This window comes from Lygodium microphyllum, chromosome 4, assembly GCF_053477565.2.
Source record: "Lygodium microphyllum isolate KBCC chromosome 4, Lygodium_microphyllum_v1.1.10, whole genome shotgun sequence".
NCBI classification, from domain to species: Eukaryota; Viridiplantae; Streptophyta; class Polypodiopsida; order Schizaeales; family Lygodiaceae; genus Lygodium; species Lygodium microphyllum.
This window is the reverse complement of record NC_141138.1, coordinates 134,412,380-134,484,468: the sequence shown is the minus strand read 5'-3', so window position 1 is coordinate 134,484,468 and position 72,089 is coordinate 134,412,380.

The following is a 72,089-nucleotide window of genomic DNA, read 5'->3' as shown; positions in this document are numbered from 1 at the left end:
TTTATGACCACTAGAACTGGCCGTAGATATTCTACATATTTAGTGAAATTTAAAAATCATCCTATTGAAGAGGCTCAATGGATGCACGCTCATGACCTAAGTGCTTACTCTTTCCTGCTCCCTCCACATTGAGCTAATAGCAATTGAGGACAATTGCTATCTTACCCCGGGGGTATGATGCCAAGAGGCATATATGAAGCCAGAACGCATATTCCATAGTGGATTCCGTGAGGTTTTGCGGTGGATTCCGTAAAATTATATTTATTTGCCGAGGCTCGTACACAAGGTGGATTCCTTGTGCGAAAAGTCAATGGGGACGCCTGTCCTTTTCGGGTGTCTCGTTAATTTAATGTGCAAGTGGGTGATTCCATAGCGGGTGATTCCGCAAAATACATATTTAAATTAATGAAAGTTTATGAGTTTAGAGTGCGTACTCGTATTAAATTAAGGTTAGGACTAAGTTCCAATCTATTTATTTATTTTGTAGCTGAAGACTGCTAGGTATTAACTTTTGTTAGTTTGATTTTATTATTTTCTAACAATTGTGAATACTTTAGTTGATGTGTAGAGCAAGCGGCGGTGGCACTGGGAAGCACTAGGCGATAGCGTGTATTCAATATATTTAGAAAAAACTATCATTTTAATGTGCACGTGTCTTAGGTGTGGCACCAATATTTATTTTGACGCGCTTATTTATTAAAGCGCTTCACTTATATTTATTATTTTGTATGTGCACGGGCAGATGATTAAAATATTCAGTATTGGTCATTGTATTTGGGCACAGCCGGACACTTGGGATACCCAATCGCTTTATTCTTTATTTTGAAAATAGCAAACACAAAAGCTAAAGCATGCTAATTGTTGGATTAGTTTTTAGCTTAGAGATTAAGAATATATTAAATACATGCTTTGTAGAGCGCTCACACAAGGCATGGAAGGAGATTGTACCCAATTGGTCTTCTTGCTTCTTGTCGTGCAAGTCTAATCTCTTGGATTTAGAGCAAAAAGTAGAGTTATTTGTTCTTGGGGACCTTTCCGCGCTCGCTACGTATACATATGACATCTAAAAAGGGGACACGAGGGAGGGTGAAAGGCCCTTAAAAAGAATTAAAACCGCGAGGGGAGGAAAGAAATAAATGGTATAGGAAGGGGGGTAATTTAACAAACCCACATGAGCCCGGGCTTGGTGGGAGACCACAAGAGAAATGGGTGTGGTGTGGAAGGGGGCTTAGGAAGCCCCTTGGAAGCTTCCAGGAACTTTTGAAGGCTTTTGCATGTGGAGGCGCTACTTGGAGGAGAAAGAGGACGATTCGACGGTGGCTTACTGGCGGCCAGGGCCAATTGGTGGCCGTGATGGGTCTTGGCGGCGCCCTCCCTCAATCAGCAAACTGCAGGCGGCGGCCGTTTCTCCCTGAAACTGGCGTCCTCACGGCTCATGGCTCCCCCTCTCCACTCCAATAGACGACCGGCGACCTCCTTCTCTTCACTCCAACAAGGTCGAGTCTGGTAGCATCGTCCTCCCTCCCTTCCCTGGGGGGTTTTTATAGGGAGAGGGAAGGAATTCCTCCCTCCCCTCATGTCGCCCTACATGAGTTTGAGAATACGCAAGCTCCAACGAGGAGCTTGCTGTCCTTTCTAAATCCCTCACTTCCCTCCAGCACGAACCGCCGCCGAGAGAGAAAAAGAAAAAAAAATTCCATGAAAAATATTTGATATATTACATTCTCTCCCCCTTAGAGGAATCGAGATGTCCTCATCTCGAGATAAACTGGGGGTAGTGTTGGTTGAGAGTTCCTTTATCTACCCAAGTGCCATCCTCTTCGGGATAATCTTTCCACTGGACGAGGCATTCTCTCAAGGTTCTGGATCTTAATTGTCTCTCCCTAACATCTAAGATTCTATTGGGCCTTAGTTCAAGGACTCCTTGACTAGGCATTACAATTTGTTGGTCATCAAGTACATAGTTAGGATTAGGTACATACTTCTTCAATAGGCTGATATGGAATACATTGTGAACCTTTAGGTTCTCAGGAAGTTGCAATTTATAAGCATTAGGTCCTAGGCATTTGAGGATCTTGTATGGCCCACAATACCTTGGGCTTAGCTTCTTGCAATCTCCTAAGGATAGAGAACTCTTTTTAGGGTGTACGCGAATGAAGACCATGTCTCCTTCTTTGAAGATCCTTTCTTTCCGCTTCAAATCCGCGTATGCCTTCTGTCTATCCTTGGCTGCTTGTATGTCCTGTCTTATTGACTTTATTTGGTCATCCATCTCTTCCAACATTAGCCTTGAAGCTTCAACCCTTAGGGTTGGATCAGAAAAGTTTAGGGGACTTCTGCAATCATGACCATATAATGCTTGAAAAGGGGTCATCTGAATGCTCTGCTAGTAAGAAGCATTGTAGGCAAATTCAACCAAAGGCAAGTATTGAATCCACCTCTTCGGCTCTCAACAGCAGTATGCCTTAAGCATACCCTCGATAACTTGATTTACTCGCTCTATTTGGCCATCCATTTGGGGATGTAGGCGGTGCTAAAACAGAGTTGAGTCCCAATAGCTTCAAAGATAGATCTCCAAAAGTGTGATGTGCAGAGAAAATCTCGATCACTAATGATTCTTCTGGGTAAACCATGTAGCTTGAATACCTCCTTGATAAACAATCTTGCAATGTCTGAGGCTTTATAGTTTGTCTTTACGGGAATAAGGTGTGCAACCTTAGTAAGCATGTCAACCACAACCATGATGGAGTTGTATCCTCCCTAGACTTGGGGTAGGCCTACAACAAAATCTATACTGATGAATTCCCATTTCATTTGGGGAATGTCAAGCGGTTGCAATTTCCCTGGCATCATGAGATGTTCGGCTATGATACGTTGGCAAGACAAACACTCAGTGACATATTTGAGAATGTCACCTTTGAGCCTCTCCCAATGATAGCTCTTCCTAACTGCATTAAGAGTTTTAGCATAGCCAGGATGTCCTGCGAAAGGAGAATCGTGAGCTTCCCACAATATCTTCTGCTTAAGTGACTGCCTTGCCGGTATACACAGCCTTGTTCTGTAGTAGACAAGTCCACTATTAATGGAAAATTCCTGATACTTAGCCTGCAACTTTTGGTTCTGCTCCTTGATAGAGATCTCCTTTAGCATTGATTGGCAGTCCAAATCATGGCATACTTCCTCTCTAGCTAACTCAAGTATAGGGTTGTTTGGCATAGATACTTTTGTAGCTAGAGATCTGGCTATTGATGGATTCTGCAAGATTAGGGAATTTAGCCTTGCGACTAAGTGCATCGGCAACTACATTCTCTTTCTCTAGTCGGTACTTGATTTCAAAGTCATATTTCTCCAACACTTCAATCCACCGACGTTGCCTCATGTTGAGCTCGTTCTGGATAAAGATCCATTTGAGACTCTTATGGTCGGTTACTAGAGTAAACTGTAAAATATTACACGGCGCAGCGAACAGAATCTGAGAAAGAGATAGAGAGTACACAACAGATAAGAGGAGAATCAGTAAATTCTTTAACTCCAAACAACTGATACAAAGATGGCTCTGTCCACCCGTGCGCTTCCACTGTGTGAAGCTTAGATGGCGATCTAGACAGAAGATAGGTGAAGAGCTTAAGGCTAGCTGGAACAACAACTCTGACTGGGTGAAAGATGAGTGTGAGATGGCTGCGAAGGGGTTTAGCTTTTATAGCCCGCGAAGGTCGTTAGGTCGGCCTGCTGACCGACCTACCATATGAGCCTCCACTAGTCGGCCAGGGAATATTCCCTTTACCATCGGGCCGGGGGCGCTGCCCCCGGACCCCCGCCAGGGGGGCCGCTGGCCCCCCTGGGACCCCCCAGCCAGGGGCCGCTTCCGCGGCCCCCGGACCCCACAATAGGGGCCCCTTTTAACTCCCTTACCACGCAACTCAATGCAATGTGCCTCGAGTTGCTACCAGCTTAACCACTCCGTCTAACCCAAAGATTAGACCCACAACAGTCACCTTTTTGCCATCCGGTCACATAGACCTCATCTGATATACAAGTCAGGACTCAACCAATGTCCGGGCTCACATTTGGCTTCTCCTCATAATGGGGGCCTTACAACTTTGAGCACCATGGATCATTGGTAGCACCTAATGAGGGTGGGGCATTGATCATATCTAACACCCCCCCTCAATGTCCACCCAAAGGTGAACTATCTCCTCGGCCCAATGCCGAGTCTCTGAAGATGAACTTGAAGCAGATCCTTCGTAAGTGCTTTGGTGAAGATATCTGCTCCATTCTCCTCTGTTGGACAGTAGACCAATTCCACTATCCCATCCTCCATCAAATCACGCACATAGTGATACTGGATCTCTATATGTTTGGTGCGTGCATGAAACACTGGATTTTTGGCAATGGCGATGCAACTCTGATTGTCACATCTCAGCACAGTTGGTTCTTCATCCTGCACTCCCATATGCCATAGAATCCTTCTCAACCATACGGCCTCACATGCAGCAAAACAAGCTGCCTTGTACTCTGCTTCGGTAGAAGACAATGCCACTGTTGGTTGCTTCTTACTAATCCAAGAGAAAATTCCTGAACCCAAAGAGAAACAATAACTGGAAACTGACTTCCTGGAATCAATGTCTCCTGCCCAATCTGAGTCACAGTTCCCCACAAGAGAAGTTCCGAAACTGTATGTGATACCATAGTCAAGAGTTTTCTTCAAGTATCTGAGCACCCGCATCCCAGCATTCCAATGACTCTCATGAGGTTTGTTTGAGAACCTGCTCAAAACACCAACAGCAAAACTGATATCTGGTCTGGTGTTACACAAGTAGATTAGACTGCCGACCAACCTCCTATACCTCCCAATGTCTGCTAGTGCTGATGTATCCTCAACGGATAACTTTACATTCACCTCCATAGGTGTAGCTATCTCCTTGCACTCGGTCATGCCAAATGCCTTCAAGATCTCCCATGCATACTTCTTCTGAGAGATGAAGATCTTTCCTGGCTCTTGCCAGACTTCAATCCCCAAACAATAGTGCAGCAAGCCCAAGTCTGTCATTTCAAACTCAAAACTCAAAGCCTTTCGAGTTTGGTTGATCATATCTTCATAGTCACCTGTAATAAGAAGGTCGTCCACATATAGGACAATCACTACAGACTTTTTACCATCCCTGTAAACATACAAGTTAGCATCTGAGGCACATCTTTTGAAGTTTAGGTTTAAAAAGAACCTATCTATCCGCTGGTACCATGCTCTGGGGGCTTGTTTCAGCCCATACAATGCCTTCTTTAGTTTACACACTTTGTTCTCAGAATGGGGGGCCTCAAACCCTGGTGGCTGAGCCACGTACACCTCCTCCTTGAGGTCACCATTTAAGAACGCTGACTTAACATCCATTTGGTACACTGGCCACTTCTTGTGGGCAGCCACTGCAAGTACCGTGCGAATAGTGGTCATTCTGGCAGTTGGGGAAAATGACTCTTGAAAATCAAACCCTTCAACTTGTGAAAATCCTTGGGCAACCAGTCTAGCTTTGTACTTTTCTAAGGTACCATCAGCCTTGTACTTTACCTTCCAGATCCACTTGGTGCCAATAATCTTCCGCTTTGCTGGCCGATCCACTAGCTCCCAAGTGTCATTCTTCATTATGCTGTCATACTCCGCCTGCATAGCAGCCTTCCATGATGGATCTGCAAGTGCTTCTTCTAAGTCAGTTGGCTCCTTTACTTCTCTCATAATCTCAACCATCAAGGCCATGTTGACTATGTGAGCAGAAGCCCTCCTTTGCTCCTCTATTCTCTGAGACCTCCTTGGTCCGTCTGCCTTCTCCTCAACAGATGCAGGCATAGGATTATTGTGGTCATAGAGCTGCTTCACCCAGCGCGGCAATGGCTTTTCCGGTGGGGTGATGTTAGGTTGGTGAACTTTTTCCTCATCATCTGAAGATGATGCTTCCTCCTCCTTAAGGATAGGGATAGCTCTCGGGACAGGTTCATAGTGGACTACTTCTTCGCTTGATGATAAAGTGGAAGACCTTGCCTTCTCCTCCTCCACTGTATGCGGCTCCTCCTTGAACACCACATCACGGCTCGCGATGATCTTCTTTGCCTCTTGGTCATATAACTTGTAAGCCTTCTGCTCATCACTATAACCCAACAAGATACATTTTCTGCTTTTTGGTTGTAACTTGTTTCTCTTCTCATCTAGAACATGTGCATAACATTCACATCCAAAAATTCTGAAATGTGAAACAGATGGTTTCTTACCAGTGTAAGCCTCATGAGGTGTTTTTCCCTTGAGAGCCTTTGTGTAGCTCCGATTTAGAATGTAGACTGCAGTATTAACAGCTTCAGCCCAAAAATGGTTAGGCAATCCCTTGCCCTTTAGCATGCATCTTGCCATCTCCACAATGGTACGATTCCTGCGTTCCACAACACCATTCTGCTGAGGTGTGTGAGGCGTCGTCAATTGACGCTTGATCCCTTTGCTCTTGCAAAAGCCTTCAAACTCCTTTGAGTTGAACTCACCACCACCATCTGTTCTAAATTTCTTCACACTTTTCCCTCTTTCATTCTCAACAAGTATTAGCCATTCTTTAAACTTACCAAAAGCTTGAGCCTTATCACGAAGGAAGTACACCCACATCTTCCTACTATAGTCGTCGACAATCAACATAAAATAAGAAGATCCCCCCAAGGCCTGTGTAGGCATCTTACCACACAAGTCAGCATGCACCAACTCTAGAGGAGCATGTGCTCTATTCTTGCTTTCTTGTGGAAATGCCTTTCTCTGTTGCTTGCCCATCATACAAGCTTCACATGGTTCCTTCAATTCAGTTATTGTAGGTAGGTGAGCAACCATACCTTGCTTTTGCATCTCCTTCAATACTGCAAATCCGATGTGTCCAAACCTTTCATGCCAAAGCTTACTTGTGCCCACTCCAGCGGTGGCTGTAAGAGCACTTAGCTCATACAGGTTGTTCCTCCTTTCTCCTTTGCCAACAATTGTGCCAGCACTATCAATAATTTCTGCACCTGTCTTCTTGAACCTCACTTCATGACCAAGATCAGTTATGGCAGCAACTGATAAGAGATTTCTTCTGATTTCGGCAACATACAACACATTTGAAAGCTTTTTGACTTCACCATTTGCAGCAACAAAAGAAATAGTACCTGTGCCCGCAGCAGGGCATTTAGCATCATTTCCAACCGTCACAGTGATGGATTCTTGTAGAGGCTGCATAGAACTGTATAGACCTTTCTTGTTGGTCATGTGACGGGAGGCCCCACTATCCAACACCCAAGAGTCAGTGGTAGATTCTTCTTGCGCCGAGGAGCACACTTCCTCAATGGTCGCCATGAATAATTCCAACTCTGCTTCAGCCGTATTGGCTGTCTCTTTCCCTTTAGTTTTAAGGGTACCATTCTTTTCATCTGCCTTCTTGACACGACAATCTGCAATCGCATGTCCTTTCTTCTTACAGTAGAAGCACTCTCCTTGAAACTTCTTCTTGCCGCCCTTTTTCTTTTTGTCACCATCATTTTTGGTGGAGGAAACACCTTTGCCTTTTGCATTGGCAGAGAATGCAGCATCTCCATTGTTGCTTCCTTCTCGGGCTTTCAGCCTCAACTCCTCCTCCATTAATAATGCACAAAACTCCTCAAAAGTCAAAGCTTGAGGTCTCACCTGAGTATTAAGGGCAGTTACTAGTCCATCAAACTTTTGTGGACAAATCCGAAGACACCTCCGAGCTAGCTCTTCGCTAGTCTTTTGTATCCCAGCGCCAGCCATCTGGTCGCGCAGATTCTTAATCCGAGTGATGAATGCTTCAACCGTCTCTCCTTCAGCAAACTTCTCCGCTGCTAGTTGATTCTCCAAGTTTTGAATCCTTGTTTGGTTTCGTGTTTCATATTGACTCCTTAGTACATTCCAAGCCTCTGACGCTTTGGTTGTATGCTGAATCAGAGTCAAAACACTGTCAGAACAGCTTGTAACTAAGGCACACAATGCATCTGCATTCCTTCGTTTCCAAGCTCGTAGAAGATCTGCATTCGGAGGAATCATCACACTAGGATTTGATGGGTCGGGGATAGGCTGTGGTTCTGCGTCAGTCCCCAGCACAGTCTCCAGAAGCTCATAAGAATCAAGGATAGTTGTAATTTTGAACTTCCACAAGGTGTAGTTTGTACCATCTAACTTGCCTTCGCTGAAGGTTGGTGGACGAATCCTCAGTGTTTGAATAGCCGGTACAGCAGCACCACCTCCTGCACCGCTTCCGGATGCGCCAGAACTGCTTCCCGGAGTCGACATCGTTTCTCTTTGCTGTTGAAGCCTTTACCTCTTGCACGCTCTCCGATCTCTAGAGCCCCCTGGGCTCTGATACCATGTAAAATATTACACGGCGCAGCGAACAGAATCTGAGAAAGAGATAGAGAGTACACAACAGATAAGAGGAGAATCAGTAAATTCTTTAACTCCAAACAACTGATACAAAGATGGCTCTGTCCACCCGTGCGCTTCCACTGTGTGAAGCTTAGATGGTGATCTAGACAGAAGATAGGTGAAGAGCTTAAGGCTAGCTGGAACAACAACTCTGACTGGGTGAAAGATGAGTGTGAGATGGCTGCGAAGGGGTTTAGCTTTTATAGCCCGCGAAGGTCGTTAGGTCGGCCTGCTGACCGACCTACCATATGAGCCTCCACTAGTCGGCCAGGGAATATTCCCTTTACCATCGGGCCGGGGGCGCTGCCCCCGGACCCCCGCCAGGGGGGCCGCTGGCCCCCCTGGGACCCCCCAGCCAGGGGCCGCTTCCGCGGCCCCCGGACCCCACAATAGGGGCCCCTTTTAACTCCCTTACCACGCAACTCAATGCAATGTGCCTCGAGTTGCTACCAGCTTAACCACTCCGTCTAACCCAAAGATTAGACCCACAACAGTCACCTTTTTGCCATCCGGTCACATAGACCTCATCTGATATACAAGTCAGGACTCAACCAATGTCCGGGCTCACATTTGGCTTCTCCTCATAATGGGGGCCTTACAACTTTGAGCACCATGGATCATTGGTAGCACCTAATGAGGGTGGGGCATTGATCATATCTAACATAAACTTGTTACCCAACAGGTAGTGTCTCCAAAGCTTTAGAGCATGGATGACAGGTAGTAATTTTAGATCATGCATAGCATAGTTCTTTTCATGACTCTTCAATTTCCTTGAAGAGTATGCTACTGGATGACCTTCCTGCATAAGTACACACCCCAAGGCAAGAATGCTAGCATCAGTTACTACCTCGAATTCCTTACTGAGGTCTGGAGGTTTTAGAATAGGTGCTGATACCAAACTTTGCTTCAATCTGTCGAAGCTATTTTGTTCAGGAGTTGACCATGTAATGGAAGTTTGCTTCTTCAGTAAGTCCGTCAGAGGTGCTACAATCAAAGCATAGTTTTTGATGAAGACCCTATACCATCCTGTCAATCCAAGAAAACTACGTATCTCTTTGGCGGATACTAGTATTGGCCACTCAACCTGACCTTAGCTGGGTCCACTGATATTCTTTCTGTTGATACTATGAATCCCAGATATTCAATCTGACGCTTGAAGAAAGCACACTTCTTCATTTTAGCATACAGCTTATGCGACCTCATTATCTCAAGGACAATCCGAAGTTGAGGTTCATGAACTTCTTCATGTTTAGAATAGACTAAAGTGTCATCGAAGAAGACAAGCACGAAATCATCAAGATATGGCCTAAAGATGTCCTACATTAACCTATTGAAGGTGGTAGATGCATTCGTAAGCTCGAATGACATAATTAGGAACTCAAACACTACAAGATATAGACCTTATACCGACATTTAAAGCGACGAAAATACAAACAACAAAATTTGCCCCCCGTCATCGCAAAAAGCGTTGTTATTGATGACGCCATAGAAACGTCGCAATATGCGTCACTATTTGCGTCGCTATCTGCGTCGCAAATAGTGACGCAACCAGTAAATTTGCGACGCTCGTAGCGAGGCCAATAGCGACGTGAGCAGTAAATTTGCGACACAAATAGCGATGGTAACAGGGAAAAAAAATTTTGTGGCAGGGCAGCTTCTGCAATACTGCATACAAAGCGCTTGCAAACAAAAAGAATATATATTGAAATCATTAAACTGATACATGAAATAAATACATGATCGCATAAAATGCGATTGATACAATCATGAAAGGATATCACTAATACATAGAAAATGTCTACATAGATCAGGCGACTAAAAATTAAAGGTGTGTGAGCTCCAAGGATCCAAGGGCGAGCTACAAATCCTCGTTCCCCGAAAGCTCGTCCCGCCGCAAAGGATCATCGAACGGATTCTGCAGAAAAAGAATTAACATATCAATCCACCATACAATAATGCATTCAAATATCTCATGGTAACTACGGACAAGAAAGATGAGTGACTTACAGAGTTGCCGCGTCTATACAATCGGTCAATCAATGCATTGAGACCGTGCCTCTCTGCATATCGAGTCTCAAGGCCTTGTGGATTGCGATTTGTAATGGAGTGCTGCAAAGAAAACAAAATGCTAACTGTTAGAAACATGATTGTCAGTACAAAGAATATTTCAAAAAAACAAATAAGCAAAACAAAAGAGAAACTTACAAACTCCTCCAAATATGTCCTGTGGCCGCCACTCCCAAGATGATGTACCACTCCGGCCTCGAGTCGTGCCCTCGCCGCCTCCCGCTCTGCTGACTCTAACGTCCTGGCGAATCTGTAGCCTCCTCTCTCAGTCGGCGCTAGTCGTCTGCATCTAACCACTCGGGCTTTGCAGCCCCACTCTTGATTGCCTTGCGTGCGTCGGATCGTCTATGTGACATGTAGTCCTTGCTCCCCTCCGGTATGTTCTTCCAATGATCCAGGACGTTGTGCTGAAAAACTTGTTGTCACAACTCCCTCATGCGAGCCATCACCCTCCTCCCCTCATCATTCTACTATCAATTAGGTATCCATAACCCCTAGGAGTCTGCCTAAGATGGGTCCTCTCCCATCTCCGTCCACACTCCTGGGCATATCCAGGAGACCCCTGTACATCCGGTGTACCGACGGGGATACCCTCTCTCGGAGTGCCACTCAAAGGGGTGCCACCAAAGGGGGTGCCACCAAAGGGGGTGCCACTTGCTGACGGCTGCGCAAAAGCCGAAGTAACTGGAGTAGATGTCCCCACAGGTGTGACAAATCGTGGAGGTGACGCAGCTCCAGCTGAACGACGAGACGGAGACATCACGTCTCTGTCTCCACAGCAGCACCCCCTGATCCCGATGCAGTCCCTCCCTCTGGCCCAAGTCGTGAGCATCGAGATCGTTTGCTCGAAGCTGAAGCATCTGATCACGCTGAAGCAGATCTAGCAAAGCGCCCTGACGAAGAACGAGATAGCTCCTAGTCTGCCATCTCTCTGAATCTCGCGAGCTGATCTGGAGACATGCGTGCCATCATGTCCTGAAACTCCTCATCGCTCATCCCTCGACTCATCCTGAAAATGTCACCTCCACAGATAAAAAATGGTGTTAGAATAATCAATTTAAACTATACAAAGTACAGTAATATAAATCATTTTTGAAAAATCCCTCTTAAAATGCATATCTTATGTACCTTTATGGAAGATCTAAACAACGAATTGAGTAATACAATTCTCCAAGAATGAAATATTCTATGGTCCCATGTTAATCTCCTTACACAACTCTACATACACTGGAAGGTCGATAGACATGTCACCACAAAAGAACGAGTCTGCCTCGTTCTCAAAAAATTCTTGGACTTCTGTATTTCCATCATTGTTAGCCGATGCGGGCTCCAAACTTGCGGTGGCCTCTACCCCTTATAATATCGACCCCTCTTTTTGCATATTTTCTACATCTATGCCTGGAGCATCGCTTTGATCATATACTCTCGCACTTCGAGGAGTTGAAGGTATAACATACCACCATTGAGGTTGTCGGGGGTTTGGATAGAATATTACCTGTTCACAAACACGTACAAAGCGAGTTCAAACCATTGTGACATAAACCATGTCGTATTACAATTAGCAAGAAAGTGACTCTTTGCACCTGTTCACAATGGGCCGGCAACACAAAGGTGTTGCGCAAATCCATCCATTTTTTTTCGGAATCTATTTCAAGAAATCCAGATGGACCTCATCGAACTATTGCTCGAGCTCCTCCAAGTACCACTTTGAACCACTGCACATCGAATAGTATCATGGAGAAGCTACGGTAATCCACCGTAATAATACTTTGCAAGTTCCCAAAATACTCCATCTCATCCACAACCGTGTTCGGATCCGTTGCTCGTCGCCGGCTCTCTTGCTCAAACCTTGCCATGACACCACAGTCCATTGTGGAGCGCATTTTGTCAATACGCTCCACGCGAAAATGTCGTCCGCGCGACCACGCTGCACTATATATTTTGTACTGCACATTTGAAACACTCAAATTAGATGTAGCAAGAAAATTTAGATACGACACATTCTAAACCCCTCATTACCTTTGGACTACATGCCCTCGAGAACTCCCACTCCTCCATCGAGACCTCTGTCCCTTCGCTGGATGCTGCGGTCAAGGCTCCATGCAACCATTGTGTTGACATAAACCGCAGCATCTCCTCCATGCCTTCGGGATATCGAATCGGTCGGTGACGCATACTGCGTCGGAATTCAGCTCACGCTTCCTCTCGATCTTGCCTTGCAATCTGGTACTTGGCGAGCCACGTCTCCATGGAGGCATGGTGCAACATACAAAAGCGATTCACCTTCTCTTCCATTGAGGCATCCATTTTTTTTTCTACCCCATTTCCAACCACCACATTTCCAGTCAGTCTATCATCGTCCTTCAGCGTCCATAGCATTTCATTGTTTGGTTCCACCGTTGGTAGCCATTGTGAGATATGCACTAACGCCTCTGACACCAACCAACCTTCCGCCATGCTACCTTCTGGACGAGCTCGTTGTCGCACAAAGCCTTTCAGGGTTTTCATGAAGCGCTCCAGGAAGAACATCCATCGCGTATGGACAGGTCCAGCAATCTCCACTTCGTCCACAAGATGCACAAGAAGGTGAACTTGTATCGTGAGCATGCTAGTGGGCAGGTATTTCTCAAAGAGACAGACCGTCTCAACTGCTCCCCGCCTTGCGGATTCAATAGAGGACGTCTTAATCTCTTTCTGTGAGATCCATTGCACCAAAGTCAACAACTTGTAAATGGCCCCGCGAATTTCTGGAGTTCATGATCCTCCGGCAAGGCGGCGTGTCCTTGATATACCATCTTCTTCATGGTTCGTGACCTTCGGGAGTCTAACTGTGGCCCACAACATGGACATGCATAATAACCTGAGGTAATCAAACCTCTAAGGCAAGCCACGACCTAGTGAATACTTGATTGAATGAAATAAAATATAGATATTACCAGCGAGAACGGAGGTCTGCTCACCTGAGCACTCTCCCAATCCCGGAAAGTCATGCATCGTCCACATGAGACTGGCTCGAATGTTGGCTGACCACCGACCATTGCGCCTGCTCATATCTTGCATAGTGACCCCCTCCTCCCACAAAATCTTAAGCTCATCGACTAATGGACAAAGATACACATCCATATTTTTAACTTTGTAGTGGCCCGGGACGAGTAATCTAAGGAAGAGATGTCCTTTCTTCATAGAAAGCCATGGAGGGATGTTGTAGTTGACAAGCACTATAGGCCACACAATGTAAGAAGTCGAGCACAGACCGAATGGGTTCACACCATCCATGGCGAGATCGAGCCGAAGATTCCTTGGCTCTCGCGCAAAGCCTGGGAAGGTAGAGTCAATGTGGCTCCATGCACTCGAATCCGCTGATATTCGTTGAACTCCATCCGTGGACCTATTCTGCACATGCTACGTTGTTAAGCTTGCCATGCCAGACGTGCGAAACATGTGGTTTATGTGGGGGATGAGCGAAAAGTGTCTGAGAACTTTTTGAGGGATGGTTTGCCCTTGCAAGTCCTGTCGATACCTGTGAGCACCACACTTTTGACATGTCTCCATAGTCTCGTATTCATCTCGAAACAGTATGCAGTCATTGATACATGCATGGATGTTATTGTAGTCCATGCCAAGCTTCCGTAAAACATGTCGTGCATCATCACGAGACTCAGGCATGGTATTTGCAGGTGGTAATATATGATATTTCAATAACTTGAAAAAAATCATAAAACACCTTGAAAAAGCACAAATGTTTGCAGTAATACTGTAAAAAAAAAATCAATGAAGCCTATGTGCAAGGTACCTGAATAACTCAGTCACACTCGTATCGCTCCAACTGTATTTTGCTTGCACACTTAAGAGTGCAAGCAATGTCTTCAATTGAGATACTCGGCACCCATCATATAATGGTATGAATGCTTCCTCTCTAAGCGGGTCAGATGTCTCAACATCCATGGGAATCAATGCATCGATCATTGCCTCCATCTCAAGCTCCAAGATTGTAGGTAGGTCGGGAAGGTTGTCTGTCTCCTCTGGCATTGACGGTATAGATGGGCCTTGCAGTGGTGGATTGGCTCCTTCAATCCATCCATCACACGTCCACGAACTCTTCTAATTGGCCGCAAAGGATGCACTCCCCCTTGGGTCGAGACATCACCCCCTGGATAGAAATTTTGCCAACAAGACCCAATCTTATTGTGTATGGTTTTCAATTAGCTTGCGAGTACAATGCATGATTAATATTAACTTCAAATTACCGTTTGCTAAAAATCTGCAATCGCCTGATCAATGATCTCAGATTGAAACTCGCCAAATCGTCGTACGTGTTCTATAGACAATCGGTGTTTTCGTCTAATTGCCAACTTGCATTGAGAGCAAGGACATGGGACACGCTGATTAAGATATGTCTCGCGGTCTTGAACAATAAGACCTTCTTCGTTTTCCATCTTATCTACATTATAGCAAACGAGGCTTAAATGGATAGCTTTATGGAGATGTACGTCAAGTTGCAAGTTGACCATAAATCTTGCATTGTACGTCAAGTTACATAGTAGTTGAGAGATTTATGGAGATGTAGATCAAGTTGACCATAGCTTTATGGAGATGTACGTCAAGTTACATAGTAGTTGAGAGATTTTCCGATGTTATGTCTCGGCCTTGTATCATGCTCAAGGATTTGTTTGTCCTGGTAGATAATTATTCGTTATTGTAAAAAACTGCACTAGAGGGCTTTGAGTATAAGTAATCCATTTTGAGCATCATTGAGGATCTCTTAGTCTAATAATAAATCAGTCTCAACAAAAAGCATCTTAGAAATGTGGTTTTTTTGTCCTAGGATCGCGTATTAAAATTAATGCCATCTATGAAATTTATCAACTATAGTAATAAAATTTATTTCAATCAATTCTACTCATAGTCATAAGACCTGAGAGAAAATATTCTATACTCAATGTAAGGGATTCTTCTTCTATAACAATACTTTTGGGTTCATTTTGATGAAGTACCGTAATGACCATTAGCTAGGGTATCATTTTCTTTTAGTCCTTCCGTTGACTAGTTGGTATGATTTCTAATTTGTTATGCCTATAAAGTTAATACAAAAACAATGAATTATGCATATCACAATTAGATCCCCTACTTGGACATTATGAAGGACATGACCAATTTTAAGCCATCTTAAAGAGTCACCAATGTACGTGGCCCATGGCAAAGCACATTGCATACCATTATCGATAAGTCTATTATCTTAAATTTCCTTCCCCTCCCTCTCCCTCTCTTTCTCTCCCTCTCTCTCCCTCTCCCTCTCTTTCTCTCTTTCTCTCTTTCTCTCTCATTTCCTCTCCTAAACAAGCAAAAAGGAAAGTGATTCAAACATTAAACAAGCAAGAGGGAGAGTGAGAGTGAGAATGCACTCTCCCTCCCTCTCCCTCTCCCTCACCCTCACCCTCTCTCTCTCTTTCTCTTTCTCTCCCTCTCTCATTTCCTTCCCCTCCCTCTCCCTCTCTTTCTCTCCCTCTCTATCTCTCTTTCTCTCTCATTTCCTAAATAAGCATAAAAATAAAGTGATTTAAACATTAAACAAGCAAAAGGGAGAGGGAGAGAGAGACAATGCACTCTCCCTCTCTTTCTCTTTCTCTCCCTCTCTCATTTCCTTCCCCTCCCTCTCCCTCTCCCTCTCTTTCTCTCTCTCTCTTTCTCTCTCATTTCCTCTCCTAAACAAGCAAAAAATAAAGTGATTTAAACATTAAACAAGCAAAAGGGAGAGGGAGAGAGAGAATGCACTCTCCCTCCCTCTCCCTCTCTTTCTCTTTCTCTCCCTCTCTCATTTCCTCCCCCTCCCTCTCCCTCTCCCTCTCCTTCTCTTTCTCTTTCTCTTTCTCTCTCTCCCTCTCCCTCTCCCTCTCCCTCTCTTTCTCTCTTACTCTCTCGTTTCCTCTCCTAAACAAGCAAAAAAGAAAGTGATTTAAACATTAAACAAGCAAAAGGGAGAGGGAGAGAGAGAATGCACTCTCCCTCTCCCTCCCTCTCCCTCTCTTTCTCTTTCTCTCCCTCTCTCTCCCTCTCCCTCTCTTTCTCTTTCTCTTTCATTTCCTCTCCTAAACAAGCAAAAGAGAGTGATTTAAACCTTGAACAAGCAAAAGAAAGAGAGAGGGAGACTCATCGATGAGATATGGGGAGCGTGGGGCGGCTCCTCTTTGCGATAAAGGCTCCTCCTCTCCTTCGCAAACAACGGCAGCAGCGGCAAGTCTTCTTCCTCTCCTTCTCTCACGACGGTTGCTCTCTCCCTCGCTCTCACTCTCAAAACTCACAATGGAGCAAACGCAAAATGAAAACCGCGCTCGGTTTCGGCCGCGTTTCTTCCTTGCGGCCCATTGCTAAATGCGACGCAAATAGCGACGCTATTAGCAATGCAAATAGCGATGCCAATAGCGACGCCGCTATCCACCATCGCTAATCGGCGTCGCTACTAGCTCAAATCCTTGTAGTGAAAGTGCCCATATCTTGTATTGAAGGCCGTTTTTGGGATATCTTCTTCCTTGATCCTTATCTGATAGTAACCTGACTTGAGATCAATCTTGGAGAAGATCTTTGCACCCTGAAGACGATCAAGAATTTCATCTATTCTAGGAATAGGATACTTGTTCTTGACTATTGATTGATTCAATCCACGGTAATCAATACATAGTCGAAGTGTCCCATCTTTCTTTTTCTGGAATAGTACTGGAGCTCCCCACGGTGAATTGCTAGGCCGGATGTAGCCCTGATCTAACAGTTGCTTGAGTTGTTCCTTCAACTCAATTACTTCTGGTATGGACATTCAATAAGGTCTCTTTGCAATTGGCGCAGCTCCAGGTACTAACCTAGTCTCATGATCCACTTCTCTTTGAGGCAGAAGTTCAGTCAACTCTTCAGGGAATACGTCCGCGTATTCCTTTAGCCAAGAAGGTCCTTCATGAGACTCTTGCTTTTGATCTAATTTGTTGAGTTTGATCAAGTAAACAGGTAATCCTTTTCTGACTCCTTTTATGATCTGAGATACTTTGGCCAATTGGATTCTTGGTACTCCTGCCTCACCTTGAGTTGTGACTAATTCCCTTTCAGAGTTTCGAAAGGAAACTTGACCCTTTCCACAATGAATGTGGGCGTCGTTAGGCTTAAGCCAATCTATTCCGAGTAGACACTCATGGATACCTAAATTCATGACTCTCAATTTAACCGAAGTCTTCTTTCCTCCCAGAAAGAATTCCACCTTAGCAGTTTGCCTGGTACAAGTAACCTCACGACCATTTGCCAATTCCACAAGCAGGGTAGGTGCTTCTACTGTGGCTATTCCTAATCTTTTTGCACATGCTGGTGAGATAAAGGAATGTGTACTGCCATAATCAATCAAGGTCTTGAAACCTTTACCTTGATATTCCGACGGTGTGTGAATCACCGAGAACTGGCAATTCAGCCCTTTCTTGTGTAAAGCGGCATGGACTGTCGCTCTTTTGAATTCCGCTTTCATGATCGGATCTTCTTCTTCTCCTTCTTCGCACATTTTCCTATTGGCAATGCAGGCGGTTCTTCCTCTTCCTCAGGCAGTGACTCCTTGACCACGGCGTGTTCCTTGAAAAAGGCGCTTGGCAATGTCCTCCACCAAGCTTGGGACATTGCCTCTTGAAGTGACGGGGTTCGTTGTAGTGGAAACAATGGAGGTTTCGGCCATTACTTTGAGTAGGAACAAAGTTGTTGACGTTATTCGTCCTTGCTTTCTTTCTTTGTCCTTGATTATGACCTTGAAATCTCTTCATTTGAGGTCTGAATGCTCCTCTGTTCGGGTCATTATAAGACCAAGTTTTGTTACCCCTTGGTCTAGCTTGCACTTCCTGAATTATAGGCGCCGCTCGAATGAGTGTATCTTAAAGATCTAATGGACGCATAGATTCGAGACGGGTATTTACTGGTGGATTTAAACCCACACAAAATTTGGACACATGTTGTCTCATGTCCATTTATGGCGCATACTTTAAAAGTGAGACGAATTTAGAGTAGTATGCGTCAAGAGTGAGTCCTAGCTGTTTTAGCTCGTAGAACTTATTCATTTTCTGCGTGCGATATGCAAGTGGTAAGTATCTTCCCTGCACGGCTTTCTTCATCTTCTCCCAGGTAACGGATCCCTCTGCCATCCCTTGATCCCTGCACCATTGCTTCCACCAAAGTCTGGCTTCGCCGGTGAGCTTTAACTTGGCGAGCATAGCCTGATTGGCGGGTGCAGTACCGGCTGCTTCGAAGTAATCCTCCATGGACTCAATCCAAATTACAGCATCAGCTTGGAGGAATCTTCCTCTCCCGTCAAACTCGGGTGGCTTAATCTGTTTGAGAAGGAACTTCTTCTCCTGGATAACAGCAGTACTTGAAGTAGGAGGCGAATTAGGAACCTGTACCTGGGGTTGTGCTTGGATAAAGGTTTCTTAACGTTATTATATGATAATTGTTATTGATTCGTATTACATCTTCAATTCAGCTATCTCGTAAACAATGTAGCTACTTAACTTTTTATAAACTCTTATGCACAACTAGACATTGATAAAAAGAAGTCTTTATTTGTATTTATATGGGCATAGCCCTTTTGAATACAATGTTTCATGCGATGATAAGCCAACTGCTACATTTAGTTTGGGGAGAACAACATTGTATTGTATTTATCTACAGGAATTGTGTAATAGTAAGGTTTTGGGTCACAGATCTTCAGGAATCAATAAGTCATTGGAAGTTCATGCAACGTGTCCACTAGTATCATCCAGGACACGTCTTAGTAGTCCATCGAAAAGGATGTCTAGAAAGCTCCACCTGGCACTCGCATGGAATGCTACGGGGTTTACGGTCTAGGTTTTTTCGCGTCTGCCACGTAGCGGAAGTATTCTGGCCGTTCCCCACTTAGGATCGATCGGAATTAGGGTTTTTCTGATTGGTCATTTTCTAACAGCAACTAGCGTCGGACCCAAGCGAACTACTTTACGCAGAAACACCAGGTCCAAAGCGGATTCATGCTGCACTTGGTTCAAGGAGAATGGGAAACGAGAAGGATGCAAAGCTCAACCTCTCTGCCATAAGGCATAGTCCCATTCCGCTCCCCTAAAACAACGTAAATCGGTTAAGACATAACTCTAGGTCAACGCTTTTGTTTTTCGTGATCATCCCGCTGTTCTTCGAGATTTGAGAAAAATTCCCGGCCAACCAGAACCACCCATCCGTAGGAGAGACCCATGGCTCATCCTCCGCACTTTCCTCAGTTTGTTTTAGTTAGATAATTATCTAACACATTAGTTGGACATGTAACAATCAGCTTCTTTAATTAAACCGTTAAGTATTGGTTCCTTCACGTAATCTTATCACGTGACATAGAAAAACAATATCAAACAAGTTCTTTATTAACATATCATCATATTTATCTTTGAAATACAAGGAGTTTCGCCCGTAGGCTTGTCCATAATCTGCCTGAAGGCTATCCAGTAATCCACAGGGATCACTATTCCAAGCTTCCATCCGTAGACTAGTATGCGGGCCTCGAGATCCAATCCCGAGTCACGCTAGCCTCTTGTGCAGGACCCGGAAGGCGAGGGATTTACGGCTAGAGCCCCCCCTGGCACCCAAGCGTCCTCTTACTCTAAGTAGAGCTCAACAGAGAGACCTCTCGCGGCGGGTTCAGTCCACGTTCCCGGCGCGGTCAACAACCCCCTTGGTTAGGGTCAGGCAGGCAGTCGGGGGTAACTAAAACTGCCTGTCCCTTCAGGTCTTCAACCTGAATTATAGATATTCATTTAATTTATAATTCATAAATCAAACAGTGCTCTAAAATCTCTAGCAAGCACAAACATTTCCATTAACCGATCTTGTTGTTGGCAAACTGCTAAGGAATGATTCTTTCCTTTTGAATGCATCAGCACTCGTTCCAGGGTGTCTGGAAACTTGGCAAAATCCCTTATATTCTGGGTTAGGCCGTACCCTATTGACCAAACTTGGTCAACCCTAAAGTTCATTGGATACTTTAGTTTCCGGTTTTTAACCTTCCTTACTTAGAAGGATATCAAAGAATACATTCTTTTGCAAGATAACTTGCGTAAGGATCCGCCATCCTTGTTGAGGGTATTTAACCTTTCTTCTTGTGAATCAATCACAAGACCATATGACTTCGTACTTGCTGCGCAAGTCTTGAATCGTAATATGCGATGAAACAATCCGTTTCAGTTTCTTTAAGCCGACGTTTATCAGACCTAGGGTCTCCTTTTATTATTTTCTTTAAGAACCTCAGGGACAAACCCTAGTTCTTTTACGTTAACGATTTATTGACCCTACAATCAGGGAAGGTGGGAAAGTATTTAAGGTATAAACGTTTCTTAGATTTTAAATCATTCCCAATGCATATTTCGCAGCATAGGTATTTCTAAGTTTATATTAATTCAGTTAACTTTTAGAAGGTAATATCGAGATCACTTCTGCACGATTTGCTAACTATGTCAATTGATTTTTCAATCCTAAACTTTATCAATTTGAGGTTAGGTAAATTCAATTAATCTTCCTTTTCTCCTTGCGAACAAAACTCATGTCAAATAAATAATCTTTTCCTTGCTAAGATATGCAGTTAGCAATGATAACTTCCTAGAGTTTAAGCAACGTAAGAAACCTTTCATGAATTTCACATTCTATGATGATTCGTTGTAAAAAGAATAGGGGTTAATGGTGCAAGATGCAGTTTTTATTCCTTCAAGATTTAGCCGAAATATACTACTTTAGTGGGTAAATAATCTTGCTCATAATTCATTTCAATGTATAATGCTATTTGAAGAAAAACTATGCTTTATACATTATCCGTTTTTCATGTTCAATTAAACTAAATTCCTGCATCGTAAATAACTAGGACAAAATATATCTTGTCCCTAACAATTCATCTTGCATGATTGAATTAAAACCGATATAAAATCAAGAAGGAAAAACCTGGTTTTGGGGTGAGATATCCACATGGATACAGGGAGATGACCCTCCCGCAGCTACTCATTGGACTTTCTTAGGTGGCATCGCAGTTGTAATCCTTTGAACGTGAAGGCAGCTTTACACTCCTTTTCAAAATTCCATCATCGCTTCAATACTCTTCTTCTCTCTTTTGATGCAAGGAGCTGTTTAAAGAATTGACCACGAGAAGGGGGTAATAAGACCCTTTAAGGTCTTAGCTTCTTCGGGAGGGAAAGGTTTATAAAGCCTAAAAAGAAAAGGCCCTATGGGGATTTATACGCGGTGAAAATGGTGTGTATGAGTGTGGTTTCAAAAAACATATGAAGGCCTTGGTAACTTTTAACATGGGGGGGTTTAAGGTGGGAATTTCAAGAAGAAGGGGTTAAGGTGGAAATTTCAAGGAAAAAGGAAACTTGGGTGGAAGTTGCAAGAAGAAGGGGACTTACGTGGAACTTGCAAGGGAATGGGTGCTTAAATCTCGGGTGTGGATATAAACCCACTTGGAGAAGGCTTGTGGAAGCCCACAAGGAAGGATTAAGGGGCTTGCAATATGAAAGGGCTTATAGGACCCTAATGTATTTCATGGAGAAAAGACCACGGGGAGGATTTTTAAATCTCGGGGAGGGTGGAAAATAGGTTATAAAACCCTCCAAGAGAAAGGCTTATTAAAACCACGGAGGGGCTTAATGGTTTTTTTTTTTACAATATTGATTGGGACCCCACATGGAAAAAGGGGGAACAAGGGGTGTGAAAAGACCCTTAAGAGGGATTAAATCCCGGGGTGGCCACATGGACACAAGCCTTAAGGGAGCCCCCTTATGGAAGGTTCCAAGGAAGCTTCTATACCATAGAAGCTTACGTGGAAGAGGGAGAAGGGGAAATTGACAGATTAACGTCGAGAAGGGGGGTGATTCCAACGTCGACAACGGTGGGTATCTGCAGGCGGCGGCATTGGGACTCGGCGGTAGTTGTCGCGACGCAGCTCTCTTCTCCTTCCCTCTACATGGCGCAGCAGCACCGTTCACTCTCTCCCTTCCCTCACACGATGGTCCTCCCTCGTCCCAGCCTTCTTCTCTCCCTCACGCTCTATCAGCCTCACGACCTCCTCACGGCGAAACCCGATTATCACAGCCTCCCTCCTCCTTCACAATCCCCATAGCCCTGGTTTTATAGGGAGAGGGAGAGGTACCTCCCCTCCCCCACGCGGCGTGAATGCATGGCCGTGAAGCCAAGCAAGCTCCAGCGAGGAGCTTGCTGGCTCCTCTATCCCCTTCCCTCCTTCCAGCACGACGCGCCACTAAGAAAGGGAAAAAAATAATATCTGACATATTACATTCTCTCCCCCTTAGAGGAATTGAGATATCCTCATCTCGAGATAAACTAGGAATATTGATGGTTGAGAGTGTCTTCTTCTATCCAAGTGGCATTCTCTTCGGGATAATCTTTCAACTGGATGAGGCATTCTCTCAAGGTTCTGGATCTTAATTGTCTCTCCCTAATATCTCAGATTCTATCAGGCCTTAGCTCAAGGACTCCTTTGTAACGTGTCCACTAGTATCATCCAGGACACCTCTTAGCAGTCCATCAGAAAGGATATCTAGAAAGCTCCGCCCGACAGTCCCATGGAATGTTACGGGATTTGCGATCTAGGTCTTCCCGCGTCTGCCACGTAGTAGAAGTATCCTGGCCGTTCCCACTTAGGATCGACCGAAATTAGGGTTTTCCTGATTGGTCATTACCTAACAGCAATTAGCGTCGGACCCAAGCGAACTACTTTACGCAGAAATGCCAGGTCCGAAGCAGATTTACACTACACTTGGTTCAAGGAGAATGGGAAACGAGAGGGATGCAAAGCTCAATCTCTCTGCCATAAGGCATAGTCCCATTCCGTTCCCCTAAAACAACGTAAATTGGTTAAGACATAACTCTAGGTCATCGCTTTTATTATTTGCTTTCTTTGACGATCATCCCGCTGTTCTTCGAGATTTTGAGAAAATATCTCGGCTAATTAACCGGGACCACCCAACCGTAGGATGGACCCATGGCCCATCCTCTGCACTTTCCTCGGTTTGTTTTAGTTATGTAATTATCTAACACATTAATTTGGACATGTAACAATCAGCTTCTTTAATTAATCCGTTAAGCACTGGTTTCTTCACGTAATCTTATCACGTGACATAAAAAAACAATATCAAACAAGTTCTTTATTAACATATTATCATATTTATCTTAGAAATATAAGGAGTTCCACCCGTAGGCTTGTCCATTATCCACCCGAAGGCTATCCAGTAATCCACAGGGATCACTATTCCAAGCTTCTGCCCGTAAACTAGTATGCGGGCCTCGAGATCCAATCCCGAGTCACGTTAGCCTCTTGTGCAGGACCCGGAAGGCAAGGGATTTACGGCCAGAGCCCCCCTGGCACCCAAGCGTCCTCCTGCTCCAAGTAGAGCTCAACGGAGAGACCTCTCGTGGCGGGCTCGGTCCACGTTCCTGGCGCGGTCAACAACTCCCTTGGTTAGGGTCATGCAGGCAGTCAGGGGTAACTGAAGCTGCCTCTCCCTTTAGGCCTTCAACTTGAAGTATAGATATTCATTTAATTTGTAATTCATAAATCAAATAGTGCTCTAAATTCTCTAGCAAGCACAAACACTTTCATTAACCGATCTTGTTGTTGGCAAACTGTTAAGGAATGATTCTTTCCTTTTGAATGCATCAGCACTCCTTCTAGAGTGTCTTGCAACTTGGCAAGATCCATTATAATCTGGGTTAGGGCGTGCCCTATTAACCCAACCTGGTCAACCCTAAAGTTCATTGGATACTTTAGTTTCCGATTTTTAACCTTCCTTATTTAGAAGGATATCAAAGTATATATCCTCTTGCAAGATAACTTGCGTAAGGATCCGCCATCCTTGTTGCGGGAATTTAGCCTTTCTTCTTGTGAATCAATCACAAGACCATATGACTTCGTACTTGCTGCGCAAGTCCTGCATCGTAATATACGATGAAACAATCCGTTTTTAGTTCCTTTACGCTGACGTTTGTCAGACCTAGGATCTCTTTTTAAGAACCTCAGGAACAAACCCTAGTTCTTTATTTATTTACGATTTATTGACCCTACAATCAGGGAAGGTAGTCAAGTGTTTAAGTTATAAACGTTTCTTGGTTTTTAAATCATTCCCCAAGACATATTTCACAGCATAGGTATTTCTAGGTTTAAATTAATTCGATTAACTTTTAGAAGGTAATATTGAGATCACCTCGGCACGATTTGTTATCCTTGTGACAATGGATTTTTCAGTCCTAAACTTTTTCAATTAAACTTTCTTTTTCCTTGCGAACGAAACTCATGCCAAATAACAATCTTTTCCTTGCTAAGATATGCAGTTAGCAATGATAACTTCCTAGAGTTCAAGCAATGTAAGAAACCTTTCATGAATTTCACCTTCTATGATGATTCGTTGTAAAAAAGAATAGGGATTAATGGTGCAAGATGCAATTTTTATACCTTCAAGATTTAGCCAAAATATACTACTTTAGTGGTAAATAATCTTGCTCATAATTTGTTTCAATGCATAATGCTATTTGAAGAAAAACTATGTTTTATACATTATCCATTTTGCATGTTTAATTAAACTAAATTCCTTCATCGTAAATAACTAGGATAACTATATCTTATCCTAACAATTTCTCTTGCATGATTGAATTAAAACCGGTATTAAAAAAAACAAGAAAAAACCTGGTTTTGGGGTGAGATATCCACATGGATACCGGGAGATGACCCTCCCGCAGCTACTCCTTGGACTTTCTTAGGCGGCATCGCAGTTGTAATCCTTCGAACGTGAAGGCAGCTTTTACCCTCTCTTTCGGATTTCCACCGTCTCACTTTCGAGGCAAGTAGCCGTTTAAAGCATTGACCACGAGAAAGGGGTAACAAGACCTTTAAGGTCTTAGCTTCTTCAGAGAGGGAAAGGTTTATAAAGCCTCTGAAGGCCCTATAGGGTATATACACGACAAAAAAAGTTTATGGGTGATTGTGGCTTCACAACCATATGTACCTTGGGAGAACTTTGGGCTTGGGGTAAAAGGTATAGGAAGGGGGATTTTTAGAGAGGTTTTAGGACACGGAGTAGTAAAGGCTTTAGGGATTAAAACCGGGGTGAAAGGGAAAGGTGAAGGGTGAAGGCTTATAGTACGGGGGAGGGAAAAGGGTATGTAAGGAAAAGGGAACACGGGGGTAAGGGCTTAGGGGGGGAGTGTTAAAAAAAAAGGAATATGAGGGGGTGTAACACAGTTTCAAAGAAACACAAGAAGGGACTTTACAAATTTAGGCACGAGGAAGGGTTTTGTGAGTTATGAGGCCAAGGGTTGTGGGGGTTTAACGGCCCCTCGGGAAGGGGTTAAGGCCTTAAGATCGGGGCGGGGTGAAAAGGATTTCTAAGGGGTAGAACCGGGAGGGGGTGAAAGGGTAAGGGAAGGGTATAGGAAGGGGGACTTGAGGGTTTTAAAAACTTGGGGGGGGAGGGGGTGAAAAGGTTCTAAGAAAAACCGAGGAGGGGGGTTGGTTTAGTGTAAAAAGGGATATGGGGGATCTTAGGAGGGAATTCGTGGGGGTAGTCCTAAGCCATAGAAAAGGGGGCTTAGGAGGCCCAATCCTTGGAAGCTTCTAAGAAGCTTCCAAGGCTTCTGAAAAACTGAAGATCCACATGGACGTTGACGGCGGGCAGGAGGTAGGCGTCTCGGGATGACATACGGCTTCAGGCGCAGCGGCGTAGCGCGGAGTCCCCCACGATGGCATCGACCCAGCCCCTCCTTCCTTCACGACTGTCCAACAGTCATGACTCCTTCTATGACAGCGGGGCCTTCCTCCTCCCTCGACAGCAGCACGCACAGGGCGATAGATTTGTCCTACTCTCTCACGGCCTCCCTGTCTCTGCCGCCCACCCTTGATTTTATAGGGGAGGGGAGGGAATCCTCTCCCCTCGACATGTCCCTCCACATGCTTATGGAGCCGAGTAAGCTCCAACGAGGAGCTTGCTTACTCCTCTATCCCCCCTCTACCCTTCCAGCTCGATGCGCCGCCGCGCAAGAAGGCAAAATTTTTAAAATATATATTTGATATATTACATCCTTGGCTAGGCATTACAATTTGTTGGTCATCAAGTACATGGTTAGGGTTGGGTACATATCTTTTCAATAGGCTGATATGGAATACATTGTGAACCTTTAGGTTCTCAGGGACTTGGAATCTATAAGCATTGGGTCCTAGGAATTTGAGGATTTTATACGGCCCACAATACCTTGGACTTAGCTTCTTGCAATCTCCTAGGGATAGAGAACTCTTTTTAGGGCGTACGCAAATGAAGACCATGTATCCTTCTTCGAAGACTCTTTCTTGATGCTTCAAATTCGCGTATGCCTTCTGTTTATCCTTGGCCGCTTGGATGTCCTATCTTATTGACTTTATTTGATCATCCATTTCTTCCAACTTCTGCCTTGATGTTTCAACCCTTAGGGTTGTATCAGAAAAGTTTAGGGGGCTTCGACAGTCATGACCATACAAAGCTTGGAAAGGGTCATCTGAATGCTTTGCTGGTAAGAAGCATTGTAGGCAAATTCAACAAATGGCAAGTATTGAATCCACCTCTTCGGCTCTCAATAGCAGTATGCCCTAAGCATATCCTCGATGACTTGATTTACTCGCTCTGTTTGGCCATCCGTTCGGGGGTGGTAGGCGGTGCTAAAACAGAGTTGAGTCCCAATAGCTTCAAAGATAGCTCTCTAGAAGTGTGATGTGAAGAGAGAATCTTGGTCACTAATGATTCTTCTGGGTAACCCATGTAGCTTGAATATCTCTTTGATAAACAATCTTGCAATGTCAGAGGCTTTATAGTTTGTCTTTACTGGAATAAGGTGTGCAACCTTGGTAAGCATGTCAACCACAACCATGATGGAGTTGTATCCTCCCTGGACTTGGGATAAGCTTACAACAAAATCCATACTGATGAATTCCCATTTCATTTGGGGAATGTCAAGCGGTTGCAGTTTCCCTGGAATCATGACATGTTCGGCTTTGATACGTTGGCAAGACAAACACTCAGTGACATATTTGAGAACGTCACCTTTGAGCCTCTCCTGATGGTAGCTCTTCCTAACTGCATTAAGAGTCTTAGCATAGCCAGGATGTCCTGCGAAAGGGGAATCATGAGCTTCCCACATTATCTTCTGCTTAAGAGATTGGCTTGCTGGTATACACAGCCTTGTTCTGTAGTAGACAAGTCCATTATCAATGGAAAATTCCTGATACTTAGCTTGCAACTTCTGATTCTGATCCCTGATAGAGATCTCCTTTAGCATTGATTGGTAGGCCAAATCATGGCATGCTTCTTCTCTAGCTAACTCAAGTATAGGGTTGTTTGGCAAAGATACCTTTGTAGCTAGAGATCTGGCCGTTGATGGATTCTGTAAGATTAGGGAATTTAGGAATGCCTTGCGACTAAGTGCATCGGCAACTACATTCTCTTTCCCTGGTCGGTACTTGATTTCAAAGTCACATTCCTCCAATACTTCAATCCACCGACGTTGCCTCATGTTGAGCTCATTCTGGGTAAAGATCCATTTGAGACTCTTATGGTTGGTTACTAGAGTAAACTTGTTACCCAACAGGTAGTGTCTCCAAAGCTTTAGAGCATGGATGACAGCTAGTAATTCCAGATCATGCGTAGCATAATTCTTTTAATGGTTCTTCAGTTTCCTTGAAGAGTATGCTACTGGATGACCTTCCTGCATAAGTACACACCCCAAGGCAAGGATGCTAGCATCAGTTAATACCTCGAACTCCTTATTGAGGTCTAGAAGTTTTAAAATAGGTGCTGATACCAAACTTTGCGTCAATCTGTCGAAGCTATTCTGTTCGGGAGTGGACCATGAAATGGAAGTCTGCTTCTTTAGTAAATTCGTGAAAGGTGCTGCAATCAAAGCATAGTTTTTTATGAAGACCCTATACCATCCTATCAATCCAAGAAAGCTACGTATCTCTTTGACGGATACTGGTATTGGCCACTCAAGCACATCTCTGACCTTGGCTGGGTCTACTGATATTCCTTCTGATGATACTATGAATCCCAGATATTCAATTTGACGCTTGAAGAATGCACACTTCTTCATTTTTGCATACAACTTATGTGACCTCATTGTCTTAAGGACAATCCGAAGTTGAGGTTCATGATCTTCTTCCTGTTTAGAATAGACTAAAGTGTCATCGAAGAAGAAAAGCATGAAATAATCAAAATATGGCCTAAAGATATCCTGCATTAATTTATTGAAGGTGGCAGGTGCATTCGTAAGCCTGAATGACATAACCAAGAACTCAAAGTGCCCATATCTTGTATTGAAGGCCGTATTTCGGATATCTTCTTCCTTGATCCTTATCTGATAGTAACGTGACGTGAGATCAATCTTGGAGAAGATCTTTGCATCCTGAAGACGATCAAGAAGCTCATCTATTCTAGGAATATGATATTTGTTCTTGACTGTTGATTGATTCAACCCTCGATAATCAATACATAGTCGAAGTGTCCCATCTTTCTTTTTCTGGAATAGCACTAGAGCTCCCCAAGGTGAATTGCTAGGCCGGATGTAGCCCTGATCTAGCAGTTGCTTGAGTTGTTCCTTCAACTCAATTGCTTCTGGTATGGACATTCTATAAGGTCTCTTTGAAATTGGCGCAGCTCCAGGCACTAACCTAATCTCATGATCTACTTCTCTTTGAGGCGGAAGTTCAATCAATTGTTCAGGGAATACGTCCGCGTATTCCTTTAGCCAAGAAGGTCCTTCATGAGACTCTTGCTTTTGAGCTAACTTGTTGAGTTTGATTAAGTAAACAGGTAATCCTTTTCTGACTCCTTTTATGATCCGAGATACTTTGGCCAATTGGATTCTTGGCACTCCTGCCTCACCTTGAGTTGTGACTAATTCCCTTTCAGAGTTTCGAAAGGAAACTTAACCCTTTCCATAGTGAATGTGGGCATCGTTGGGCTTAAGCCAATCCATTCCAAGTAGACACTCATGGATACCTAAATTCATGACTCTGAATTTAACCGAAGTCTTCTTTCCTCCCAGAAACAATTCCACCTTAGCAGTTTGCCTGGTACAAGTTACTTCACGAACATTTGCCAATTCCACAAGCAGGGTAGGTGCTTCTACTGTGGCTATTCCTAATCTTTTTGCACATGCTAGTGAGATAAAGGAATGTGTACTGCCACAATCAATCAAGGCTTTGAAACCTTTACCTTGATAGTCCGACGGTGTCTGAATCACCGAGAACTGGCGATTCGGCCCTTTCTTGTGTAAAGCCGCATGGACTGTCGCTCTTTCGAATTTGGCTTCCATGGTCGGATCTTCTTCTTCTTCTTCTTCACCTCTTTGCCTATTGGCAATGCAGGCGGTTCTTCCTCTTCCTCGGGTAGCGGCTCCTTGACCACGGCGTGTTCCTTGAAAAGGTGCTTGGCGATGTCCTCCACCAAGCTTGGGACATTGCCTCTTGAAGTGACCAGGTTCGTTGTAGTGGAAACAATGAAGGTTTCAGCCATTACGTTGAGTAGGAACAAAGTTGTTGACGTTATTCGTCCTTGCTTTCTTTCTTTGTCCCTGATTATGACCTTGAACTCTCTTCATTTGAGGTCTGAATGCTCCTCTGTTCGGGTCATTATAAGACCAAGTTTTGTTACCCCTTGGTCTAGCTTGTACCTCTTGAATTATAGGTGCCGCTCGAATGAGTGCATCATGAAGATCTGATGGATGCATAGATTCGAGATGGGTATTTACTGGTGGATTTAAGCCCGCACAAAATTTGGACACCTGATGTGTCATGTCCATCTGTGGCGCATACTTTAAAAGTGAGACGAATTTAGAGTAGTATGCGTCAAGAGTGAGTCCTAGCTGTTTCAGCTCGTAGAACTCATTCATTTTCTGCGTGCGATATGCAGGTGGTAAGTATCTTCCCTGCACGGCTTTCTTCATCTTCTCCTAGTTAACGAATCCCTCTGCGATCCCTTGATCTCTACACCATTGCTTTCACCAAAGTCTAGCTTCGCCGGTGAGCTTTAACTTAGCAAGCATAGCCCGATTGGCGGATGCAGTACCAGCTGCTTCGAAGTAATCCTCCATGGATTCAATCCAAATTTCAGCATCAGCTTGGACGAATCTGCCTCTCCCGTCAAACTCAGGTGGCTTAATCTGTTTGAGAAGGAACTTCATCTCTTGGATCACAGCAGTACTTGATGTAGGAGGCGAATTAGGAACCTGTACCTGGGGTTCTGCCTGAATAAAGGTTTTCTTAACGTTATTATACGAAAATTGACGTTAGCTTATATTACATCTTTAATTCAGCTATCTCGTAAACAATGTAGTTACTTAATTTTTTATCAACTCTTATGCACAGCTAGACATTGATAAAAAGAAGTCTTTATTTGTATTTACATGGGCATAGCCCTTTCTAATACAACGTTTCATGTGATGATAAGCCAATTGTTACATTTAGTTTGGGGAGAACAACATTGTATTGCATTTATCTACAGGAACTGTGTAATAGTAGGGTTTTGGGTCATGGATCTTCAGGAATCGGTAAGTAATTGGAAGTTTAGGATATCCTTTTCGTTGGAATCCATACTTCTCATGGCGGTCCAACACTTTAATCCTGTCGGCGGGGATTACACGAGTTACTTCCTCATATACATATGAGGTCATCTAAACCCTCCGACCTCGAATATGTAAAGTCGAATTTACGTGAGCTTCTACAAAAACGAACAGCTTCACGACTTTCAGGTCTTCCAATCACTTGATCCTCTTTAGGATGGTCTGTAGATAAGCAAACCGGTGGGCGGCTATATAATAGATTCCTGAAGCACCCGTCCATCTTCGTTCCATGTATAAAGGTGATGGATTATAAATCTGCTCCAGGATGTTCATCATCAGAATTCTTTGTCTATAAAGTGGAGAGTGCATTGCAATCATAAACATGACTCGAAAAACCAAGAACTTGTTCCACGCTTCGTAATTCTACAAGACAGCATTGAAGGTAAGGAAATATTTAGACAGCAACAATTTCTTTACTTCATTTCATTGAGATTTCATAAAAACAATTTCATTGTTGGTCAGCTCAGATACCAACTGTAACGTGTCCACTAGTATCATCCAGGACACGTCTTAGCAGTCCATCGGAAAGGATGTCTAGAAAGCTCCGCCCGGCACTCCCATGGAATGCTACGGGGTTTGCGGTCTAGGGTTTTCTGCGTCTGCCACGTAGCGGAAGTATTCTGGCCGTTCCCCACTTAGGATCGATCGGAATTAGGATTTTTGTAATTGGTCATTTTCTAACAGCAACTAGCGTCGGACCCAAGCGAACTACTTTACGCAGAAACGCCAGGTCCGAAGCGGATTCATGCTGCACTTGGTTCAAGGAGAATGGGAAACGAGAGGGATGCAAAGCTCAACCTCTCTGCCATAAGGCATAATCCCATTCCATTCCCCTAAAATAGCGTAAATCAGTTAAGACATAACTCTAGGTCAACACTTTTGTTATTCGTGATCATCCTGCTGTTCTTCGAGATTTGAGAAAAGTTCCCAGCCAACCGGGACCACCCATCCGTAGGACGGACCCATGGCCCATCCTCCGCACTTTCCTCGGTTTGTTTTAGTTAGGTAATTATCTAACACGTTAGTTGGACATGTAACAATCAGCTTCTTTAATTAAACCGTTAAGTACTGGTTCCTTCATGTAATCTTATCACGTGACATAGAAAAACAATATCAAACAAGTTTTTTATTAACATATCATCATATTTATCTTTGAAATACAAGGAGTTCCGTCCGTACGCTTGTCCATAATCTGCCCGAAGGCTATCCAGTAATCCACAGGGATCACTATTCCAAGTTTCCACCCGTAGACTAGTATGCGGGCCCCGAGATCCAATCCCGAGTCACGTTAGCCTCTTGTGCAGGACCCGGAAGGCGAGGGATTTACGGCTAGAGCCCCCCCTGGCACCAAGCGTCCTCCTGCTCCAAGTAGAGCTCAACGGAGAGACCTCTCGCGGCGAGTTTGGTCCACGTTCCCGGCGCGGTCCCCCTGGTTAGGGTCAGGCAGGCAGTCGGGGGTAACTGAAACTACCTCTCCCTTCAGGTCTTCAACCTGAATTATAGATATTCATTTAATTTATAATTCATAAATCAAATAGTACTCTAAAATGTCTAGTAAGCACAAACATTTTCATTAACCGATCTTGTTGTTGGCAAACTACTAAGGAATGATTCTTTCCTTTCGAATGCATCAGCACTCGTTCCAGGGTGTCTGGCAACTTGGCAAGATCCCTTATATTCTAGGTTAGGCCGTACCCTATTAACCCAACTTGGTCAACCCTAAAGTTCATGGGATATTTGAGTTTCCGGTTTTTAACCTTCCTTACTTAGAAGGATATCAAAGAATACATCCTCTTGCAAGATAACTTGCGTAAGGATCCGCCATCCTTGTTGAGGGTATTTAACCTTTCTTCTTGTGAATCAATCACAAGACCATATGACTATGTACTTGCTGCGCAAGTCCTGAATTGTAATATGGGATGAAACAATCTGTTTCAGTTTCTTTAAGCTAACGTTTATCAGACCTAGGGTCTCCTTTTATTATGTTGTTTAAGAACCTCAGGGACAAACCCTAGTTCTTTTACGTTAACAATTTATTGACCCTACAATCAGGGAAGGTGGGCAAGTATTTAAGGTATAAACGTTTCTTAGATTTTAAATCATTCCCAATGCATATTTCGTAGCATAGGTATTTCTAAGTTTATATTAATTCGGTTAACTTTTAGAAGGTAATATCGAGATCACTTCTACACGATTTGCTAACTATGTGTCAATTGATTTTTCAATCCTAAACTTTATCAATTTGAGGTTAGGTAAATTCAATTAATCTTCCTTTTCTCCTTGCGAACAAAACTCATGCCAAATAAACAATATTTTCCTTGCTAAGATATGCAGTCAGCAATGATAACTTCATAGAGTTTAAGCAACGTAAGAAACCTTTCATGAATTTCACCTTCTATGATGATTCATTGTAAAAAGAATAGGGGTTAATGGTGCAAGATGCAGTTTTTATTCCTTCAAGATTTAGCCGAAATATACTACTTTAGTGGGTAAATAATCTTGCTCATAATTCGTTTCAATGCATAATGCTATTTGAAGGAAAACTATGCTTTATACATTATCCATTTTTCATGTTCAATTAAACTAAATTCCTTCATCGTAAATAACTAGGACAAAATATATCTTGTCCCTAACAATTCATCTTGCATGATTGAATTAAAATAAATCAAGAAGGAAAAACCTGGTTTTGGGGTGAGATATCCACATGGATACCGGGAGATGACCCTCCCGCAGCTACTCCTTGGACTTTCTTAGGCGGCATCGCAGTTGTAATCCTTCGAACGTGAAGGCAGCTTTACACTCCTTTTTGGAATTCCATCGTCGCTTCAATACTCTTCTTCGCTCTTTCGAGGCAAGGAGCCGTTTAAAGAATTGACCACGAGAAGGGGGTAATAAGACCCTTTAAGGTCTTAGCTTCTTCGAGAGGGAAAGGTTTATAAAGCCTAAAAAGAAGAGGCCCTATGGGGATTTATACGCGGTGAAAATGGTGTGTATGAGTGTGGTTTCAAAAAACATATGAAGGCCTTGGTAACTTTTAACATGGGGGGGTTTAAGGTGGGAATTTTAAGAAGAAGGGGTTAAGGTGGAAATTTCAAGGAAAAAGGAAACTTGGGTGGAAGTTGCAAGAAGAAGGGGACTTACGTGGAACTTGCAAGGGAATGGGTGCTTAAATCTCCGGTGGGGGTATAAACCCACTTGGAGAAGGCTTGTGGAAGCCCACAAGGAAGGATTAAGGGGCTTGCAATATGAAAGGGCTTATAGGACCCTAAGGCATTTCATGGGGAAAAGACCACGGGGAGGATTTTTAAATCTCGGGGAGGGTGGAAAATAGGTTATAAAACCCTCCAAGAGGAAGGCTTGTTAAAACCACGGAGGGGCTTAATGGGTTTTTTTTTTACAATATTGATTGGGACCCCACAGGGAAAAAGGGGGAACAAGGGGTGTGAAAAGACCCTTAAGAGGGATTAAATCCCTGGGTGGCCACATGGACACAAGCCTTAAGGGAGCCCCCTTATGGAAGCTTCCAAGTAAGCTTCTATACCTTAGGAGATTACGTGGAAGGGGGGGGGAATTGACAGATTAACGTCGAGAAGGGGGGGTGATTCTGACGGCAATGACGGTGGGTATCTGCAGGCGGCGGCATTAGGACTCGGCGGTAGTTGTCGCGATGCAGCTCTCTTCTCCTTCCCTCTACACGGCGCAGCAGCACCGTTCACTCTTTCCCTTCTCTCACATGATGGTCCTCCCACAGTCTCGTCCCAGCCTTCTTCTCTCCCTCATGCTCTATCAGTCTCACGACCTCCTCACGGCGAAACGCGATTATCACAGCCTCCCTCCTCCTTCATAGTCCCCATCGCCCTGGTTTTATAGGGAGAGGGAGAGGTACCTCCCCTCCCCCACACAGCATGAATGCATGGCCGTGAAGCCAAGCAAGCTCCAGCGAGGAGCTCCTCTATCCCCTTCCCTCCTTCCAGCACGACGCACCGCTGAGAAAGGGAAAAAAATAATATTTGAAATATTACAGTTTAGGATATCCTTTCCGTTGAAATCCATACTTCTCATGGCGGCCCAACACTTTAATCCTGTCGGCGGGAATTACACGGGTTACTTCCTCATATACATATGAGTTCATCTCAACCCTCCGACCTTGAATATGTAAAGTTGAATTTACGTGAGCTTCCACGAAAACGAACAGCTTCACGACTTTCAGGTCTTCCAACCACTTGATCCTCTTTAGGTTGGTCTGTAGATAAGTAAACCGGTGGGCGGCTATATAGTATATTCCTAAAGCACCCATCCATCTTTGTTCCATGTACAAAGGTGATGGATTATAGATCTGCTCCAGGATGTTCATCATCCCAATCCTTTGTCTATAAAGCGGAGAATGCATTGCAGTCATAAACATGACTCGAAATATCAAAAACTTGTTCCACGCTTCGTAATTCTGCAAGACAGCATTGAGGGTAAAGAAATGTTTGGACAGCAACATTTTCTTTGCTTCATTTTATTATAATTTCATAAAAACTATTCCGATGTTGGTCGGCTCTGATAACAACTATAACGTGTCCACTAGTATCATCCAGGACACATCTTAGCAGTCCATCGGAAAGGATGTCTAGAAAGTTCCGCCTGGCACTCCCATGGAATGTTACGAGATTTGCGATCTAGGGCTTTTCGCGTCTGCCACGTAGCGGAAGTATTCTGGCCGTTCCCACTTAGGATCGACCGGAATTAGGGTTTTCCTGATTGGTCATTTCCTAACAGCAACTAGCGTCGGACCCAAGCGAACTACTTTACGCAGAAACACCAGGTCCGAAGTGGATTCACGCTGCACTTGGTTCAAGGAGAATGGGAAACGAGAGGGATGCAAAGCTCAACCTCTCTGCCATAAGGCATAGTCCCATTCCGTTCCCCTAAAACAGCGTAAATCGAGTAAGACATAACTCTAGGTCAACGCTTTCATTGTTTTGCCCTTTGATGATCATTCCGCTGTTCTTCGAGATTTGAGAAAAGTTCCCAGCCAACTAGGACCACCCAACCGTAGGGACGGACCCATGGCCCATCCTCCGCACTTTCCTCGCTTTGTTTTAGTTATGTAATTATCTAACACATTAGTTGGGCATGTAACAACTAGCTTCTTTAATTAATCCGTTAAGCACTGGTTTCTTCACGTAATCATATCACGTGACATAAAAAAACAATATCAGACAAGTTCTTTATTAACATATCATCATATTTATCTTTGAAATACAAGGAGTTCCGCCCGTAGACTTAACCACAATCCGCCCGAAGGCTATCCAGCAATCCACAGGGATCACTATTCCAAGTTTCCGCCCGTAGACTAGTATGCGGGCCTCGAGATCCAATCCCGAGTCACGTTAGCATCTTGTGCAGGACCTGGAAGGCGAGGAATTTACGGCCAGAGCCCCCCTGGCACCCAAGCGTCCTCCTGCTCCAAGTAACGCTCAACGGAGAGACCTCTCACTATGGGTTCGGTCCACATTCCCGGCGTGGTCAACAACCCCCTTGGTTAGGGTAAGGCAGGCAGTCGGGGGTAACTGAAGCTGCCACTCCCTTCAGGCCTTCAACCTGAAGTATAGATACTTATTTATTTTGTAATTCATTGGTCAAACAAGTCAACAGTGCTCTAAAATCTCTAGCAAGCACAAACATTTCATTTGATCGATTTTGTTGTTGGCAAACTACTAAGGAAGGAATCTTTCCTTTCGAATGCATCCAGCACTCAATCCAGGGTGTCTTGCAACTTGGCAAGACCCCTTATATTCTGGGTTAGGGCGTACCCTATTAATCCAACTTGGTCAAACCCTAAAGTTCATTGGATACTTCAATTTCCGGTTTTTTTAAAACTTCCTTACTTAGAAGGATATCAAGGTATACATCCTTTTGCAAGATAACTTGCGTAAGGATCCGCCATACTTGTTGCGAGAATTTAGCGTTTCTTCTTGTGAATCGATCACAAGACCATATGACTTCGTACTTGCCGTGCAAGTCCTGCATCGTACTATGCGATAATGGAGTTACGAAACAATCTGTTTTCAGTTTATTTAAGCTGATGTTTGTCAGACCTAGGGTTTCCTAGCTTTATTATTTTCTCAGGGATAATCCCTAGTTCTTTTTTTTCGGTTTACAATTTACTGACCCTATATTCAAGGAATGTGGACAAGTATTTAAGGTATAGATGTTTCTTGGAATTTTAATTCATTCCCAAAAATGAATATTTTGTAGCATTTTTAATTTGGTTAACTCTAGAAGGTAATTTTGAGATTACTTCCGTATGATTTGTTATCTACGTGTCAATTGACTTTTCAATCTTATACTTCATCGATTTGAGGTTAGGTTAAATCCAACTAATCTTCCCTTTTCTTTGTGAACAAACTCATGCTAAATAAGCAATCTTTCCCTTGCTAAGTTATGCAGTTAGCAATGATAACTTCCTAGAGTTTAAGCATCGCAAGAATCCTTTCATGATTTGCACTTTCTGTGATGATTTGTTGTAAAAAAAATAGGGGTTAATAGTGCAAGATGCAGTTTTATACCTTCTAGGCTTAACCGAAGTATACTACTTTAGTGGGTAAATAATCTTGCTCATAATTTGTTTCAATGCATAATGCTATTTGAAGGAAAACTATGTTTATGCTTTATTTATTTTGGATGTTCAATTAAACTAAATTCCTTCGTCGTAAATAACTAGGACAAAATATATCCTATCCCTAACAATTCATCTTGCGTGATTGAATTAAAACCTATATAAAATTAAGAAGGAAAAACCTGGGTTTGGGATGAGATATCTACATGGATACCGGGAGATGACCCTCCTGCAGCTACTCCTTGGACTTTCTTAGGAGGCATCGTAGTTGTAGTCCTTCGAATGTGGAAGTAGCTTTACACTCCTTTTCCGAATTCCACCATCGCTCCCTTGCACATCAATACTCTTCTTCTCTTTTTTTGAGTAGGGGAAAAACCAAGTCCCAAGGGTATTTTGGAAAGGCAAGGAATAATTAAGGGTTTATCCACGAGGAGGGGGTAATAAGACCTTTAAGGTCTTAGTTTCTTCGGAAGGGAAGGGCTTACAAAGCCCAAGGAAAAAAAAAAAACCCTATAGGGGTTTTATACTCGGGGGGGGGGGGGGGGGGGGGGGGAGAAAGTAACAAGCCAAAAGGAAAGGGGCTTAAGGGTTAAATACGAGGGAAGTAAGGTTTAAATTACGGGGTTCCAACACGCATGGGATGAGGGCCTTAAAACACGGGGGTTGTGTGTGTGTTTCCAAAGGCATATGAAGGGGGCCTTGGGAGATCTTTGGACATGGGAGTGAAAGGTATAGGAAGGGGGATCTTGAAGGGATTTTTGGACATGGGGGAGGGGTGTGTGGACACGAGGTGAAAAGGCCTTAGGGGTTTTAAAACTCAGGGGGGAAAGTGAAGGGTGAAAGGGGCTTATAGCACGGGGGGAAAGGGTGTGTAAAAAGGGGACACGAGGGAGGGTGAAAGGCCCTTAAAAAGAATTAAAACCGGGAAGGGGGGGGGGGAAGAAATAAATGGTATAGGAAGGGGGGTAATTTAACAAACCCACATGAACCGGGGCTTGGTGGGAGACCACAAGAGAAATGGGTGTGGTGTGGAAGGGGGCTTAGGAAGCCCCTTGGAAGCTTCCAGGAACTTTTGAAGGCTTCTGCATGTGGAGGAGCTACGTGGAGGAGAAAGAGGACGATTCGACGGCGGCTTGCTGGCGGCCAGGGCAAATTGGTGGCCGTGATGGGTCTTGGCGGCGCCCTCCCTCAAATATGAGCAACTACAGGCGACGGCCGTTTCTCCCTGAAACTGGTGGCCTCACGGCTCATGGCTCCCCCTCTCCACTCCAATAGATGGCCGGCGACCTCCTCCTCTTCACTCCAACAACGTTGAGTCTGGCAGCATCGTCCTCCCTCCCTTCCCCTTGGTTGGGGGGTTTTTATAGGGAGAGGGAAGGAATTCCTCCCTCCCCTCGTGTCGCCCTGCATGAGTTTGAGGATACACAAGCTCCAACGAGGAGCTTGCTGTCCTTTCTAAATCCCTCACTCCCCTCCAGCACGAACCGTCGCCGAGAGAGAAAAAGAAAAAAAAAATCCATGAAAAATATTTGATATATTACAGAGTAGTAGCTTGTGCTTAACAATTTTTTTCATCATGGATGGAATAAGGCAAAATGATGTAAGAGTTGACATGGATAAGAACTATCTGATTTGGATCTTAGTCTCACCTATAAATAAGAAAACCTTGTATAACACCCTACACTCCATGTTATTGCTCTCACCTCAAGTTGTCCTTTATCTTTTGCAATAGAGTAGTAGCTTGTGCTTAACAATTTTTTTCATCGTGAATGGAATAAGGCAAAATGATGTAAGAGTTGACATGGATAAGAACTATCTAATTTCTTGACACATATAATATACACTAGAATTCATGATTTTCACCCACTTATTTTATATGGATGCAAACATTAGGCTTCCCTCTACTCATGTTGTGTTACACATGTTGGTCTACAATCTTTGCAATTTGCTACAAAATGCTACCTTCTTATAAGTAAAAAATTCTAAACTTGGAAAAGACTCTCCTTTTATTTTAGTTAAATATATTGCTATTTTATTAAGTATTAAAATATTCTCCTCCGTCTTTCAATTTTAAATAATTCACAATGATAGGTCATTATTTTCTCCTAAATTAGTTCTCTTTGGTAACACACACAAAGGATTGACTACACATACTAAATTTCCACACATGGAATACATGATCTAGACTCTTCTATGCATGCATTCAAATCACAAAACACAATGATGGCCCAAATACCTACCATGAAATTGACTTTACGAATGACTATTCCATGCTTGCATAAAAAACATAAAAATAAATTATGGCCACCACATATACCAACAATCTACTAAAGAAACGAACATCCATAAATACTTACTAAGATATACACAAAATGGTGACCTTCATAAATAAACAAAAAGAAAAATAGTTTCTTAGACAACATAAAATATACAAGGCCATATTTAGATAAATAAATTCAAAGCAAGAAAATAGGAATCTCTTCTCATTCACATATCTTAATGGTAATCTATTTTCACACCATCATCCGCACCAAGATTAATGGTTGGAGACAAAACCCATTTCTTCAAGCCAAGCTCCAACATAAGGGCACCTTCCATGAACCCTCACGCACCTAGAACAACAACATACTCATGCTATTGTTGTATAACATGCGCAAAAATATCTGCTTTGGTGAAAATATAACTTAAGGTTTTGCTATGCAATTCATCTCACATAATGCTCACATAAGAAAGGATGTGTGCTTTATAAGATGTTGTGTCTAATTTGTGCTTCGTGCTAAATGAAGATGCATGTAGAGAGTTCTCTAATTACATTATGCACCTTAGCACTCAAAACTTAGCTGTCCTTCACAAAATGTACCTCTACCCCACCCCCATTCACGAGTACTCAGTGATGTCATAATTCATCGAAAAATCGTAGCATAACTCATTGCACTCCTTCATAGCCCTCAAGTCATGCAACCTCCAATATTCCTCAAGAGATCTCTGCCAAATTTAGTCCTAAGAGGGTATTGAGCTTGTCATTTCGAAGTAGGGGGACTTGGTTGCCAAATGCACATTCTTAAGTAGGGGGTCTAAGCATGGTATTTAAGTAGGGAGCTTACTATAGTTTATATAATAGAGAAAAGCAAAGAGATAGAGACTTCATGACTTGTTGAGATAGTAATGTCTATAGGCTACTTATTTTGGTGGATCAACTCGTATGGATAGAGCTTACTTTGGTGGGCCGATCCAAAGAGTCACCCTAGCTGAATTTGTCAGTCCCTATATTGAGGATGTATAAGTTGCTCTAGACTTTTCATACTAAAATTATTCACAAATGATTTCAAGTGTAGATAAACTCATTAGGATAGAACTTATTTTGGTGGGGTGATGTTGATTCTCTAACTTTTTAGGTCCCTTAGTTATGGATAGATTAGTTATCTCTTCCTCTATTTTCCTCTTCATTTGTGCCATCTCATCCATTAATTTTTATCTAGTTATAAAAGTAATGTTAGAAGATTGTTGGGTGCAACCATATGAGGCTCTTATCTCATAACATTTGTCCTTCTTTTTACTCAACATTTATCCTTAAGTCGCCTTAATCACCTTCTTCTGGTTGTTGTGCTAGAGACTTCTTTTGCTTCTTTGTGTCTTCCTCAAAGGATACCCTTAGGGATAGTTAGGTGTCCTCTTGAACCTTGGAATGAGGCTTCTCTTTAGATTCACACTCTTTTACTAGTTTCTCTTGTGTACCACTGAACAATGCTTCCCCTCGAGTGTTAGTTTTAGAGCCAAAGGCTTGAGTAAGTTACTCATGAATATATGTGTGCATCACATGGGTTCAAAAAAAAATATTTTTAAAATACCATTTTATATACATTTTTTGCATATAGAAGGGTGAAATATAAAGGATTTATTTACAAATTGAATAGCAAAGGATTATGTTTTATATAAGAAAATTTCAGAGATAAGGATATTTATAATAGGCCTTAAACACAGTTGATGTAGATGATATACATATAATAACTTCCCAGGGGCAAAGGCTACCTTCTTGTAATCATTTTCTTCTTCACATGCTTTTTTTTCTTAACTTCTATAAGTGTGATGTTGCTCATATCTTTTTCTTTTCTAATTAATCTCCTCTTTTTCCTTCTCTCTTGTCCTTTACTAGAGTCTACCTTCCTTTACTTTTCAGAAGAGGTGGAAATGGAGAAGCTTCACTGAATTTATTTATCACTCCTTCATAGTCGTTGTGTCTCATCCTCCATCTCTCACTCAACCTCTTACCCTTAAAGCTATGGAAGCAAGGAGTAAAAATAGATCTTCATTCTTACAAGTTCCTTCTTTAGCAAGCAATACATACATTATCTTAGGGTTTCCACATTAGGTTGGATACCAGGTATCTTCTCCATGTGTAATCACTCCTCTTATTTACATTTGAGTTTGGGTATGTAGACACTTTAGGAGAAAGAAAACAAATATATAACCTCCATATTTATTGGGAGTCTTCTAACATGACTAATTGGTTTAATAATTTGCATGGGAGTGAGCTTAGATCTCACTTACCCTTTGAGAGTGAAACATCATTTCATCCACAAGTTGACAAATTTGAAGGCACATCTTACACATGACTGATGCAAAAATTAATACATTGATTAATCCTTCAAATGTACATAGACTTGAAATCATGATTTTGATGCTTTGATTTGTCTCCTTGCTTCAAAAATTCAGCTTGCAAGTTGCATTACGCAATGTTTCTTCTTGGCGGGTTAACATTTATCTTCCTTGCTAGGCAAGTGCTAGTCCCATGGCACACTCCATGGATGTGATATTCTAGTCCACTAAGGGTGACATTGAGATGTAGAGAGAGAAGATATGTAGAGGCATGAGAGGGAGAGAAAAGACACACCATATACACTCCCAAAGACTACATCATATTGATCACAATCTACATATATATATCAGTAAGTAGTATAGATGGATTGGATGTTTGCAATTCAGATTGTAAACTGTAGCGTTTTCACATCATCTTGGTCAGAAGATTAGGAAGCCTCCAGATAAATATGCAACTGTCTTGATTGACTTGTTTACAAGCAATAAATTAGTAGCACCAAGTGAAAAATTTGTAGTAAAGAAGTCAAGGTCAGCATACATACAACTCTAAAGGCCACCTTAAACTTACCAATACTAGCCACTTGCAATCAGGCATGAAAGCTATCCCTCTTATTACTTTAGCATGACCTTGCTCCAAGGATAAAAGGCTTCTATATGATATGTCATACATGTGCATGCACTACAAGGAAAGGCAAGCATAGTGACGGCGGGTAGCGACGTAGGAATAGCGGTTAGCATCACAAATAGCGACGCCCCATAGGGGGAAAAAAGAGGGCCAAAACCCGCGCTCGTTTCATTTCGTGCATTCGTGAGACATTTCGAGAGGGAGAGCGAGAGAGAGAGCGACCGTTTTGCATAGAGGGCAAGAGAGGGAGAGGAAGAAGGCTTGCTGCCGCCGCCACCGTTCGCGAAGGAGAGGAGGAGCTGCTGTCGCAAAGAGGAGCCACCAAACCCTCACCAAATCTTTACAGTGAGTCCATTCTCTCTCTCTTTTACTTGTTTAGGATTTAATTTGTGTATACTGAGAGAGGGAGAGGAAATGAGAGAGAAAGAGAGGGAGAGGGAGAGGGAGGGAGAGAAAGAGAAAGAGAGGGAGAGGGAGAGGGAGGGGGAGGGGGAGGAAATGAGAGAGGGAGAGGGAGGGAGAGTGCATTCTCTCTCTCTTTTACTTTTACTTATATGATTTGTGTATATATATTGAGAGAGGAAGAGAAAATGAGAGAGAAAGAGAGGGAGAAGGAGAGGGAGGAAATGGGAGAGGGAGGGGGAGGGAGGGAGAGAGAGAGAAAGAGAGGGAGAGGGGGGGGAGGCAGGGAGAGAGAGGGAGGAAATGGAAGAGGGAGGGGGATGAAATGAGAGAACGAGAGGGAGGGAGAGTGTATTCTCTCTCTTTTTTATTTATTTTTTGTATAATTTGTTTATAATGAGAGAGGGAGAAGAAATGAGGGAGAGGAGAGGGAGAGGGAGAGGGAGGGGGAGGAAATGAGAGAGGGAGAGGGAGGAAGAGAGAGAGAAAGAGAGGGAAAGGGAGAGGCGGAGGAAATGGGAAAGGAAGAGAGAGAAAGAGAGGGGGAGGAAATGAGAGAGGGAGAGGAAATGAGAGAGGGAGAGGGAGAGGGAGATGGAGAGGGAGAGGGGGGGGAGACGAAAACATAATAGGGAAATGAAAGAGGGAGAGGAAGAGAGCAAATGGAAATGAGGGAGGGAGACATTAAACATAATAGGAAAATGAGAGAGGGAGAGGAAATGAGAGAGGGAAAGGGAGAGGGAGAGGGAGACGGAGGGGGGGGGGAGACGAAAACATAATAGGGAAATGAGAGAGGGAAAGGGAGGGAGAAGAAATGAGAGAAGGAGAGGAAGAGAGCAAATGGAAATGAGAGAGGGAGAGGAGAGAGAAAAAAGAGAGAGAATGCGAGGAGAGAGAAAAAGAGATAAGATGTTAAACATAATAGAAAAAGAGAGAAAGAGAGGGTGTGGGTGAGGGTGAGGGCGAGGGAGGGAGAGGAAATGAGAGAGGGAGAGGACAGAGAAAAAAAATGAGAGAGAGAGGAGAGAGAAAAAGAGAGAAAGATCATTAAACCTAATGGGAAAAGAGAGAAAGAGAGGGTCAAGGTGAGGGAGGGAGAGGAAATGAGAGAGGGAGAGAAAGAAAGAAAGGGAAATGAGAGAGAGAGAGGAGAGAGAAAAAATGAGAGAGAGAGAGAGAGAGGAGAGAGAAAATAGAAAAAATCATTAAATCTAATAGAGAAAGAGAGAAAGAGAGGGTCAGGGTGAGGGAGGGTCAGGAAATGAGAGAGGGAGAGAAAGAGAGAAAGGTAAATGAGGGAGGGAGAGGAGAGAGAAAAAAATGAGAGAGAGAGAGAGGAGAGAGAAAAAGGGAGAAAAATCATTAAACCGAATAGGGAAAGAGAGAAAGAGAGGGTGAGTGCGAGGGAGGGAGAGGAAATGAGAGAGGGAGAGGAAGAGACAAAAGGAAATGAGAGAGGGAGAGGAGAGAGAAAAAGAAATGAGAGAGAGATCAGGAGAGAGAAAAAGAGAGAAAGATCATTAAACCTAATGGAAAAAGAGAGAAAGAGAGGGTCAGGGTGAGGGAGGGAGAGGAAATGAGAGAGGGAGAGAAATAAAGAAAGGAAAATGAGAGAGGGAGAGGAGAGAGAAAAAATGAGAGAGGGAGAGGAGAGAGAAAAAGAGAAAAAGAGAAAAAAATCATTAAATCTAATAGAGAAAGAGAGAAAGAGATGGTGAGGGTGAGGGAGGGACAGGAAATGAGAGAGGGAGAGAAAGAGAGAAAGGGAAATGAGAGAGGGAGAGGAGAGAGTAAAAGAAATGAGAGAGAGAGAGAGGAGAGAGAAAAAGAGAAAAATCATTAAACCTAATAGGGAAAGAGAGAAAGAGAGGGTTAGGGTGAGGGAGGGAGAGGAAATGAGAGAGGGGGAGAAAGAGAGAAAGGGAAATGAGAGAGGGAGAGGAGAGAGAAAAATAGAAAAAATCATTAAACCTAATAGAGAAAGAGAGGGTGAGGGTGAGAGAGGGAGAGGAAATGAGAGAGGGAGAAAGAGAGAAAGGGAAATGAGAGATGGAGAGGAGAGAGAAAAAGAAATATGAGAGAGAGAGGAGAGAGAAAAAGAGATAAAAATAGGGAAAGAGAGAAAGAGAGGGTCGGGGTGAGGGAGGGAGAGGAAATGAGAGAGGGAGAGAAAGAGGGAGGGAGAGGAAATGAGAGAGAGAGAGAGAAAGAGAGAAAAGTAAATAGGACCTTACAATAAGCTTAGGGTACTATGATAGCGTGTACTAAGAATGAGTCCACCTCACTAAGAATAGGATTGGTGATTCACCTCACTAAGAATGAGTCCATCTAGGTACAAAGGGTACAAATACATATTATGAAGGTAGATAGATAGATAGAAAAATAGATAGATAGATAGATAGATAGATAGATAGTATCATAGTACCCTAGTATGTACTACCTTGTATCTATTACCCTAGAATGATAAGAAAAACAAATTGTTTATTGTAACGTAGACAAAATGGAAAACGAAGAAGGTCCTGTTGTTCAAGATCACGAGGCGTATCTTAATCAGTGTGTCCTATTATACAAATACATATTATGAAGGTAGATAGATAGATCGATAGATAGATAGATAGATAGATAGTATCATAGTACCCTAGTATGTACTACCTTGTACCTATTACCCTAGAATGATAACAAAAACAAATTGTTTGCTGTAACGTAGACAAAATGGAAAATGAAGAAGGTCCTGTTGTTCAAGATTGCGAGGCATATCTTAATTAGCGTGTCCCATGTCCTTGCTCTCAATGTAAGCTAGCAATTAAACAAAAACGCCGATTGTTTATAGAACATGTATGACGATTTGGCAAGTTTCAATCTGAGATCATTGATCAAGCGATTGCGGGTTTTCAGCAAACGGTAAGAAAAGTTAAAATGAATCATCCATTATACTCGCAAGCTAATTGAATACCATATAAAATAAGATTGGGTCTCGCTGGCAAATTTTCTATCCAGGGAGGTGATGTCTCATTCCAAGGAGGAGTGCACCCTTTGCGGCCAATTAGAAGAGTACGTGGGCGTACGATGGATGGAGTGCAGGAGCCAATCCACCACTTACAAGGCCAATCTATACTCTCAATGCCTGAGGAGATAGGCAACCTTCCAGACCTACCTACAATCTTGGAGCTTAAGATGGAGGCAATGATCAATGCATTGATTCCCATGGATATTGAGACTTTTGATCTGCTTAAAGAGGAAGAACCCATACCATTATATGATTGGTGCCGAGTATCTCGCCTGAAGACACTGCTTGCACTCTTAAGTGTGCAAGAAAAATACGGGTGGAGCGATACGAGTGTGACCGAGTTATTCAGGTACCTTGTACATACGCTTCATTGATTTTTTTTTTTGCGCTATTATTACAAAAATTTGTGATTTTTCAAGGTGTTTATGATTTTTTTCAGGTTATTGAAATATCATATATTACAACCTGAAAATACCATGCCTGAGTCTCGTGATGATGCACGACATGTTTTACAAAAGCTTGGCATGGACTAGAATAACATTCATGCATGTATCAACAATTGCATACTATTTCGAGGAGAATACGAGACTATGGAGACATGTCCAAAGTGTGGTGCTCACAGGTATCGACAGGACTTATAAGGGCAAACCATCCCTCAAAAAGTTCTCAGACTGTTTTTGCTTCTCCCCCGCATAAACCACATATTTCGTACGTCCAGCATGGTGAGCTTGACAACATGGCATGCACATAATAGGTCCATGGATGGAGTTCAACGAATATTAGCGGATTCACGTGCATGGAGCCACATTGACTCTACCTTCCCAAGCTTTGCCCAAGAGCCAAGGAATCTTCAGCTCGCACTTGCAATGGATGGCGTGAACCCATTCAATCTGCGCTCAACTTCTTACACTGTGTGGCCTATAGTCCTTGTCAATACAATATCCCTCCATGGCTTTCTACGAAGAAAGGACATCTCATCCTTAGCTTACTCGTCCTCGGCTGCTACAAAGTCAAAAATATGGACGTGTATCTTCATCAATTAGTTGATGAGCTTAAGATTTTGTGGGAGGAGGGGGTCACCGTGCAAGATATGAGCAGGCATGATGGTTGGCGGTCAGCCAATATTTGAGCCATTCTCATGTGGACGATGCATGACTTTTCGGGATTCGGAGTGGTCAAGTGAACAGGCCTGTGTTCTTGTTGGTAATATCTATATTTTATCTCGTTCAAGCAAGTATTCACTGGGTCGTGGTATTGGAATAGGTCTGGTTACCTTAGGTTATCATGCATGTCCATTGGTGGGCCACAGTTAGACTCTCGAAGGTCATGAACCATGAAGAAGATGGTATATCAAGGACACGTTGCTTTCTTGCCAGAGGATCATGAACTCAGGGAAGTTTTCCTTGGCCGACCTCCAACACGTATAAACGCCGCAAGTTAGTACGAGTTGAAAATGATCCACGCGCACTACAACAGAACGAGGCATAGACGTGCAAAGTGAGGCGCGTCTATCATTGCGTCTATATGTGCGTGTAAAAGTGCGTGTAAATAGACGCGAATTTCGCATCTATATATCCGTGCAAATAGATGCCAATATAGACGCACCAGCAGACGCGCAATTATTTACCCACCTAAAATTGAAATTAATATAATTAAAAAACCAAACTTAATAATTATTTAACCACCTAAAATTGATTCTTGAGCATGCACGTGTGCGCATGATAAAAACCATAGAATTAAGAATACACATTGAATCATTGAATTAAAAAAATAGAGTTAATAATTACTTTTTCATTGCTCTCTAATGAATGGCAGTTCCTCCAGTTGACAAGCCTGATATAAGTAATTAGCGGCAAGCGACAGAAACCTTACAATTAGTAGCAAGCATTGCAATATGTATCTCGTAATTTCTCTACTTGAAGATGATAAAAAATACTTCCTTTTTATTATGAAAATTTCAATTTAGCTTTAAACTTGACTATTGATTCTTGAGTATGCACGTGTGCGCATAATAAAAACCATAGAATTAAGAATACACATTGAATCATTAAGCAAATTAAGTATGTTACAGTGAATGATCCATCTCATCTTCAATGAGATCAGCCCTTGCTAAACTATCTACTTCTAGGTCTATGTTACCAAGAGGTAACGAAACAAATAAGTCTATCCCACTATCAGATGTGTTGCTACTTCATCAATATCATCGACAATCACATTATTGTCTTCTTCTGCGTTTTCTTGAACATCCTGGCGAGGTTCATCTTGTACTATATCACGCATATCATCCATTATGGTGTCATCATGCACATCATCATTAATTGTTGGATTGTCATCTGCTATCTCCATGTCGGTAATATTACCATATATTGGTTTTGAACGATTAGATATAGGGATGACATACCACCATCAGTTATTGTTTACCATTGTATGATACACAACCTGTATTTGAAAAACAAAACCAAGAGACTTAAATACTTATTATATTGTGTATATGTATCACATGTATACATATTAAAAAATTAGCCTTTGCATATATACCTGCTCGCATTGTTGAGGTAGTACTAATGTGTCATTATTGTTTTGATGAATTTGTAGAGTCAATGATTACAAAACCACTTGGATGACGTCTGATTGTGCAATGCTCACCATTTGTTACCACTTCTTTAAACCACTTCACATCCAATACATATATAAAGAATCGTCTAAAGTTAAGCTTCAAAATATCTTGGATCAAGCCACAATAACCTTCCATGGTACCATTGGCATCCTCGAAGTGAGCAACGACACCACAATCTTGGGTATTTCTCTTTTCATCTATACGTTGAGTTCGGAGATGTTTACCCTCACACCAAAGTGCATTGAATAATGTGCACTAGTAGTAAAAGATAAAAGATCAAACATGCCAATTATTTATATAAAATAAAACTTATAGAAACAAATTAATTGATAGTATGTCTCACCTTTGATAAGCAACCTCGTGCGTATTCCCACTCTTCTTGAGATATATTAATTTCCTTCTCTTTTTCCATTCTCTCCATTTCCTCATGTAACCAATCTATATCAATATGATGTGGGAGCGCATTTAGATGATCTGGAAATGAGACATTACGTCCATATCTAGTGCGAAATTCTTGTCTTTTGCTTTTTCTTCTTGCCCTTGCTTCATTATATAGTGTCATCCATTTGCTTATTACATCACTATTGAGCACACAAAAACTATTTAACTTACGAAGTTCTTCTTTTGTTAGCACTTTACTCATTCCTTTTCCTTGAGATACTATAGAGGTCATACTCAAGTCTTCATCATCTTTCCATAGTCGTGGTTGAGAGGGATCCATTTAAGTAATATATTCAGAGATATAAACAAGGGATGATTGCACTAACCAACCCTCAGGCATGCTTCCTCACGCCGTGCATTTTGCCTCACAAAATCTTTCAAGGTTTTCATGAAGCGCTCAAGAAAAAACATCCACCTTACATGAACTGCCCCACAAAGTGCGATCTCATTAATCAAATGTACGAGTAAATGTAATTAAGTAGTCAAAATGGATTGAGGAAAAATTTCCTCCACAAAACAAACCACCTCAACAGATAATACTCGATCATCTTGCAATGTGTTTGGATCAATTTCCTTCGAGCTCATGTATCTGTTAGGATGTATTTGAGAATTGTTTATTTTTGTGTAGAAATTCAAAGATATATAATGAAAAAATACAATGTATACACACCTCACAAGCTCTCCCATCTTGTAAATGATATCACGTACATCTTTGGATACAAAATGGGATATGCTAGTAGGAAGTACGAACTGAATGTAAACAATATTCATAGATCAAATGATTAGTTGAGGAAAAAGTCATCATACCCCAAAGTTTACACATAGTTACTCTACTAATTACTATATTCATGGTTAGAGATACCCTTACTTGAATTATTTTGTGCCAATCATGGGACTTCAAACCAGATAGTTGCTCCACACCTCTTTTCTTTTTGTTTATGAAGACTCCCTTGAGACATCTCATACATCCTGTGGGTGTTCGAAAGCTATATATCTGTTCCTTCACTATTTTTTCCTCGTTCTTTGACAATATCCAAGGTGCATGGGGTAGCTCAATCTTTCCTCTAGGTCCAATGCGTGGCCAGGCTCGTCTCATGCGACCAATGTGCTTTTGATGCCAAATGGATTGATTCCATCCATACCTAAACCAAATCTCAAATTTCTTGGCTCTTCTTTGAAAGCGGGCCACAAATTATCTATATGTTGCCATGCCGGTGTGTCTGCAGGGATCCTCCAATTTCCATCACTTGAACGATGACTAGCATGCCATGACATGAGCTTTCCAATAGACTTACACTTGAACATAAGTTTTATACGTGGAACAATCGGAAAATGTTGCAAAACCTTACGAGACACATCCAATGACTTCATCTCCACTTCATATCTTGATTCGCCACAAACAGGACACTCTCTTGCAAACTCATGAATCCCACAAAATAAGACACAATCATTGACACATGCATGGATCTTGACATAATCGAGGCCTCCCAGAGATGTCAAGTAATGTCTTGCTTGCTCTCTCTTAGTTGGCAATTTGTTTTCTTTTGGAAGTATTTGTGATAATAACCTACATATATTTTTAAAAGTGAGTTAAAACACTACCAACATATATTTCTGTCTGATTTCAAAATAGAACAATTAATATTATGATTCATAAGCCAAACTGAATTGATACCTACTTCAATAACGCATCCAAACTGACATTACTCCATCCATAAATTGTTTGCAAGTTAAGTATCTCGAGGGACGCACGAAGAACAGAGTACGTACAACCTTCATAGAACGGAGTAGATGATGCTACATATAGTGGATCATCTGGCTTCGTAGAGTGACCTTCTCCCTGAACCGATTGCGAAAATAGATGGTATACCATGTTGTCCAAAATCTTATCCTCTATGACTTGATGGGGCATTTCATGAGGGCTACTATCATGGTCGTCAGCCTCTACTCTTCTTGAAGATTCTGCCTCCTCGCGTCGACGTTTTGCAGCCTCTCGACGCCCGGGAGGGAGCATCTGAGGATGTGGCACTGCATCCTGCTCAACCACAAAAGGGAGTTTCATGTACGTTGATATATAATTCTGGTAACATAGACTAGCAATCTTAGTGGTAAAAAAAAACAATGAATACCGGTGATTTTTCTCGGTCCCATTCTCCATACAATCTTAGGTGTGACATTGCAATTCGACGTGCTTGAAAAATACACCCTCGACCAACGATCACACATGCATTTAATTTTTCGTCGTAGCCATGCATCTCGATTATGAACACGCAATGTTTCATCCTCACTTAAGGATGTGCTCATTGACTCATCAGCATGCACCGCACTAGATGATGACGACGACATGATTAAACCTAATTCATGACAACATCAAAATATTTATCATTCATATGTTTACATAAAAACACAAAAATCATCATTCTAAGATCTCAATTTTAAATATACAATTTTACATACACAAAAAACATCATAAATACATTAAAACTTATGATAAGAATTCATTATCAAAACTTATCTTAAAAACAAAAAATTATGTTAAAGCCTAAATGTGCGTCTAGATCCGCGTTTACGTACGCGCCTATATTAGCATCTATTTGTGCATCTATGTTCGTGTCTAAACTTGCATCTACATGAACAATAGACGCGCATATACACGCAAAAATAGACTCACACGTCAAAATTCAAACCATAATCATTTCTTTTCAAACTGTGCCTTTCCTTTCCTGCATTTTTTGCGGTTCTGAAGCTTGAGTTTAGCTGGCATGCAGTCTCTTCATGCCTCACCTCCTCATGACTCACCTCTTCTTTCATTTCAAATACACAAGAAGGGAAAAAGGAAAGCCAAGGAGAGGAAGATAGAGAGAACAAGAGAGAGGAGAACAAGAAGAAGCAGTAAGCAAGCAAGCAAGCATCAAGGGAGGGTAACTTACCAAGGAGAGGAAGAAGGAGAAGGAAGAAGCGCCACCACCCGCCACACCAAACACCCAAGGTGAGTCTCTCTCTCTCTATCTCTCTCTCTCTCTCTCTCTCTCTCTCTCTCTCTCTCTCTCTCTCTCTTTGTTTCTCTCTTTCTCTCTCTGCTCTGTCTGTGTATTAGGATTTTTGATTCCATTATGTTTTGCATTTTGTAAATCATCAATGGCGGTTGTCGGGCTCAAATCAGCCGACTGAGCGTGTCTGCTAGCATGTCTATATTTCCTCTCATTGCGTCTGAGGGCGCGTCTTAGAGCGCATGTGCTGGCGTGTGTGCAGGTCAATCTACATGCGATGATACACGCGCGCGCAGATTGACCTGGAATTTGCATCTGTCAGCGCGTCTATACTGCATCTCAGATGCGAATATAGACGCACTGAACAGAAGGTTGACTTTGGGAGCGCGTCTGAGAGCGCGTCTAACCTGCAATTTAGACGTGCTTATACACGCGCCAGCTCTCCAGCTCTGGTAAAAAACAATATATTTTCGCAATGATGAATGTGACCAATCCCATGTTTGTGTTTATCAGTTTTCTTATTTATGAGAAGCATTAGCACTTAAGTTTTATGCTCAATGTCTAAAGAAAGCTCTTTGAAAATGTAGGTAATATATGATTTTTTGTATGCAAACAAATTTGTCTTTTTCATGTGTTTTTTTTGCAGATGTCGTATCCTTGTTCATCTAGCAATGACCCGGATCTAGATCGCATGAATGATACATTTGCCTCGTTTGGCAAGGAGGTCAATGCATTTTTTGGAGGTTTTCCCAGTAGGGAAGACTTCATGGGAGAGATGACCAGACACCTTAGCCGCTCTCCCACAATGGATGAGGTGTTCAGTGTCATGTCTGGAACGCCTCTGACGTCCTTGCCTAGCACTACTTCCCAAACTCCAATTGTAGGTACTCCATATGTAGGTACTCCATGTGCAGCACCTGTACGTGCATCGGCTGAAGCACAAGCATCTACAGAAGCACGTGCATCTGCAAAAGCACGTGCATCCATCGAGGCAGAGGGTAGTCGACAGAGAGGGAGGAGGGAGAGTCGAGGGGGAGGACGAGGCTTGTGTGGGGGTTGCCTAGGAGGTGGCGAGAGATCACCCTCACCAGTAGATCACGTAGAGGAGGTTGTACGCCAATACTATAGAGTTACAGATGCTGGTGGCATCTTCCATGATGATGAAAGAAGGGATGTAATGGCGTAAATGAGGAGCGTGCATGCGACGTATAAAGATTGTTTCATTGCCTTCAAAAATCAGAAAAGCGGCTTGTGGCAGGAGGTGTTGAGGGCAGTCCATAGGAGGTACCCAAATCCTGAGGGTCAGCGATTCTCGAATGATTGGGGACGCACAAAAGTGAGGGATATGCTTTACAACAAAAGATCCCACCTCATGACACGCGCCAGGGACTCACTGCGGAGGCAGGAGGAGGGGCGTGGAGCCTAGAGCCAACCACCTATGTGCCACCGCATAGAGTGGAAGAAAGCCAAGAAGAAAGCAGCAGAGAAAGTGAAGAGCCGGCAGCACGCAGAGACGCGACGGATCTAAATGAAAACAATGGGATCATTGCATTACGGATCTGGCGGAGAGTCGTGGGAGGCAGAGTTTGTAAGTATATTTCGATTTTTAGTTTTTTAAAATTTATATTTCTTTTAATTCTTTATATAATTTGTTCTAATATATTGTGTCTCATAATTGTTTGTATATATCATAATTGTTTTGCAGACTACTATCGTTGATAGGATACCTGCTCCTAGAGAGGTAGGTTACCATCGAGGCCATAACCGCGCAGCCACATGGCTTCACTTCTATGAGGAGGGACTCATCACTGAGGACCAATACAACCGGGCTATGAGGATTCGATAGCCAGAGGAGGTATGTTTTTCTTACTTTCCTATTAAAAGTATAGCTAATTATAACTTTTTTTCCACCATGTCTACGTAAGAAACCTTGATCTTTTGTGTGTGTAAGCGAACCCGGACGTGGAGCATAGCGAGGAGGAGGATAGCGATGCTAGTAGCCATGGTGGTATTAGCGAAGATGTTTCTTTTTCAGATTCGTAGAGGAGCACCATACCTCCTCTATGGCCTTATTTTCTTGTATATGTATGATCCATCTTTGAGCCTACTGCTTGCGGCCACGCTTTAGGTCGCAAGCACTTAAACTTTCCATGTAAATGCTTTTGATCTATAATGAATACATGGACTTTTATTTTCAATTCTCGTGCTTTTAGATCCATTGCCTTTTTTCCAAATGCACAATCTGATGTATGGGAGGGGAGAAAAAAAACCAGAGAGCATTGCAACCACATGCTCTCTGGTTTTTTTTTTCCAGTTCTGTTTTACGCGTCTATCCGCGCGTCTAAATTGCAAAAAATGCACATTTATATGCGTGCCGCAGAGTACACGCGCTAGATAATTCAAATTTTTTTAAAAAATAAATATCTTTTTTTAAAAAGGAGATTTTTTGTTTTTCGTTCGCGTCTACCGGTGCTTGTAAAAGCGCGTCTATAAGCATGCCTATATGCTCGTCTAACTACAAAATAGATGCGCAAAATGAATTAAATAAATAGCAATTTTGATTTATTATGCACATTATTCACGTGTATATATGTGCGTCTATTGCGCGTCTATTTTTGTGTGTAAATTCGTTCATACATGTGATTATAGACGGGACACGATAGACGTGCAAATAGACGGGTGGATAGACGCGCCCGTAAGATTTTCTCTATATTCAAAAATCACGTCTAAAAGTGCATCTATGAGGCCTTTTTGTTGTAGTGGCGGAATCACATCCAAATAGAATGTGGCGGTTCTCAGTTTTCTACGAGTTGCCATATTGGACCCACTTATAGATCAACCACTTGTTGGATCCTATGCATATTTTCAAGAATGTGGGCAGCTTGCTATGGGACCACATCACAAGAAAGAGAGACACAATAGGAGCCACAATATTTGGATCCACACAACCTATTTCACTTGGTTGAAATGCACAAGCTTTTCCATGTTTCATTAGCATTTACATAAAAGAGTGTTTTTCAACCGGCGAAAGGAAAGACTTTTCACCTATTTTGAGCTCTTTTATACTTTCAGATGTGAACTTGTGACCAATGTTGGAAGGATCACGAAGACTTGGCTGATTTGTTGCCCTATCAGCAAGCCCTTCACTTAGGCAATGGGACTACCGCAGGTTTGACTTTCTTATCCACTATCTTGTATTTTGTCTCCACTTGTGTTTCAGCCTTGTTGAGTAAACCATTGTCTTGCTCTTCAATAAATTCTTGAATTGTTTGATAAAAATTCAATGTACATACTTCTATGGACTAATTTTCAGTATGATTTTCTGCATGAGCAGCTGCATATATTTTAGACAATGTGTCAGTTGTAATTAGTTTAAAAAAATGCCCAAAATATCTTCATTTTCAGCCATCATGTCATAAGTTTTCAACTCCCTTTTTACATTACATAAATATTTTCTTTCAGCCTTAGTCATGGCCGGAAGAGACTTATAACAACCCATACTATTGGCTGTACATACATACAAATTTGCTAGAGACATAGTTTCTGTAGCATAAGGAGGTTCAATCTTTTTACATGACGCACTACCACAGCCTCCCTTTATAGTATTGTAGCCCGAAAACCCTTGAATTCTCGGGCATTAGGAGACACAGGATAATCACAAAGTCGATCTCTCTTTCAATGATAGTTAACACACACAGTAAGAAATTGGACAGCTCATTCATTATCCTTGCTTCGGATTCGAGCATAGGAAGAACCATCATCAAGAGCTTTTGTTTCCAAGCGGGCTTCAAAAAGGTAAGGTTATCTAAGAATGATAGGGTAACTACAAGAGTCTTGAACAAAAAAGTGAAATTTATCTTTTATGTCTCCAATAGTTACCTGCACATTAGGACATGCAGCATATAACTCTTCAGAAGTGTTGTTTGCAGCTCTCATTCGCCAACCTGGATCAACATCTATGGGCCATCCGCTACTTTCATAGAGACTCCTTACCATGATATTTATCTCCGAGCCATGTCTAAGAGTGCAATAGTACATGGTTTTTTTCTTTTTCTCCAATTTTGATGGCTGTCTCCATTGTTGCTCTTGCCTAATGCGTACGGGAGTAATGATTGCTTGGAATGAACCGAGCCTCTTCTTCCTCATGCATGTGCTGTAAATAGCCTTATTTTTGAGAGGTGGGCTGCCCAATTGGTTTGGACGAGTCAACCATTACATTTTTAATTTTTGCATTCATGTTTTGTTTATCTTCAACTTCAATTGCTGCAATTAATTCTTTAACCACTTCAAGTTGAATTCCTTGTGAAGTCAGCTTCTCTTCATCCTGCACAAAAACTCATAGAACTTGTAAAAAAGCATGCATTATTTCTTCAGCTTCATCACCAACATATTGTCTTTTTCTTTTGATTACATTAATAATTACATCATGGAATTCACTTTTGGCAATTCCAAGAATTTTGCCTAAGGTGAATTCAATTCTGCTTCCTAGAATTCTTTTTTTTAGGACTTATTTGAGATCGGTTGCAGATTCCATGTCAGATTGCAATTTGTAGCCTGGCTGCTTGCCTTTCTTCTTTCCTTCGGTCTTTTTTGTTTGTGGCACATCTTTAATCTCTTGATTTGGAGTTATATTTTCAGCAAGCTTTGGTTGTTCAAGCGTTCTTCTAGTTACCCATTTCAGAGGGCCAGAAGAGAAAGGCCTTGGTTCATCTTCTCTTCTTCTCTTTTATTCAATCAAGACTTCTTTATGATTGACGTTAGCCAAATGTGCAAAGGTAGAAAAAGAATCTACCGGTTCTTTCCAACCAGTCATTCCTCGAATATACTGACTGGCGTTAGCCAAATCTTCTTTCGATGCTTTACCACGTTCCATTTGATCTAGTGCCTGCATCCATACTTTATATTGCACATTAGCTTTACATGCTTTCAAACTTGTTTTAATTGGCTCAATTTGTAGCCCATAGGTAGCTGCATCAATTGCTGCATAGTCATTCTTTACAGCTAAATCTTCTAATCTTTTCTTCATTCCACCATTGCCAAAATTTGGCTCCAGTGGAAGACCAGTTTTAGCTGCATGAATTTTTCCGTCTTTTCAAAAGATGAGCTTCTGTGCTTCAGCCTCACAGAAGGCAAAACACTCCCTCTTGTCATGTTGTTGACTATCACACAAAATACAATATCTCTTAAAGTCTTCTCTCATGGGTCTTTGAGTTGATGCTTGTCCTTGCTCTTCGACTTTGACATCCAGCTTCTCTACTTTGGAACTAATTTTTGTAAGATTTAGATGAAGGTCACACATGCTTTTGATGAGTTCATCCATTACATCATTTTTAGAAGGAACTGAAGAAGAAAGAGTCGGTTGATTAGTCAAAGGAATAGGGGATTTTGAAGGTGGAACAAGCTCCATCAATGGAGTTGTTGAAGTTGAAGTAGAGCCCAATCTTAGTCGCATCCGCTCTCGTCGAGCAATCATGTTAACTGCATGAGTAACATCTGTCCATGCAGTCTTCACTCTTGATTCAGAGGTAGCATCTTCTAGGCGATCAGCAAGCTTCTCTTGCAGAATGGGATCTGCAGCCTCAATGAATAATTCAATCTTCTAACCTTCCATCCTTTGTTAGTCTTCAGCATCAAGTTGTCCAAATTTTCTTTCAAACTCATGGTATAGAGCTATTGTAGCTAAACCTTTGTTGGGTTTTTTAACCCATTCAGTGAAACTTTTCTTCATCATTAGGCGAGAGTTTTCTAAGAAGAATTCTTCACGTAGGGCTTTTTTGAATGCAATCCAATTTGCATCTTGTTGAAAAAGACCATGGATTCTTTCTTGAAGACCATGCAATGCTTTTCTAAGAAGAATTCTTCACGTAGGGCTTTTTTGAATGCAATCCAATTTGCATCTTGTTGAAAAAGACCATGGATTCTTTCTTGAAGACCATGCTTGGCTAGTCTGGCAGAATAACCACTCCATGCATGTTGTGGTACACTAAAGAAGAGCTTTTTTTCAACATATAAGCGAATAAAAACAGAGACATTTTGACCATTAAATTATTTTAATTCACACCCAACTTCCTCTAGGGCCTTGATAGCTATGGAATCAATCTTCTCATTGTCTTGCCTTTGTTGTTGTTGTAACATTTGGATTTGTTGTTGCTGAGTCTCTTGCAGTATGTGCACCAATTGTTGTAGAGTATCTCTTGAAAATCCCCATCGAAAGATGACATCACTACAACAGAAACGAGGCATAGACGCGCATGTTAGATGTGCAAAGTCAGGCGCGTCTATCATAGCGTCTATAAGTGCATGTAAACGTGCGTGTAAATAGATGTGAATTGTGCATCTATATATCCGTGCAAATAGACGCTAATATAGACATGCTAGCAGACACACAATTATTTAATCACCTAAAATTGCAATTCACATAATTAAAAAACCAAATTTAATAATTATTTAACCACCTGAAATTGATTCTTGAGCATGCACGTGTGCGCATGATAAAAACCATAGAATTAAGAATGCACATTGAATCATTCAATTAAAAAAATAGAGTTCATAATTACTTGAAGTACCATTGGCATCCTCAAAGTGAGCAAGGATACCACAATCTTGGGTATTTCTCTTTTCATCTATATGTTGAGTTCGAAGATGTTTACCCTCATACCAAAGTGCATTGAATTATGTGCACTAGTCGTAAAAGATAAAAGATCAAACTAGACATGCTGGACCCTCACGAGGTGTCTGTAGCAAAATATACTGGGTAGATGAAAGAGCCCTTAAGCTATGGTACACTTACTTGGGCCTTAAAACAAAGATCAGCATTACTCCTACTCTAGACTTGGATAAAAGTGCTAGTGAAGACTCGAGTGTTTTATGGCTTGAGACCCAATCTATGAATGGAAAAACATCACGTCCACATCTAGGTTCTATCCCACCCTTCAAGTTCAAAAAGGGCATGGGGTTTGGAATTCCTGGCTTTTTTAAAGGCAAGCCAAAACCATTGAATAGTTTGATGGAAGGCCCTCCCTTTTTCTATTTTGAAAATGTTGAGAACGTTCCCAATTCAGAGTGGGAGACCATCAAACGGCACTTTAATGGAATAGATCCAGAGTTCACAGACTCTAGATATTTTTCAGCATGCTTTAGGATGAGGTGGTTATGTTTATAACCTTCCAGTAGATGGAAGAAGGTTGATCCTTCCCCCTGCTCCCATGACAATCTTTGAGATGCTTCCGAAAACAAAGAAGTATTGGCCCCCATGGGATCCAAAAGAGAAGCTGAATTGCATAAACACACGGGGTGCCCCTAGCACTATATGTGGATTGATCAGAAAAATATTTTCTTCCCACAAAGAAAGCAAGATACCTTCTTATATTCAACATGAGATTGTCGTGGCATGCAAAATATGGAACTTGGTTTGGGTCAGCCCAGGCCAAGCTGCCCCACTTGAACCCCATGAGATTGAGCTGGTGCTTGGATATGATCGTGACCACACTTGAGGCTGCTCTACCCTTTCAGATCGGTATGATGCATTGGGCAACTTATTTCAGGTCAATACGATTGCGTACAGTTCTGTCCTTATTCTCGAGCCTTGGTGGGAAAGAAGTGGCATTGCACAAATTGGGTATAATTTTGAAGGCTGTTGTTATTGTGGAGATCAATGATAAATGTAAAAACATAATAGCCAGCTAGTGGAACAAAACCTTCCAAACAGACCGATTTCAAATGGAGGATGATGTTAGAGATCTTACTAATGATAAGTTGGCTGAGATTGTGGATGCAGTGGGAAAGATTGACCTCATAATTGGCGGAAGCCCCTGCAACAATCTCTCAGGCAACAATAGAGTAAGCAGGGTAGGCTTGGGTGGCAAAGAATCCTATCTTTTCTTTAAATTTCCCGAGATTCTGAGTAGTTTAAAACATATCATGCAAGCAAGAGGTTACCTGAATATGACCAAACCTCTTAATAGCTAGTATTTTTTTGAATAGGGCATGATTGGATGTATATACGACATAATTACACCTGGATCATATGCTAGGACATGATATACATGTATAGGATCATACGCACATGATATACATGTATAGGGCATATACATGCATAGAACATGATATACATTACCAACTTTACTTCTTTCTGAGTATTACAAATATACATCCAATCATTCAAAGCTAATTACATGTATGTGATTTCATGCCCTATATATATCCAATCATGCCCTATACAAATGTGATTGGATAGGGCATGATGATTGGATGTATATATAAATCAAAGGTTGACTTGTGCATCTGCAATATATATATATATATAGAGAGAGAGAGAGAACTGATCAATACACTCACATGTCTCATTTAATGTTGTGCACTTAACCTAGCCATGCATGCCAATTCATAGCATGAGTAGATTGATGTAAATCAGTTGGCTTGTGCATATGCAAGCTATTCCAATCATGTCAAGGTGCACTTATAGGTCACATATCTTTGATTGATTGATGGATAATATGCCTTTCTCTATCTCTTTCGTGTACACCTTCATTGCATTATCTTTCTCTAGCTAAAAACCATTCGTGCTTTATCCATCTATTGATACGTAAGTGGGATAATATGCAATTGTAAGTGGGATGGTCTAGTAAGTCACTACATATATATGTGCCAATTGACTTGCCAATGTGTTATCTCTTATCTTCAAGCTTTGTTATATATGTCACCACATAGGTCAATTGATTCCCTAACTGCATGCATTGATTTCTTAAATTGTTGATGCGCATCTGTAAGCGCGTGTAACATGAATTATCTACGCATATACACGCACTATTACATGCGTTGACAAACGCGCCACACAAGTATAGAAAAATTTAAAAAAAGTTGTGGCTTTCTTTTCAAACATGTGCTTTCCTGTGTTTTTTGCGTGTTTTCTGCAGTTCGAGCTCGACATCACTACTTGTGTCTATCTATCACTTCATGAAGACAATGAGGCAAGGAAATAAGAGTAAAAAGAGGACAGGAGGAAAGAAGAGCCAAAGAGTAAAGAACAAGAGCCAAACAGCAAGGAAGAGAACAAGATTGAAGTAACTTACCAAGGGAAGGGAGAAGGAGGACAAGGAGCTTGCAACCTAGCCGCCGCCAGCCGTTGGAACAAGCAAAGAAGGTGAGTTCTTCTTCCCTCTCTCAATCTTGTTTGGTTTCTCTGTTTGTTTGTCTCTCTCTTCACATGCTGGATCTTGTCATTTATGGAGGTTTTTTAGCTTTGTTTTTTAAGTAAGTTTGAGAAGAAATGGTGCGACTGTGCACATCTGTCAGCACGTGCAGATAACAGTGTAGACGCAGCTATAGACGCGCTGACAGACGCCCACAGAGACGCACTGACAGACGCTCACAGAGACGTAGGTATAGACACGCACAGAGATGCAGGTATAGATGCTATATGTAATATGTTTTATCTGCGCAGGGTAATATGATTTTTCTTGTGTAGATGTGGAATCCTGGATCCTCCAGCACCCCATTCAACAAGGAGCAATTCATGGGGGAGATGACCAATTATCTTGGTCGCCCTCCCACTATAGATGAGGTTTTCAGTGTGATGTCTGGGACACCTATCACATCTTTGCCTACACAGGGATCAACTGAGGTACATGGATCCGCCGAAGCACGTGCATCTACAGAAGCACGTGTATCGAGTGAGGTAGAGGGTAGTGCATGTCGAGGGAGGAGGGAGAGTGGTGCGGGAGGATGAGGAGGTCGAGGGCTTTGTGGGGGTTTCCTAGGTGGTGGCTCTCGATCACCCTCACCGGAAAATGAGAGAGGTGAGCCTCCACAAATGTACTACTCTATCACTGATGTTGGTGGTATCTTGCATGACTTTGAGGGGAGGGAAGTGATAGCCTACTTGAGGAGTGTCGTGCATGCCACATACAAAGATTGCATGATTCCCTTCAAGCACCAAGAAAATGGTTTGTGGCAAGAGGTGCTGCGGGCAGTACATAAAAGGTATCCTAATCCCGAGAATTCACAATTCTCAGATGATTGGGAACGGTCAAAGGTGAGAGACGCGCTTCATAACAAGAGGTTTCACCTTATGACGCGTGCCAAGGAGTCATTGGGAGACAAGAACAAGGGCGCCCTGGATATGGCCAACCACCCAATTGCCACCGCAAGGAGTGGAAAGAGGCCAAGAAGAGAGCAGCGAAGAAAATGACAAGTCGCCAGCATGCAGAGGCACGGCGTATCCAGATGGCAACCATGGGATCGTCACATTATGGATCGGGTGGCAGGGAGTAATGGGAGGCTGAGTTTGTAAGTATTATTTGATTTCTTTTTTTAAATTAAATTTTGTAATTTGTTTCACTTCATTATGTAGTGTGTTTTAATACGTTGTATGTTCAAATTGTTTTGTAGTATCATATCGTTGGTAAAATGCCTACTCCTAGAGAGGTAGGCTACCATCGAGGTCATAACCGGGCGTCCACTTGGCAGCATTTCTACGAGGAGGGACTCATCATGGAGGAGCAATATAATCGCGCCATGAGGATTCCACCACTAGAAGAGGTATGTTTTATTTTTTACATGAAAAGTATAGATAACTCTAATTTATTGTTTGTAATGGTATTTATATACCTTAATCCTTTGTGTAGGCGAATCCTGATGCAGTTGAGGATAGCGAAGGGGGGACTAGCAGTAGCGGTGGCGGCAACGGCAGTGGCACAGGCAACGGTGGTGGTAGCGATGATGATGCCTCTTCTGAGGAGATATAGAGGAGCCCCATGCATACATGCCTCCCCTTGGCTTGTAATTTTCATTTTTGATATGTACTACTTTCAACTAGTGCTTGCGACCATGATGTCACAAGCACTAGAACTCATAATGTAAAAACGTTTCATCTATATATATGAAATTTCGTGTGCTACATACATTGTTTTGTTTTCAGTATCCAATCTTCGAAATAATCTTTCTCTGTTTTCCCTAAGCGTACAATTTGATGTTGATGGGGGGAAAAAAACCAGAGAGCATGTGGCTTGCAAAGCCACATGCTCTTTGGTTTTTTTTTCATATCTCTGTTTTGCGTGTCTATCAGCGCGTCTATATTGTAGGATAAATGCGCGTCTATTCTCGTAAAAAACTTTTAGAGTAAACGCGGTTTTAGATGCGTAGATACACGCTTGTATAGACGCACAATATGAATATATCTACTTTTTTATAAATATGATTATATATTTACGTAGCGCGTTTATACGTGCGTCTATAGGCGCGTCTAAATGTGCGTGTACCTCTGATCATAAGCGCGCTTTTAGACGCGATTTCGTAGACGCGCAAATAGACACATTAATAAATGCGCCTGATATTTTTTTTCACAATTCAAATATTGCATGTACAAGCGCGTCTATGAACCCTTTTTGTTGTATTGACTATTGATTCTTGAATATGCATGTGTGCGCATGATAAAAACCATAGAATTAGGAATACACATTGAATCATTAAGCAAAGTAAGTATGTTACAGTGAATGATCCATCTCATCTTCAATGAGATCAGCCCTTGCTAAACTATCTACTTCTAGGTCTATGTTACCAATAGGTAACGAAACAAATAAGTCTATCCCACTATCAGATGTGTTGCTATATTGCCCAATAACTTCATCAATATCATCGACAATCACATTATTGTCTTTTTCTGTGTTTCCTTGAACATCCTCGCGAGGTTCGTCTTGTACTATATCACGCATATCATCCATTGTGGTGTCATCATGCACATCATCATTAATTGTTGGATTGTCATATGCTATCTCCATGTCGGTAATATTACCATATATTGGTTTTGAATGATTAGATATAGGGATGACATACCACCATCGGTTATTGTTTACCATTGGATAATACACAACCTATATTTGAAAAACAAAAGCAAGAAACTTAAATACAAATTATATTGTGTATATGTATCACATGTATACATATTAAAAAATTAGCCTTTGCATATATACTTGCTCGCATTGTTGAGGTAGTACTAATGTGTCATTCTTGTTTTGGTGAAATTTTGTAGAGTCAATGATTACAAAACCACTTGGATGACGTCTGATTGTGCAATGCTCACCTTTTGTTACCACTTCTTTAAACCACTTCATATCCAATACATATATAAAGAATCGTCTGAAGTCAAGCTTCGGAATATCTTGGATCAAGCCACAATAACCTTCCATGGTACCATTGGCATCCTCGAAGTGAGCAAGGACACCACAATCTTGGGTATTTCTCTTTTCATCTATACGTTGAGTTCGAAGATGTTTACCCTCACAGCAAAGTGCATTGAATAATGTGCACTAGTAGTAAAAGATAAAAGATCAAATATGTCAACTATTTATATAAAATAAAACTTATAGAAACAAATTAATTGATAGTATGTCTCACCTTTGATAAGCAGCCTCGTGCGTATTCCCACTCTTCTTGAGATATATTAATTTCCTCCTCTTTTTCCATTCTCTCCATTTCCTCATGTAACCAATCTATATCAATATGACGTGGGAGCGCATTTAGATGATCTGGAAATGAGACATTATGTCCATATCTAGTGCGAAATTCTTGTATTTCGCTTTTTCTTCTTGCCCTTGCTTCATTATATAGTGTCACCCATTTGCTCATTACATCTCTATTGAGCACACAAAAAGTATTTAACTTACGAAGTTCTTCTTTTGTTAGCACTTTACTCATTCCTTTTCCTTGAGATACTATAGAGGTCATCCTCAAGTCTTCATCATCTTTCCATAGTCATGGTTGAGAGGGATCCACTTCAGCAAGATATTCAGAGATATAAACAAGGGATGATTGCACTAACCAACCCTCAACCATGCTTTCCTCAGGCCGTGCTTTTTGCCTCACAAAATATTTCAAGGTTTTCATGAAGCGCTCAAGAAAAAACATCCACCTTACATGAACTGCCCCACAAAGTAGGATCTCATCAATCAAATGTACGAGTAAATGTAATTGAGTAGTCAAAATGGATCGATGAAAAATTTCCTCCACCAAACAAACCACCTCAATAGATAATACTCGAGCATCTTGCAATGTGTTTGGATCAATTTCCTTTGAGCTCATGTATCTGTCAGGATGTATTTGAGAATTGTTTATTTTTGTGTAGAAATTCAAAGATATATAATGAAAAAATACAATGTATACACACCTCACAAGCTCTCCCATCTTGTAAATGATATCACCTACATCTTTGGATACACAATGGGATATGCTAGTAGGAAGTACGAACTGAATGTAAACAATATTCATAGATCAAATGATTAGTTGAGGAAAAAGTCATTATACCCCAAAGTTTACACATAGTTACTCCACTAATTACTATATTCATGGTTAGAGATACCCTTACTTTAATCATTTTGTGCCAATCATGGGACTTCAAACCAGATAGTTGCTCCACGCCTCTTTTCTTTTTCTTTATGAAGGCTCCCTTGAGACATCTCATACATCCTGTGGGTGTTCGAAAGCTATATATTTGTTCCTTCACTATTTTTTCCTCGTTCTTTGACAATATCCAAGGTGCATGGGATAGCTCAATCTTTCCTCTAGGTCCAATGCATGGCTAGGCTCGTCTCATGCGACCAATGTTACGTAAATCCTCCCTTACATTAACTGAATAACGAGCCCCTATCAAGTGATCCCATAATGTAGATACTTTCCAGGAATTAGAAGGGACAACATTACATGTCCCTTTTTAATTGCCATGGATGGAGGAATATTATAGTTCACCAATACCACTAGCCATACACTGTATGATGTGCTTTTGATGCCAAATGGATTGATTCCATTCATATCTAAACCAAATCTTAAATTTCTTGGCTCTTCTTTGAAAACGGTCCACAAATTATCTATATGTTGCCATGTCGGTGTGTCTGCATGGATCTTCCATTTTCCATCACTTGAATGATGACTAGCATGCCATGACATGAGCTTTCCAATAGACTTACACTTGAACATAAGTTTTATACGTGGAACAATCGGAAAATGTCGCAAAACCTTACGAGGCACATCCACTGACTTCATCTCCACTTCGTATCTTGATTCGCCACAAACAGGACACTCTCATGCGAACTCATGAATCCCACGAAATAAGACACAATCATTGACACATGCATGGATCTTGACATAATCGAGGCCTCCCAGAGATGTCAAGTAATGTCTTGCTTGCTCTCTCTTAGTTGGCAATTTGTTTCCTTTTGGAAGCATTTGTGATAATAACCTACATATATTTTTAAAAGTGAGTTAAAAAACCACGAACATCATATATTTCTGTCTGATTTCAAAATAAAACTGAATTGATACCTACTTCAATAATGCATCCAAACTGACATTACTCCATCCATAAATTGTTTGCAAGTTAAGTATCTCCAGGGATGCACGAAGAACGGAGTACGTACAACCTTCATACAATGGAGTAGATGATGCTACATATAGTGGATCATCTGGCTTTGTAGAGTGACCTTCTCCTTGAACCGGTTGCGAAAATAGATGGTGTACCATATTGTTCAAAATCTCATCCTCTACGACTTGATGGGGCATTTCATGAGGGCTACTATCATGGTTGTCAGTCTCTACTCTTCTTGAAGACTCTGCCTCCTCGCGTCTACGTTTTGTAGCCTCTCGATGCCCGGGAGGGAGCATCTGAGGATGTGGCACCGCATCCTGCTCAACCACAAAAGGGAGTTTCATGTACGGTGATATATAATTCCCGTAACAGACTAGCAATCTTAGTGGTAACAAAAAACAATGAATACCGGTGATTTTTCTCGGTCCCATTCTCCATACAAGCTGAGGTGTGACATTGCAATTCAACGTGCTCGAAAAATACACCCTCCAAAATGATCACACATGCATTTAATTTTTCTTCGTAGCCATGCATCTCGATTATGAAGATGCAATGTTTCATCCTCACTTGAGGATGTGCTCATTGACTCATCAGCATGCACCACACTAGGTGATGACGACGACATGATTAAACCTAATTCATGACAACATCAAAATATTTATCATTCATATGTTTACATAAAAACTTAAAGCTAGCGTATTAATTATTCTAAGATCTTAATTTTAAATACACAAAAAGCATCATAAATACATTAAAACTTATGATAAGAATTCATTATCAAAACTTATCTTAAAAACAAAAAATTATGATAAAGCCTAAATGCGCGTCTATATTGGCGTCTATTTTCGCATCTATATTCGCATCTATACTCTCGCATCTACCTGAACAATAGATGCGCATACACACACAAAAATATAAGCACATGTCAAAATTCAAACCATACTTAAATCATTTCTTTTCAAACTGTGCCTTTTCTTTCCTGTGTTTTTTGCGGTTCTGAAGGTTGAGTTTAGCCGACATGCAGTCTCTTCATGCCTCACCTCCTCATGACTCACCTCTTCTTTCATTTCAAACACACAAGAAGGGAAAAAGGAAAGCCAAGGAGAGGAAGAAAGAGAGAACAAGAGAGAGGAGAACAAGAAGAAGCAACAAGCAAGCAAGCAAGCATCAAGGGAGGGTAACTTACCAAGGAGAGGAAGAAGGAGAGGAAGAAGGAGAAGGAAGAAGCGCTACCACCCGCCACACCAAACATCCAAGGTGAGTCTCTCTCTCTCTCTTTGTTTCTCTCTTTCTCTCTCTACTCTGTCTGTGTATTTAGGATTTTTGATTCCATTATGTATTGCATTTTGTAAATCATCAATGGCGGTCGTCGGGCTAAAATCAACCGACTGAGCGCGTCTGATAGCGCGTCTACATTTCAGTGTAGACACAGGTATAGACACGAAAAAATGTTTCCTCTCATTGCATCTAAGGGCACGTCTTAGGGCGCGTGTGCTGGCGTGTGTGTAGGTCAATCTACACGCAATGATACATGCGCACGCAGATTGACCTGCAATTTGCGTCTGAGAGCGCGTCTATACGGCATCTTAGATGTGGTTATACACGCGCCAGCTCTCCCAGCTCTGATAAAAAATAATATATTTCTACAATGATGAATGTGACCAATCCCATGTTTGTGTTTATGAGTTTTCTTGTTTATGAGAAGCATTTGCACTTAAGTTTTATGCTCAATGTCTAAAGAAAGCTCTTTGAAAATATAGGTAATATATGATTTTTTGTATGCAAACAAATTTGTCTTTTTCCTGTGTTTTTTTTGCAGATGTCATATCCTGGTTCATCTAGCAATGATCCGGATTTGGATCGCATGAATGATACATTCGCCTCATTTGGCAGGGAAGTCAATGCATTATTTGGAGGTTTTCCTAGTAGGGAAGACTTCATGGGAGAGATGACTAGACACCTTGGCTACTCTCCCACAGTGGACGAGGTGTTCAGTGTCATGTCTGGAACGCCTCTAACGTCTTTACCTGGCACTAATTTTCAAACTTCAATTGTAGGTACTCCACATGCAAGTACTCCACATGCAGGTACTCCATATGCTAGTACTTCACGTGCAGTACTTGTACGTGCATCGGCTGAAGCACGTGTATCTGTAGAAGCACGTGCATCCAGCAAGGCAGAGGGTAGTCGACAGAGAGGGAGGAGGAAGAGTCAAGGGGGAGGACAAGGCTTGTGTGGGGGTTGCCTAGGAGGTGGCGAGCGATCACCCTCACCAGTAGATCACGTAGAGGAGGTTGTATGCTAGTACTATAGAGTTACAGATGCTGGTGGCATCTTCCATGATGATGAAGAAAGGGACGTAATGGCGTACATGAGGAGCGTCGTGCATGCGACGTATAAAGATTGTTTCATTGCCTTCAAAAATCAGAAAAGTGGCTTGTGGCAGGAGGTGTTGAGGGCAGTCCATAGGAGATACCCAAATCCTGAGGATCAACGATTCTCGGATGATTGGGAATGCACAAAAGTGAGGGATATTGTTCACAACAAAAGATTCCACCTCATGACATGCGCTAGGGACTCACTGCGGAGGCAGGAGGAGGGGAGTGGAGCCTATAGCCAACCATCTATGTGCCACCGCATAGAGTGGAAGAAAGCCAAGAAGAAAGCAGCAAAGAAAGTGAAGAGTTGCCAGCACACAGAGGCGCGACGGATCCGAATGGAAACAATGAGATCGTCGCATTACGGATCGGGCGGCAGAGAGTCGTGGGAGGCAAAGTTTGTAAGTATATTTTAATTTCTAGTTTTTAAAAATTTATATTTCTTTCAATTCTTTATATAATTTTTTCTAATATATTGTGTCTCATAATTTTTTGTATATATCATAATTGTTTTGCAGACTACTATCATTGGTAGGATACCTACTCCTAGAGAGGTAGGTTACCATCGAGGCCATAACCGCGCAGCCACATGGCTTCACTTCTATGAGGAGGGTCTCATCAACTGAGGACCAATACAACTGGGCTATGAGGATTTGACAGCCAGAGGAGGTATGTTTTTCTTACTTTTCTATTAAAAGTATAGCTAATTATAACTTTTTCTCCACCATGTCTACGTAAGCAACCTTGATCTTCTGTGTGTGTAGGCGAACCTGGATGTGGAGCATAGTGAGGAGGGGGATAACGATGCTAGTAGCCATGTGATACTAGCGAATATGTTTCTTCTTCAGATTCATAGAGGAGCACCATACCTCCTCATGAGGCCTTGTTTTCTTGTATATGTATGATCCATCTTTGAGCCTATTGCTTGCGGCCACGCTTTAGGTCGCAAGCACTTAAACTTCCCATGTAAATGCTTTTGATCTATAATGAATAGATGGACTTTTATTTTCAATTCTCGTGCCCGTAAGATACATTGTCTTTTTCCCAAATGCACAATCTAATGTATGGGAGGGGGAAAAAAAAACCAAAGAGGTGCTCTCTGGTTTTTTTTTCCAGTTCTGTTTTGCGCGTCTATCCGCGCATCTAAACTGCAGAAAATGCCCGTTCATACGCGCGTCTACAGTGCAGAGTACACGCTCTTATACACGTGCTAGATAATTCAAATTTAAAAACGAAATTAAATATCCTTTTTTTTAAATGAGATTTTTTTTTCTGTTCGCGTCTACCGGTGCTTGTAAAAGCGCGTCTATAAGCATGTCTATATCCTCGTCTAACTGAAAAATTGACGCGCAAATAGATGCGCAAAATAAATTAAATAAATAACAATTTTGGTTTATTATGCACATGTATTCACGCGTATATATGTGCATCTATTGCGCTTGAATTCGTTCATGCATGCGATTATAGACGCGACACGGTAGACGCGCAAATAGACGAGCGGATAGACATGCCCGTAAGATTTTCTCTATATTCAAAAATCGCGTCTAAAAGTGCGTCTATGAGGCCTTTTTGTTGTAGTGCACAGAGGACATGACACAACAGGTGTCAAAATTTTGTGCTGGTTTAAACTCACCAGTGAATACCCGTCTCGAATCTATACGCCCATCAAATCTCAGGACGCACTCATTCGAGTTGCGCCTATAATTCACGAGGTTGCAGGAACTGTGCATACCTAATGAGGAGCATTTTAGGCCTATAATGAGGGGCATTTGTGCATTCTTTCTCGGTATGTTCTAATGCTTCAGTCTCTAGCAAGCGGAGTCAACTCTCTAGAATGGGGTTGTAGAGGGAGGCTCAAGGATGCCTCACTCGATTGATGAAGAGGGTAGTTGTGGTGGATATCTAAGAAAGCTACAAACTCCCTCTCCTCATCGTTCGGGCGATGGTTTTGGGGGATACGATGGAGATGCAGATATTATGACCCCATGACTAGTTACTACTTCGCACTCTCGTACTAGTTCTAGAGAGGGTAGCCTAGGTGGGTGATGTGGAGATACCGATGCTATGTAGCCATCTCGTTGCTTGATTGGAAACTTATTACCTCCAAGGTTTGCTAGAGTTTTAGTGATGTCTTCTCTCTCTACAGAGCTGGCACCCCTATGGGTGTTGTTTTGAGAGATACCATCCCTACAAGTATGCTAGATGGATAGGGGTCTCCTAGTTATGCCCAATACCATAGTTGCAAGTGGGAGAGGGTGCACCTTAGATGTATCCCAACAAGGTACGGATACCTAGTGAAGGAGAAAATTGGTGTAGTACTCATGAATGAGGGAGTTGTGCCAATACATATTTAGGTACAATATTCTAGACCACTGAAAAAATACTCTTAGGAAGCAAGGACTATATGGTAGCATCCTTGCATGAGGAGTTCTCTTTATCTACAGCGGTGTGGTGGATTGACTTTCCATAGGATGGATGATAGATTGATTGTATGCATGCATACATGTCACATAGATGATCAGATGCATGTAAGGCAATCAAAAGGGGGGCTCAAAGCTTGAGTTGTTAGACATAAAGGATTAGCAGAGACTCAAGGAGGCCATAGACTCTCCAAGAGGACGATGGCAACAATAGCAGTAAGTAGTGAGGGTACGACTAGAGGCAGGGGTCATACATCATCTAGGGATTGGAAGACTTAAAACTTATTTGGAGGATTTTATAAGTTTTCTTTTGGTTATGGTGACTTTCTTCCTTGGTATAATACTTGTACTAATAACCTTATTTCTAACAGTTCTACTTTATTTTTCTTGCAACACTCAGTCACAAATTACGATACTATAGGTTTGGAGACTCAATATATGCAAAGAGATACGGTCTCACTACATTCATT